Source organism: Martes martes, assembly GCF_963455335.1.
Source record: "Martes martes genome assembly, chromosome: 18".
NCBI lineage: Eukaryota > Metazoa > Chordata > Mammalia > Carnivora > Mustelidae > Martes > Martes martes.
The window spans coordinates 11,282,771-11,353,602 of record NC_137906.1 but is presented as its reverse complement, the minus strand read 5'-3'; the positions used below and the strand labels follow the sequence as shown (position 1 = coordinate 11,353,602).

General features: G+C 52.5%; 2 protein-coding genes and 1 long non-coding RNA gene across 3 annotated transcripts in view; all 3 read right to left on the bottom strand.

The window, feature by feature from the left end:
- Positions 1–17,993, bottom strand: part of LOC308359253 — a 19,924-nt gene extending 1,931 nt beyond the window's left edge. The window contains exons 1-3 of the long non-coding RNA XR_013968411.1: positions 17,603–17,993; positions 15,109–15,167; positions 472–567 (exon numbers count right to left, since the gene is read on the bottom strand). This is a non-coding gene — a long non-coding RNA (uncharacterized lncRNA). The remainder of the gene's footprint in view (positions 1–471; positions 568–15,108; positions 15,168–17,602) is intronic.
- Positions 17,994–35,790: 17,797 nt separating this feature from the next.
- On the bottom strand, positions 35,791–48,040 carry ZNF316 (zinc finger protein 316; the record flags this gene model as incomplete). The annotated part of the gene is made up of 6 exons (XM_080830425.1): positions 35,791–38,489; positions 45,797–45,910; positions 46,413–46,539; positions 47,347–47,468; positions 47,674–47,865; positions 47,968–48,040. The coding sequence occupies 6 exons, from the start codon at positions 48,038–48,040 to the stop codon at positions 36,151–36,153; spliced, it is 2,967 nt and encodes a 988-aa protein (XP_080686551.1). The 3' UTR covers positions 35,791–36,150.
- A 14,281-nt stretch (positions 48,041–62,321) lies between these two features.
- ZNF853 (zinc finger protein 853) lies at positions 62,322–70,109 on the bottom strand (the record flags this gene model as incomplete). Its single annotated transcript, XM_080830424.1, has 4 exons — positions 62,322–65,913; positions 68,667–68,789; positions 69,550–69,724; positions 69,948–70,109. 4 exons carry the CDS (start codon positions 70,107–70,109, stop codon positions 63,674–63,676), a joined length of 2,700 nt encoding a protein of 899 aa, XP_080686550.1. The 3' UTR covers positions 62,322–63,673.
- Between the last annotated feature and the right edge of the window lie 723 nt (positions 70,110–70,832).

Genomic DNA, 70,832 nt, shown 5'->3' with positions numbered 1-70,832 from the left:
TCTATCTTCTTCTGCTCGCTTGTCAGCTCTAGGAGCTCAGGAACATTGTTAGTTCACCAGCGTTATCTCCAACACCAAGAACACGAGTGGCATGCAGGAGGAACATGTGCAGAAGGATGGACGGACGGATGGATGGGTGGATGGGTGGACGGATGGCCAGAGGGAAAAATAAAGAGGAAATAGTCCATGAAATGGAGGAAGATGAATACTAGAGAAAGAAACCAAAGACAAAGGTCTAAGGCGAAGAAGGCAGGGGTTCCATACCGGCCATCAGGCAGAAGAGGGCAACACGGTATTTACAAGTGACGGGCAGGGGTGACGGGTGACTGGAGGTCTGCCAGCTCGCTGCCCAGCTACTTCCAAAGGTCTGAGGGCCCAAAACTGAATTACAGAGACACACACCGGCCTCAGAACTGACCCACCTGGGGCCTGACTTCTGTTGGGTTCTTTCCTCCACAACGACTAACTCACCTGGATCACCCTGGTCGGGGAGTTCTGCGTCTGACGGCCACGGCTCTTCTCCTTGCTCCAGCCTGAAGATGACCTCTGGTTTGGTGAGGTGACACCCTGTAAGTGGAACACGGGGTAAAACTCGTCACAGCTGCTTCGATATAAGGCCCCTGGAGGACGAGGAAGGTGCAGCTTCAGGAGCCACAGGATAAAGGTGCCCGTGTGCACCTTGCATTAGGGAGGCAAGAACACAGCATCCTTTCTGTGCCCGATGGGAACATCTCTGACCCATGATGAGATCACGAGATACACACACTGTATCATTAAACACTCCTTCAGGGGCCCACAAACTCTAGGCAGCTACGAAGGAAGAAAGGAAATGCATGCTGTGAGATGTGACACGGGGAACACCCTCACCCACTGAGACCAGGTGACTGTAGTTCTCCAGCATCACGTCCCGGTACAGTGTCCTCTGTGTGCCCGTCAGTTGTAACCACTCATCCCGGGTAAAGTCCACAGTCACATCCCTGAATGACACGGATCCCTGACCAGCACATTTCTGTTCAAGCCGAAGAAAGCAGCACGGGGGTGACATGAAATAGACAGGTGGGAGACAAAGTCTTAACATGTTTACTTTGCAAGTTTACCACAAAAGAGTATATATGGGGCCTATTCTATAACGTCTTTTGTTTTTACTTTGTGGATATAGTGAGTATGATGGGAAAACCCAGAAAACCCAGTATTAGCTTATTAACTCAAACAAAAAAACTGAAGTTCCTACTGTGTTTCTGAAACTGTCCTAACCTGCAAGGAATGTTAAGCTAAACAAATCCTGTTCTTCTTTCCTGCCCTTAAGGAGCCTAAGCCTTTTTTTTTTTAAAGGTTTATTTGAAAGAGCATGTGAGTTGGGGGGAGGGGCAGAGGGCAAGGGAGAGAAGCAGGCTCCCCGCTGAGCACAGAGCCCAACAGAGGGCTCAAGCCAGGCCCCTGATCATGACCTGAGCCGAAATCAAACGTCAGACGCTCAACTAACTGAGCCACCGAGGCTTCGGTCTTAATAAGGAGACAAATCAGATTTATGACCACTTATGCTGTAATAAGGTATCGTGCGAGCTGTGCTAGAGTCATTTACAGAGAGTATTAAGTAATGGCAGAAAATAGGGTTCTGTTTTGTATCGTCAGGTTGGGCTTCACTAAGCAGGAGATCGTCATTAATGTGGCACCGTGACGTGAGCAGGGCCAAGGAGTCAGGAGACGCACCCAGAAGTGTGACAGAACGGTGTGTAGGGCTGTAAGATGATAGAGATTTGCCAAGGTGTCCAGGGATACACTACACAGCAAGTCTGGGTTCATTCCTATACTGTAGTGTCTCCAGAATAATTCACCCTCACCCTAGGAATAAAGTTTGAGCACCTTCCAATTTTTATTTACTTCTTAACGGATAATATATACAGACTGCCAATCCACACAATAATGATAAGCTTAATTTTTTTTTTCCTGGCTAAAAGTTAAATGTAGACAACCTACTGCTTCCTTTCTGCTGGAGTGTCCTGGGGCCCTCGGCAGGCAACAGGTGTGACCCTGAAGATAAGGAGGAACCATAAAGGACTTGAAAGCAATCACCCTTACAGCTCTCAAATCAACAACCTGACTTTACAACTTAAAGAACCAGAAAAACAAGAAAATTAAACCCAAACCCACCTGCCAGAAGGAAATAGTAAGATTAGAGCAGAAATAAACAAGAGAGAAAAACAACAGATAAAATGAAAACAAAAGCCAGTTTTTTGAAGGGATGAACAGAACAAATTTTTGCCTAAATGGACTATGGAAAAAGAAGAGAGAAGACTCAAATTGCTAAAGTCAGAAATGAAAATAAGAACATTTCTACCAGTTCTGCTGAAATTAAAAGGTTTCTAAAAGAGTAGTATGAACAACTGCATGTCACCAATTTGGGCAACCAAGAGGTAATGGAGAAAATCCCAGAAACACAAAACCCGGTCAAGGCTCAATCAGGACGAAAACAGATGGTCTAGACAGAACTGCAACTAGTAAGGAGACTGGGTCAGTAATGAGGAATATCCCAGCAAATACAGTCCTGGACCTCATGGCTTCGCTGTATCATTCTATCAACATTTTATTTTTCTTTTCTTTTTATTTTTTTTTACCAACATTTTAAAGAGGAGCTAATACCAATCCTTCTCAGACTTTTCCAGAAAATGGAAGGGGAGTGAATACTTCCTAACTCATTGTGTGAGGCCAGCATCACCCTGACACCAACACCAGAAAAAGACACTGAGAGAAACCTACAGACCATTATCCCTTATGAACACTGCTATAAAAATCCTCAACAAAATACTAGCAAACCAAATTCAGCAGCATAATAAAAGGACTACCTGCTATGGCCAAGTGTGGTTTATTCCTGGAGCGTGAGGACGGCTCCAAATATGAAAATCGATCAACGCAATACACCATACGTTAAGAGAATGAGGGGGGAAAACACACAATCATCACAACTGGTGTGGAAGAAGCGTCTGAGAAAATCCAACACTCGTTCTTCACGATAAAAAGACTGAAGAAACTAGAGGTAGCAGGAACCCACCTCAACATAATCAAAGTCAAACATGAAAATCCCACAGCAAACATCACACTTACTGGTGGAAGCAGAAAGTTATTCCTCTAAAATCAGGAAGAAGACAAGAATGCCCACTTACGCCACTTCTGTTCAATCTAGTACTGGAAATTTTAGCCAGAAGAATCATGAGAGAGAGACAGAGAGGGAGGGAGAGAGGGAGGAGAGAAGGAAGGAAGGAAGGAAAGGGAAGGAAGGAAATGAAACAAAACATTCGAATCGGAAAGAAGTAGTAAAATTATATCTATTTGCAAATGGTATGATCTTGTATGTAGAAAACCCTGAAGAGTACACGCAAAAAAAGTTAGAGTTGATACATGAATTCAGCAAAGTAGCAGGAAGGATACAAATCAACACACAGGAAGCGGCTGCATTTCTGTACACGAACGACGATTTGAAAAGGAAGTTATAAAAACAATCCCATTTACAATCGCACCAATCAGATAAAATACTTAGGAATTAACAAAGGAGGTGAAAAATTGCACAACGAACACCACAGAACACTGCTTAAAGAAATTAAAGACATAACTAGGTGGGAACACAGCCCACATCCATGGATTGGAGGACTTAGTATTGTGAAGATGTCAACACTACCCACAGTGATCTACAGAATCAACGCAATCCCTCTCAAAATCCCAGTGATGTATTTTACAGAAATAGAAAAACTCATCTTAAAATTCACATGGAATCTCAAAGGGAAATCCTTTGCCCAAGTAAATACCCAAAATAACCTTGAAGAAGAGTTGGAGGACTCACACTCCCTGGTTACAAAACTTACTACAAAGCTACAAAAATCAAAACAGTGTGGCACAGGTATATAGAAAGATACCCAGACTAATGGAATAGAGAGCCCAGAATTAAACCCTCGCATTGGTGGCCAGATAATTTTTTATAAGGGTGCCAAGACCATTCCATGGATAAAAGACAGTCTTTTCAACAAATGGCACTGGGAATATTGGGTATCCACAGGCAAAGAATGAAACTGGGCTCCTATTTAACACCACACACAAAAATTAACTTAAGGTGGATCAAAGACCTAAATGTACTATTTTAAACTATAAAACTCTTAGAAAAAACAAGGCAAAATCTTCATGACACTAGATCTGGCTATAATTTCTTGGATATGATGCATAGGCAACAAAAGGGAAAAAACCAAAGTGGACTTTCTGAAAATTAAGAATTTTGTACATCAAAAGACACTATCAACAGAGTAAAATGCAACGCACAGAACGGGATAAAATATTTGCAAGTCACATATCTGATAAGGCATTAATTCCCAGAATATATAGAGAGTTCCTAAACACACATACACACAAATACCACAAACATCCAATTCAAAAATGGGCAAAATTCTTTTTTTATAATTTTTTAAATTTTTTATAAACATATAATGTATTTTTATCCCCAGGGGTACAGGTCTGTGACTCACCAGGTTTACACACTTCACAGCACTCACCATAGCACATACTCTCCCCAATGTCCATAACCCCACCCCCCTCTCCCGGCCCCCCTCCCCCCAGCAACCCTCAGTTTGTTTTGTGAGATTAAGAGTCACTTATGGTTTGTCTCCCTCCCAATCCCATCTTGTTTCATTTATTCTTTCCCTACCCCCCAAACCCCCCACATTGCATTTCCACTTCCTCATATCAGGGAGATCATATGATAGTTGTCTTTCTCCGATTGACTTATTTTGCTAAGCATAATACCCTCTAGTTCCATCCACATCATCGCAAATGGCAAGATTTCATTTCTTTTGATGGCTGCATAGTATTCCATTGTGTATTTTTACCACATCTTCTTTATCCATTCATCTGTTGATGGACATCTAGGTTCTTTCCATAGTTTGGCTATTGTGGACATTGCTGCTATAAACATTCGGGTGCGTGTGCCCCTTCGGATCACTACGTTTGTATCTTTACGGTAAATACCCAATAGTGCAATTGCTGGGTCATAGGGTAGCTCTGTTTTCAACTTTTTGAGGAACCTCCATGCTGTTTTCCAGAGTGGTTGCACCAGCTTGCATTCCCACCAGCAGTGAAGGAGGGTTCCCCTTTCTCCGCATCTTCGCCAGCATCTGTCGTTTCCTGACTTGTTAATTTTAGCCATTCTGACTGGTGTGAGGTGGTATCTCATTGTGGTTTTGATTTGTATTTCCTTGATGCTGAGTGATGTGGAGCATTTTTTCATGTGTCTGTTGTCAGATCTGGATGTCTTCTTTGCAGAAATGTCTGTTCATGTCCTCTGCCCATTTCTTGATTGGATTATTTGTTCTTTGGGTGTTGAGTTTGATAAGTTCTTTACAGATTTTGGATACTAGCCATTTATCTGAATGTCATTTGCAAATATCTTCTCCCATTCTGTCAGTTGTCTTTTGGTTTTGTTGTCTTTTGTGCAAAAGCTTTTGATCTTGATGAAATCCCAATAGTTCATTTTTGCCAAAAATGGGCACAATTCTTAATCAGGTATTTTTCCACAGAAGACACACAAATGGCCAATAAGCACATAAGAACACGCTCAACATCAATCATCATTAGGCAAATGCAAATTAAAACTACAACGAGATACCACCTCATACCATTAGGACGGCTACTATAAAACATACGTGTGCACACACACAAAACACACGCTTGATAGGACGTGGAGAAATGCTGGTGGGGATGTGGAATGGTACAACCAGTACGGAAGGGCATGGCAGTTCTTAAAAAGTGAAAAACAGATTTACCACATGACCCAGTAATTCTACTTCGGGTTCTATACCCCAAAGAACTGAAAGCAGGGTCTTTTTTTTTTTTAAAGATTTTATTTATTTGACAGACAGAGATCACAAGTAGGCAGAGAGGCAGGCAGAGAGAGAGGAGGAAGCAGGCTCCCTGTTGAGCAGAGAGCCTGATGCAGGACTCGATCCCAGGACCCCGGGATCATGACCTGAGCTGAAAGTAGAGGCTTTAACCCACTGAGCCACCCAGGTTCCCTTGAAAGCAGGGTCTTAAAGGCATATCTGTATGCCTGTATGCCGCATTTATAGCAGCATTATTCACAATAGCTAAAATGTGGAAGCAACCCTAGTGCTCATCAACAGACAAACGGAGAAGCAAACGTGGTATGTCCATAAAATCGAGTGTTATTCAGTCATAGAGGAAAGGAAGGATGTTCTGACACTTGCTACAATACAGATGAACCTTTAAGACATTATGCATAAGAGAATATCATAGAGGCAGAGCAGAATGCTGGTTGCTCGGGACAAGAAGGGAGCAATAGAGAGTTATTATTCAATGGGCTTAGAGCTTCAGTTTTATGAGATTCTAAAAGAGTTACAGGAACAGATGGTGATGGTTGCACAACATTATGAACATATTAACACCACCAGACTGTACCCTTAAAATAATTAAAATGGTAAATTTTCTATGCCACTACAACAACAAAAAAAAACTGGGAAAAAACTGTTCCTTAAAGAATGAACCCATCAAACTACATGGCTGGAGAGATAATACCATGATAATACCGATCAAAAGAAAGCAGGGGCCTATCTTATTTTCAGACAGAGCAGACTTCAAAGTAAGAAAAGCTATCAAGGATAAAGAGAGGCTTTCATAATGAAGGAAGTGTCAATTCCCCAAGAAGATATAATCCTTAACAGGTATGTGCCTAACAACAAAGTGTCAAATCTGTCAGGCAAAACCTGACAGAACTACAGGGAGAAAGAGATGAATCCACGGTTACAGTTAGGAGACTTCAACATCACGCTATCAGAAACGGATAGATCAGCCGGCGGACAATCAAGGACAGAGCTGACCTCAACACCACCATCCGTCAACTGGACTGGAGTGATATCGATCGACTACTTCGTCCAACAGAAGTAGAATACATTCTTCTTACATTCACATAGAACATTCACCACAAGGGACCACATTGTGGGCCATAAAACACATCTTAATAAACTAAGAGAAACTAGAAATCATACAATTTCTGCTCTCAGACCACAGTGGAATTAAACTATAAATCAGTAACAGAAAGATAACTGAAAAACTCCAAGATATATGAAGATTAAACAACATACTTTCTAAATAACTCATGGATGAAAGAAGAAATCTCAAAAGAAAATTTAAAATAGTTTGTACTAAATAAAAATTATAACACAATGTATGAAAAAAGTACACAATGTAACCAAAGCAGTGGAGCGAGAGGTATGGCACTTACTACCCATATCAGAAAAGAGGGAAGACCTAAGATCCATCACCAGAACAAGAACTAACTGAAAGTGAAAAGATGAAAAGAAATGATAAAAAATTAGAGTAGAAATCAAATGGAAACATCAAAAGAAATTGTAAAATCGAAAGCAACAGAAAAAAAATTCAATGAAACCAAAAGGTGAGTCTTTGAAAAGATTTTTTAAAAAAATTCAATAAACCTCTAGCTAGGTTTTCTACGAAAAGAGAGAGGACACAAATTACTAATATGTAAAATGAAAGAGGTGATATATCACTACAGATTCTTGGGGTGGCAAAAGAGTAACAGAGGAATATAATGAATAACTCTATATCCACAAATTTGATAGCCTAGAGGAAGAGGACCCATCCGATCAAAGACACAACCTGTCAAATATGCAAGAAGAAATACACAGGGAGTCTGGGGGCTCAGTCGGTTAAGCAACTACCTTCGGCTCAGGTCATGATCCTGGAGTTCCAGGATCGAGTCCTGCATCGGGCTCCCAGCTCTGCGGGGAGTCTGCTTGTCCCTCTGACCTTCTCCCCTCTCATGCTCTCTCTCACTGTCTCTATCTCAAATAAATAAATAAAATCTTAAAAAAAAAAAGAAGAAGAAGAAGAAGAATACACAATCTATGTCTACATCTATCAAAGAACATGAGTCAATAGTTATTAATCTTGGGGCATCTGCATGGCTCAGTTAGTTAAGCCTTTGGCTTAGGTCATGATTCCAAGGTCCTGGGATCAAGACCCACGTCGGGCTCCCTGATCAGTGAAGGGCGTGCTTCTCCCTCTCCCTCTGCCGGCCGTTCTGCCTGCTTGTGCTGTCAAATAAATAAATATATATATATATATATGTATTTAAAAATAAATAAATAGGGGAGCACCTGGGTGGCTCAGTGAGTTAAGCCTTTGCCTTCAGCTCAGGTCATGATCTCAGGGTCCTGGGATAGAGCCCACATCAGGATCTCTGCTCAGCAGGGAACCTACTTCCCTCTCTCTCTCTCTGCCTGCCTCTACGCCTACTTGTGATCTCTGTCTGTCCAAAAAATAAATAAAATCTTTAAAAATAAATAAATAAACAAATAAATAAATTAATAATCTTCCAAAACAGAAAGCACCAGGCTTAGACTGGTTCATTGGTAAAAATCCTACCAAACACTTAAGGAAGAAATTATACTACCTCTCTACAATCTCCTCTAGAAGACAGACACAAAGGGAACAGTTCCTATTTCATTCTATGTGGCCATCATTACCCTAATACCAAAATAAGACAGACTTCCCAAGAACAGAAAACTACAGACCAGTATCTTTCATCAACACAGAAGCAAAAATCCTCAACAAAATCTTAGCAAAATGAAACCAACAACGCATAAAAAGAATTACACATCACAACCAAGTAGGATTTTTCCCAGATATGCAAGGCTGGTTCACCATTGTAAATCAATTAAAATAAACCATTACATCAATAGCTAAAGAAGAAAAATCACACGATCATATCCATAGATGCAGAAAAAGCATTTGACAAATGAAAAAAAAAAAAAGCTCTCAATAAGCTAGGAATACAGAGAAATGACCTCAACTTGACAAAGAATATCTCCAAAAAACCCTAGAGCTAACACCATACTTAATGGTGAAGACCTAGAAACTACCCCACTAACATCAGGAACAAGGCAAAGATATCCCCTCTCACCATTCTTTCCCAACATCGTACGAGAAGTCTTAGTTAATGCACTAACACGAGAGAAGGAAATAACAGCTATACTGACTGGAAAGGAAGAAACAAGCTGTCTTTGTAGATGACATGATCATCCATGTAGAAAATCCAAAAGAATTAACAACAAAAAAAAGTCCTGAAGCTATTAAGTGATTATAGCAGGTTTGTAGGATACAAGATTAACATGTAGCAATCTCTTTCCTATATAATAGCAATAAACAAATGAAATTTGAAATTAAAAACATAACTTCAATTTCGGGACGCCCGGGTGGCTCAGTGGGTTAAGCATCCGCCTTCAGCTCAGGTCATGATCCCAGGGTCCTGTGTCCTGGTTTCTGGGTGAATGGACATGAAATTATGGTGTTTTTAAAGAGTTTATTTGAGAGAGTGTGTGTGCGTGTGTGTGAGAGAGAGAGAGAGAGTGCGCGCGCAAGCGCACGAGCAGGGGCACAGGGAGGAGCAGGCTTCCCACTGAGCCCAGGCCTTATGCTGGACTCGATTCCAGGACCTGGGATCATGACCTGAGCTGAAGGCAGACACTTAAGTGACTGAGCCACCCAGAAGCCCCTAGCCAGGATTTTTTTTTTAATACAATTCCAAAGACATGATCCACAGAAGAAAGAACTGATGAACTCTACTTCATTAAAATGAAAACTCTCTGCTCTGTGAAAGACACTGTCAAGAGAACAAAAAGCCCAGGCATAGACTGAGAGAAAATATTTGCAGTGAACATATCTGATAAAGGACCTTTACATATAAAGAACTCTTAAAACTCAACAATAAGAGAGGCGCCTGGCTGGCTCAGTCAGAACACGCGACTCGTGATCTCATGGTGTGGAGATTACGAATAAACTTAAAAAGAACAAAAAACAAAAAGCCAAAAACCTCAACACCGAGAAAACAAACAACCCAAGACCTTAAGGGACACCTCACCGAAGATATACCAATGGCAGATATGACAAGGTGCTCCACATCAATTACAATGCCCCAAATCCACAACACTGGTAATGCCAAATGCTGGTCAGGACGCAAAGCAAAAGGAACTCCCATTCAGCGCCGGTGGGAATACAAAATGGTACAGCCAGTGTGGAAGCCAGTTTGATGGTTTCTTACAAAACTAAACAAATTCTTTTTTCTTTCTAAGATTTTATTTATTTATCTGACAGAGAGAGAGACAGCAAGAAGGGGGACACGAGCAGGGGGAGTTGAAGAGGGAGAAGCAGGCTTCCTGCCAAGCAGGGAGCCGGACGCAGGGCTCGATCCTAGGACCCTGAGATTACGACCTGAGTCAAAGGCAGATGCTTAGTGGCTGAGCCACCCAGGCGCCGCAAAACTAAACAAATTCTTATCATACAGTCCAGCAATCACACTTCTTGGCATTTACTCAATGAAGTTAAAAACTTGTGTCCACACAAAAACCTGCACAAACCTGCAAATGGACATTTATTTCAGCTTCATTTACACTTTTCAGTGCTTGGAAGCAATCAAGATGTCTTTCAGTACGTGACTGGATAAATAAACTGTGGTCCACCCAGACAACGGAACATTATTCAGGGCTAAAATGAAAGGAGTTGTCGGGGCACCTGGATGGCTCAGTGGGTTAAAACCTCTGCCTTTGGCTCAGGTCATGATCTCAGGGTCCTGGGATCGAGCCCCGCATTGAGCCCCGGATCAGGCTCTCTGCTCAGTGGGGAACCTGCTTCCTCCTCTCTCTGCCTGCCTCTCTGCCTACTTGTGATCTATCTCTCTCTGTCAAATAAATTTAAGAAAATCTTTAAAAAAATAAAATAAAATAAATTATCAGTGGCTGCCAAGGAAGGGATAAGTAGGTAAAGCACTGAGGATTTCTAAGCACAGTGAAAACACAGTTGACCCTGGAACAACGAGGGTTTAAACTGCATGGGTCCACTTATACTCAAGATTTTTTTTTTATATAAATACAGTACTATAAATATATTTGCTCTTATGATTTTTTAACCATTTTTTCTCTAGCTTATTTATATTGTAAGAATACAGCACATAATGCATACAATATACAAAATATGTGTTAATCAGCTGGTTGTGTTATCTGTAAGGCTCCTAGTTAGTAGTAGGCTATTAGTAGTTAAGTTTTGGGGAGTTAAAAGTTAGATGTACGGGGCATGTGGGTGGCTCAGTGGGTTGAGCCTCTGCCTTCAGCTCAGGTCATGATCTCAGAGTCCTGGGATCGAACCCCGCATCGGGCTCTCTGTTCGGCAGGGAGCCTGCTTCCCCCTCTCTCTGCCTGCCTCTCTACCTACTTGTGATCTCTCTCTCTGTGAAATAAACAAATAAAGTCTTTAAATTAAAAAAAAGTTAGATGTTGTAAATCTCTGAGCAAGGAACTGGCACCCCAATCCCCGTGTTGTTCAAGAGTCACCGTATTCTGTAGGACACTGCAGTGGTGGATACATGTTATACATTTGTCAAAAACCTAGAGCGAGCGCCAAGAGTGAATCCCAGTGTAAACTCTGGACTCAGTGATTCTGATGTGTCAGCACAGGTTCATCAATTATATCAAAGGCACCGCTCTGGTGGGAGATGTCGATAATGGGGACGGCTATAGTTGAGGGGCCAGCGGCACATGAGAAATCTCTGTACCTTCCACTCAATTTTGCGGTAAGCCTAACATTGTTCTAACAAAAAATAAATTCTCAAAGCCACAACAACAACAAAACTCCACCTTGCATGATCTGAGACAGCATTCAGAGATGGGAAAGGAGACCCCAGTTCTCCTGGATGGCCCTGGTGGGTGTTCAGGTAAGATGGCTTACCCAGGAAGAGGGGAGTTTGGTTCCCAAATAAGACAAAGTCTACCATTTGTCTAGTCAGCCATGGATACGTGTCGAGCATCTACTAGGAGCGAGGCACAGGGTGAGGAAGTCCAAGTACAAAGATGAGCACGATGTGCATGTGGACTTTGAAGGGCTAACGTTCTGTCGACACACACAAGTAATGTCCACATGAGGGACAAAGTACAGTGACAGGGACAGCATGCGATATTGTGGGAATACAGGGGAGAAAGGCAATTAATCTGGGGGAGGGGAGACAAAGAAAGAGGACAAGAAGGGCTTCCTGGCTGAGTTATCCCCCAATTTAGCTCAGAGACTCAGAATACAAAATGCAGCAAGGGCCCAAGTCACCCCACAGAGCAGGAACACAAGCAAAATGCACAGGCAGGAAGTAACCCCACATGCTTAGGGAACTAGGTCAGGTTTGGGATCACGTCACAGGTTTACTTGTACAATACCACCTTCTCCACCAAACTGTAGATTCCCTCAACAAGGGACCAGGTCTCTACATCGCTTTGATTGGAGTCTGTGGCACACAATTCAGTGTCTGGCACATTGAACAAACGCCCAATAAGCCAATGTTGAATAAAGTGGAAAGAGTATGAAAATTATGGGGCATCTGGGTGACTCATTCATTAACTGTCTGCCTTTGGCTCCGGTCATGATCCCAGGGTCCTGGGATCGAGCCCCACATCGGGCTCCTTGCTCCGCGGGAAGCCTGCTTCTCCTTCTCCCACTCCCCCTGCTTGTGTTCCCTCTCTCACTGTGTCTCTCTCTGTCAAATAAATAAATAAAATCTTTAAAAAAAAGGTATTAAAATTTTAAAAAAAGTTTTAATAAAACAGAGAACTAGGAAGGGGTCACACTCTCAACAGCCTTAACCTCCTAAGGAGCTTAGCCTTGTCCCTACAGGTGGCAGGAAGCTACTCCGCTGCTCTCCATATTGCAGGGGCGCCGTGCGAATAGCATTTGTGATTAAAGGTCTATGTATTTATTTTTTTGTTTTGTTTTTTAATTTTTATATATTTTAAAGATTTTATTTATTTATTGGACAGAGATCACAAGTAGGCAGAGAGGCAGGCAGAGAGAAGGGAGGAAGCAGGCTCCCCGCTGAGCAGAGAGCCAGAAGCAGGGCTCGATCCCAGGACCCTGAGATCATGACCTGAGCCAAAGGCAGAGGTTTTAACCCACTGAGCCACCCAGGCGCCCTATGTATTTATTTTAAACAGAGAGAAAGCACACATATGTGAGGGGGGCGAAGGGCAGAGGGAAAAAATCTTCAAGCAGACTCCCCGCCGAGCACTGAACCTGAGATGGGGCTCAATCCCACAACCCACAAGATCATGACCCGAGCCGAAACCAAGAGCCAGATACTCAGCCAACTGAGCCACCCAAGCGCCCCAGAATAGCATTTCAGATTAGTTACTCAGGAGAACAGGTGTCCTCTGGGGGACAAAGAAGCGAGCAGCTCTTCCAACAGTCCAGGGAAGAGAAAATTAAGCTCTGAAAGCGGAGAAAGAATTCAGTAGGAAGAACAGGTTTAAGAACTGTTGCCATCTTAAAAGTAGTAAAACTGAGATGCACACGTGATGAGGCTGAGGGAGGGAAGGCTTCAGGATGAATCCCATTCCAGTGCTCCCTTTAACTGTGCCCCGAAGATGGCCCACCATCCCACAGCGGGTGGGCAGACAAGATTAGACGGGAGATGGGGGAGGCTGCAAACGATCATTTTAACTTTGGAACGTGGAAAACGGAGGAGACTCTAGCCACCGGCAAAGAGAAGGACAAGACGTGAGGGGAGAGCCCAGGCTCTCTGGTAACACTTGGTACTACCACCACGGGGGGTGGGGGGGTAGGAAACAGAAAGGACTGGCAGAGTCACAGGAGGAGGGCGCGAAGGATGGGAATTTGGGGAAAAGCCGTGAGAATGGGCCAGAGAGGAGGAGGATGCCATGAGAGAGACAAAGAAATCAGAGTAGGGAAAAAGCCATAAGAACGATGTCACAAAATGCCATAGAAAGAGGCCTTTCTAGAAGGTCAAAGTGGGTTAACTGCCACACGCAGCCCAACGTTCTAGCAAGATAAGTTCTGGAAAACATCCGCTGGCGTCCATGGCAGAGACATTACTGCCAAGTTTTATCAGGACGTATTTAAGCAAGTAATGCAGAGGAAGTGAGGATACCCCCAGTGGAGTGAAATGCGAACGGGTAGGCAGATCCTTGTACCTGAATGCTCACAGCAGCACTGTCCTCAAGGGCCAAAAGATGGAAACAACCCCAAGTGTCCATTAACACACGAATGGATGAACAGAAGGTGATGCATCCGTAAAACGAAAGATTATGCACACACCGCAAGGAAGTTCTGATACATGCTACGACAGGGGCGAACCCTGAAAATGTTACATGAAGTGAAAGAAGCCAGACACAAGAGGACAGAGACTGTGTGATTCCATTTATATAAAATACCTAGACTAGGGAAATTCAGAGAGACAGGAAGGAGATTTGGTTACCGGGGCCGGGAGGACTGCGAGTTACTTACTGGCCAAGGATTGCAGAGATTTGTCTGGGGAGCCGAGGAAGTTATGAAAATAGGGGTAACGGTTGTACAACACTGTGAAAGTAATTCATGCCACTGAACTGTACACTTCCGGTTAAAGGGTTAAAATGATGAATTTTGTTATATATACTTTATCAAAATGAAAGAAACGTGAGCCAATAGCACATAAGCATTTGCCAAAAACGGAGTTTGAACCATCTGCCGTCCAACAGTTTAAGGAGTTAAGAAGAAGCCATCCCTTTCTTTCGGGCCTCCGGAGAGCCTGAGGGTTTTGTCCCTAGATCAGAGCGGATGTTCAGAAAGCTCTCCAGAGTCCAGCCGCACTTTGGTCCCTAATAAAACCCGAGTTCTGACCTCTACCTCCAGTGAAGAATGATTACAGGCAAACGGGGTGACCAGAAGGCTCTTCACCACCTGAAGAACTTCAAAGACGTTTCTTCGCCAGACTCCAGGGTCACTAAGTCTTTCGTCCCAGGAGTAACTGGCCGGTCCCTCTCTGTTGTCACTGAAAATCCTATGTAGATCAGGCAGCTCAAAGACAAACGTGAGGCTCACCTGTGATGACGGAGCAGTCACATGACTCACAGCCACCACCGCAGGTTACAAAGGTACCACTCACTCTTTATTTACCCAGAAACAGCTTTTTATCTATTTTGACTTTTCTATTGTATGAACACACTTACAAAAACCACAAAATCTGCTGGGAAATGAAATACGGAATAAAGAAAAGAAAACACTCACCTGGGATTTGTTCATTTTCTGTTGTTCTGGGTAGAAGGTCAAACGCTGGGAAGGCACACCTGTAAGAGGAGGAAAGCCCACCAGGGTAATGAGAGCCGGCCGGCCCCGAAGCTCCCGGTTCCCATACAAACTTCTACACGCCAGCCGGCTAACCTCTGATCCTAGAAAAGAGAAGGAAGGTAACATCCGTCCCCCTTTGATTCCTTAAGCCTGCACTGTTTCCTACTGCTTTAACTATGTCCCCCTCCCACTAACACAGAAACGTTTAAAACAAAACTTATTATTGGAGGATATTGCGAGAGTGTGTGCGTGTGCACGTGTCGGGGAGAGGAGACGGAGAGGGCCAAGCAGACTCCATGCTGTGTGCAGAGCCTGACAAGGGGCTCTATCCCATGACCCCAAGATCATGACCTGAGCAGAAATCAAGAGTCAGATGCCCAATAAACTGAGCCACCCAGGTGTCCCTTAAAACATAACTATTTAAGCAAATACTGGCATGTCAAAATATGACTACAATGTTTTCATTTACACTGATCTTGTAGGGCGCCAGAGTGGCTCAGCTGGTTGAACTACCGACTCGGGTTTGGCTGGGGTGGTGATCACAGGCTCCATGCTGAGTGTGGAGACTGCTTGGGATTCTCTTTCTCTCCCTCCCCCTCTCCCCCCACCACTTGCGCACCAGTGCTCTTTCTAAATAAATTTAAAAATCAGGGACACCTGGGTGGCTCATCCGGTTAAGTGTCTGCCTTCGGCTCAGCTCATAATTCCAGGGAGCCAACTTCTTCCTCTGCCTGCCGCTCCCTCTCTCTCCCTCTCTTGCTCTCACTCTCTCACTCCATCTCTGGCAAATAACCAAACAAATAAATTTTAAAAAACAAAACAAGGGCGCCTGGATGGCTCAGTGGGTTAAAGCCTCTGCCTTCGGCTCAGGTCATGATCCCAGGGTTCTGGGATTGATCCCCACATTGGGCTCTCTGCTCAACAGGGAGCCTGCTTCTCCCTCTCTCTCTGCCTACTTGTGATCTCTGTCAAAGAAATTTTTAAAAATCTTAAAAAATAAATAAATAAATAAACAAAACAAAACTGACGTTGCAGGGGAAAGCAAACCCTAAAGGCTATTTTGTGTATCTGATTTGCTAACAATAACATTCACCCCCTGAGTCCAAGAATCCTCAAAGCTTTGGAAAAAGGGATACATACCTTAAACGTAAATCTTTTTTTTTTTTAAAGATTTTATTTATTTATTTGACAGACAGAGATCACAAGTAGGCAGAGAGGCAGGCAGAGAGAGAGGAGAAAGCAGGCTCCCCGCAGAGCAGAGAGCCCGATGCGGGGCTCGATCCCAGGACCCTGGGATCATGACCCGAGTCAAAGGCAGAGGTTTTAACCCACTGAGACACCCAGGCTCCCCCCCTTAAACGTAAATCTCTTAAGAAACTGTTTCTTCTAATTCAATTGGTGATTCTCAAAAGCATCTTTTAAGAGGAAACTTATCTTGAAACTTATCTTTATCTTATCTTGATGTGATTGTGTGGACAGCACTGAGCCAGGAGTCAGGGACTCTGGCTTCTATTCAAGTCTTACCGACCCTAGACAAGTCATTTCCCCTTTCAGGTTCTTTTACTCTCTTACGTCAAATGAGACAGAAACAGAAAACCCTGGCAAACCCTCCCTGAACTACTACTCTTGACCCTGTAAGATCAAGATCCGCTGTGGAAAGACCCTGGAAGACACAAGTACACATCTCCGGATGCCTGACCTGGTGACAGGTCACGGTTAGAAAGCGACCCGCCTTCTGGAAAGAATCAGTGGAGAATGAAGGGAGGAAGGAGTGCTCTTTACGGTAGAGCTGAAAACAAAAGCTTCGCAGCTGGGGAGCCAACTAGGTGACATTTCTCACACAGTCCGTCCCCTGCCACCACTTGGGCCCAGCTCCCCTCTCCCGTCTGCAAAGTGACTCACAGCTCCTGAAGGTGGTGAAATCACTCGGGGGGCCCCCTATGCTCTTTTTCTGCCTTTCTACGGCCTCTTGTCCGGAGCTCTGCAGAGGGTTCCTCCCGGTGAGATTCCCGCTCCCGGAGCCCGCCCCTTCCTGCCTCAGTAGACCCGCTCTGTTCCAGGAGAGCCAAGGGAAGAAACTCCCTCCAGCTGGAGCCGTCATCAGAGGCCCCAGACCCGCCTCCCCGAGAACACGCGGCCCCTCTCACGGAACGCAAAGCAGGGGGCCGAGGACAAAGGCTGGCTGGGCTGGCTGGGCTGGCCGCGGAGAAGCGCTCTCGGGCCCTGGACAGCGCAGATGCGGGGGGGGCCCCCGCGACTGGGGGTGGGGCACACGGCGGGGAGGCCCCGCTGCTCCCGCGCGCCCCTCAATCCGCACCGACCCAGGGAAACGCTAAGGAGCCCCGGGAGTCACACCGCCGCGGGCAAGCCGGGCACGCACGTTTCGGTCACGGAGGTACGGCATGCAGCGCGCAGCACCCGGTCCCAGTCCTACCTCGGCGACCCCTGGCCGGTGGCAGGCGGCGCGCAGTCCTCCCGGCCGCGCTCGGGCCCCTCTGGCAACTACGAGGATGGAGACCCCGCGGCGAGCGCCGCCAGCCCCCCAAACGCGGCCCTTCCTGCGCGTTCGCTCGGAGGCCCCAGAGGCGTCCCCATTCTGGGTGGACAAGGCCCCCGCCGGGAGGAGGGGGAGAGGCGACCTGAGCGGGCCGGGGTCTGCCGCCCCCGTCCCCACGCCCCGCGCTGCAGCCTCGGGCGGCCCGCGCGGACCAGGGTCAGAACCTCCGCGACCCGCCGCCCGCCTCGCGCGTCCGCCACGCGCAGGTGCCGGGTAGGCCCGAGACCCCCAGGAAGCCCCGCGGCGGAAAGACGCGCGCCTGCGCACTGAGCCCGACGCCGGCCGGCCCGCGCGCGCCGCGAGCCCGTGGGAGGCTCCGCCCGTGTGCGGGGAGGGACCTGTGCGGACACGCCCCTCCCCAGTTTCACCCCGACTCCCACCCCACCTCGCCCCCACGTACCCCACCCCTGCAGGCTCCCACATCACGCCGCGTCCCGCACGTGTCCCCAAACCCAGCTCCGAGGCCTCTCCTGCCAGGCGGTGAGGGGTGGGGGGGCCTCTTCAAAGCCGCCCCAGGAGGCAGGTTCGGGAGCACAGATGAAAAGTTTGAGCCAGATTAGCCCTTGCAATCGACTGCCCAGCCAGGCAGTTTTTCAAAGATGTGAATGAAAACGAAATAAAGGGGGGGGGGGATGACAAACATTTAAGATAAAATACACAAAAATCGAAGTTGAGTCAAAACGCACAGAAGCGAGAAGAAAGAAGGGTCTCGCACTTTCTCCCAGAGGTGACTCTACAGGGCTGTTAGGTGCGCATCCTTCCGACAGTTTTACCATAAAGAAGAAATTAAAAAGGATCATGAGAGGCCAGAGCACAGGCCGAGGACACTGTAACTCTGTTCCAAATGATGAGGGGCCTTTGGGGTTGGTGGGAGACTGAAGTTGGCCGTACATCGCCAGCTCAACCCGGGACCACGCTCAAACACAAGGTTAAACACCGAGCTCACGCATCAGAGTAGTTTTACCTGGATTCACGATTTTAAAGTCTAAAAGCAAATTCTTTCTTTCTTTCTTTCTTTCTTTCTTTCTTTTTTTTTTAAATTTTATTTATTTATTTGTCAGAGCACAAGCAAGGGGGAGAGGCAGGTAGAGGGAGAAGCAGGCTCCTTGCTGAGCAAGGAGCCCCAGGCGGGACTCGATTCAGAGATTCTGGGATCACGACCGGAGCCAAAAGCAGCCAGAAGGCAGACGCTTAACCGACTGAGCCCCCAGGCATCCCTAAAACCAAATTCTTCTTCTTTTTTTTTTTTTATGATTTTATTTATTTCTTTGACAGACAGAGATCACAAGTAGGCAGAGAGGCAGGTAGAGAGAGGAGGAAGCAGGCTCCCTGCGGAGCAGAGAGGCCAATGCCCGACTCGATTCCAGGACACTGAGTCTGTGACCTGAGCCAAAGGCAGAGGCTTAACCCATTGAGCCACCCAGGCGCCCCTCTAAAAGCAAATTCTTAAAGCATAAGTGAATTTTAGAACATACAGCCCATGGATGGGAAACACAGGACAGCAGGCTAAGAAACCATTAAGCTGAAAACAGACTGGTTTTATGTTAGAAAGTCACACATTTCAGTTTCAGATTAAAAATTGGAACAAAGCTTAAAGACAAACTAGGAAAAGATCTTTATAACTTTCATGAGAAACAAAGGCTTTATAATCTTAATTTACCAAGAGCTCTTACGAATCTTTGAAAAGATCAGCATGACTATTGTCACTCCTTTAACACATGAAAAGGGAATTGGCAAGATGTAAGTGGATAATAAATATATGAAAAAGTCCCTTGTGACAAGTAACAGACGTGTAATGTTTAAGATATTTTTGTCTTCCTTTCTTTCTTTTTTTAAGATTAATTTATTTATTTGAGAGAGAGAGAGAGTGCACAAGCAGGGGGAGGGTCCTTCTGCTTCTCCCTCTCCCTCTGTCTGCCCCTCCCCTGTTTATGCTCTCTCTCTCTCTCTCTCTCTCTCTCTCTCTCAAATAAGTAAATCTTAAAGAAAGAAAGGAAGACACCACCTTGCTGTATAGGCATAGAGCTGGCTATATGACATCATGTTTGTGGAAATATGACTGTAGATAAAAACATGTTTGTGTGCATTTGCACAAGTATGTTCTTAGAGTGTGTCTCAGAAGCAGCTCCGCAGAGGGGCTGAGCTGGAGGTCCGGTGTCCGAGTGTGCCTGGGATCCAACCCCAACTCTCCAGCTTACCAGCCGTTTGGATCTTAAGGTGGCTCTCTGTGGCTCACAAGGTGCTGTTCAAGACACTGGTGGCTTTTAGGTGTTTTTAAGGAATCCATCTGAATGGATATTGCATCTTGTGTGTGTGCAATTCCATGCACTGTGGTTGGTGGAGGACCTCAGTTTCTTTGAAATAAGGAAGGTTATAGATAAACCAAAGAGTAAAAAAGTGATAACTTGGGGCACCTGGGTGGCTCAGTGGGTTAAGCCACTACCTTTGGCTCAGGTCATGATCTCAGGGTCCTGGGATGGAGCCCCGCATCGGGCTCTCCGCTCAGCGGGGAGCCTTCTTCCTCCTCTCTCTCTGCCTGCCTCTCTGCCTGCTTGTGATCTCTCTCCCTGTCAAATAAATAAAATTGTAAAAAAAGAAAATGATAACTTTTTTATGTTATGTGTGTGTCCTCCCAAAATTCACAGGTTGAATGCCCAACCCCAGTGATGGTATTTGGAGGTAGGGGCTTTGGGAGGTAATTGGGCTGCGAGGGCAGAGTGGTAGTGGTGCCCGTCTATGAAGAGGTCAGAGAGCTAAGCGTGACGTGAGGAGAAGTCAGTATGCAACCCAAAAAGAGGACTCTCTCCAGAATCCAGCCATGCTAGCACAGCCTCCAGAACTGGGAGAAATAAATATTTGATGTTTAAGCCATCCAGTCTCCAGTAATTTGTTACAACAGCCTGAGTTGACGGAGACCACATGGGACTCTGCACTCTCTCCATCCTTCCCGCAGCAACCTTTCAGCTTCAAAACCTCTTGACCAGTCTGCCTGGTCTGAGTGAGTGAGTAGAGCACCAGCTCCCCTGCCCACACACACACACACCATAGATATTATCAAGAACAGAAATGAAGACCTGTCGTGTGGAGCTCTGCACCATCTGGGGCCATCACTTGTCACCACAGCAAAGCCTACGACACTGTCCCGAGCTCTTCCCACGTGTAACTCACAGCAACCCTACCAGGCAGGGTTATAAGCTGTGCGGTCCTCCATATGCGGAAAAACTGAGGCTTTTGGAGGTTAAGTCACCCACAGAGGTCATAAAGCCAGCCATGCTGGAGTTAAGATCTGAACCATGGCCATTTCCCCAGACTTCGCTCCTAAGCCTAAGGCCAGATTAGCACTACTCACAAAACTATTTGTTCAATCATGCTGCCAGCAAACCTTCCAGGAGAGCCATCCCAGAGGCCATGGGGAAAGAAAGCCATCGAGAATGGAGAGGCCAACTAAGACCAGGAAACAGCCCATCTGCCTCCGTGTCTTCTTCCTTCCCTCCTCTTCCACCTAAAACATGGGAACAGAAACTGTTCAGGACAGTTGCGTTTGCACCTCACCCCCCTGTCATCTTTCAGGAGGAGAGAAAAATGTGGATCGCTCTTAAGGTCCCCCTCTCCCTCCTCCTTGGTGACCACAGCATCCTGATTAAAGCTCCTCGAGCACATGCACTGAATTAGCCAGATCTCTGGCCCAAAGTTTCTGTATCCATGAGGGATGCCAACCCTGCTTCCCCGGGCGAGTCTTGAGGAGCCTGGAAAGGGCAGAAATGCAAACCCAGAAGGAAAGCATCCCCCCTCCCAGGGGCTGAGTAGTGAGGGCACCGAGGAAGGAAAACAAGATGGCGGCTGGGAGAGGGCGGGAAGAACTTCGCAGACTCAGCCAATCCCAATCCATCCTGCCAAGGTCCCTTTGCAGAAACCATCTTAACTGCAGAAGTTTTCTGCGGGGTTGCAGAAATTGATTTAAGGAATTCGCCCTAGGAAATGTAAGTTCTCAATGATTAATGGGAAGCAGTAGTATCTTCTGCACCAGAAGGACTCTTGGTTCTTTCTCTCCCACACACCTGTTTTCCTGGGGAAGTGTCCCAGGATTCTCCAAAGGATTTAAACTGTCGCAAAGTAAGAATTTTAGGGAATCCAGAAGTTATCGTGCAAGCATCAGTATTCAACATCTGAAATTAGAATTGGTTTGGCTCTCAGTTGGATATTTATTTTTTTTACTATTTACTTTTCTTTAAGATAAAATTTTCTTTTTAGAAAGAAAAGAAAGGAACAAATTTTGCCTTTAATTTCAAAGCATTTGATTCCTGTACTATTTTCCTACCCATGTAGAAGGTAACATTTCTTGCTTAGTGGGAAATGAATGGCTTTCTTAAAACTCTCTCCTGAGCCATTGTGTTTGTAACAACAGCAAGAAACAATGCTTTCTGAGAACTTACCACTAATCAGCCAGGATCTGTTTTAATGGTTTCTACTCATCTGATTCTCAGGACAAAGTTGGGAGGTAGCCCTTGTGTTGAAGTAACAGAGGTACAGTTTTATTCGGAGTCATAAGTGACACCGAGTGAAAGGAACATGTATGGAGTTTATAATTTGATAAGTTTTGGTGCATGTATATACTCATAACTCCATCACCACAATCAAGATAATGAATATATTATACCCCCAAAAGTAATCTCTGCCTCCCACTTCTCCCTGCCCTCCCCCACTAAGTAATTCCCAGGCAATCACTGATACGCTTTCTGTAGCTATAGATGAATTTGCTTTTTCTAGAATCTTTGAGTTTTACATAAAGCGGGATTATATATTCCGTTTCAAATGGCTTCTGCAAGCCAACATAGATATTTTGAGGATCATCAATGTTGTTGAGGGTATCAATACTGTATTTTTTGTCATTGCCAAGTAGTCCATTGTACGAACAAACCATTGTGTTTACCCATTCACCTGTTACTGGATGGTAGGGTAGATTCTGGTTCCTATCTCTTAGGTAAATACCTAGGCATTGAAGAGTTGAGTCATATGGCAGGGATATGTTTAACATTTTAAGAAACTGCTGAACTGGCTGATCATTTTCCATTCCGACCATCAATAAATGAGAGTTAAAGTAGGTTCCCGTGTTTGCCAGCACTTGGTATGGTCAGTTTGTCTAGTTATATAAAATGATTTTAAATAGGTGTGCAGTAGTATCCTATTATGGGTTAAATTTTTTTTCCCCTAAGATTGATGGTGCTCCAAAACCATAAGATACCTAGGAATAAACCTAACCAAAGAGGCAAAGAATCTATACTCAGAAAACAATAAAGTGCTCATGAAAGAAATTGAGGAAGACACAAAGAAATGGAAAAATGTTCCGTGCTCCCGGATTGGAAGAATTGTGAAATTCTTTATTTCACATATTGTGAAATTGTGAAATATTGTGAAAATGTCTATGCTACCTAAAGCAATCTACACATTTAATGCAATCCCTATCAAAATCCCAACCATTTTTTTTTCAAAGAAATGGAACAAATAATCCTAAAATTTATATGGAACCAGAAAAGACCTCAAATAGCCAAAGGAATATTGAAAAAGAAAGCCAAAGTTGGGGGCATCACAATTCCGGACTTCAAGCTCTATTACAAAGCTGTCATCATCAAGACAGTATGGTACTGGCACAAAAACAGAAACATAGATCAATGGGACAGAATAGAGAGCCCAGAAATGGACCCTCAACTCTATGGTCAACTAATCTTTGACAAAGTAGGAAAGAATGTCCAATGGAAAAAAGACAGCCTCTTCAACAAATGGTGTTGGGAAAATTGGACAGCCACATGCAGAAAAATGAAACTGGACCATTTCCTTACACCATACACGAAAATAGACTCAACTTGGATGAAGGACCTCAATATGAGAAAGGAATCCATCAAAATCCTTGAGGAAAACACAGGAAGCAACCTCTTCGACCTCAGCCGCAGCAACTTCTTCCTGGGAACATCGCCAAAGGCAACAGAAGCAAGGGCAAAAATGAACTATTGGGACTTCATCAAGATCAAAAGCTTTTGCACAGCAAAGGAAACAGTTAACAAAACCAAAAGACAACTGACAGAATGGGAGAAGATATTTGCAAACGACATATCAAATAAAGGGCTAGTATCCAAAATCTATAAAGAGCTTAGCAAACTCAACACCCAAAGAACAAATAATCCAATCAAGAAATGGGCAGAGGACATGAACAGACATTTCTGCAAAGAAAACATCCAGATCTGACAACAGACACATGAAAAAATGCTCCACATCACTCAGCATCAGGGAAATACAAATCAAAACCACAATAAGATACCACCTCATACCAGTCAGAATGGCTAAAATTAACAAGTCAGGAAATGACAGATGCTGGCGAGGATGCAGAGAAAGGGGAACCCTCCTACACCGTTGGTGGGAGTGCAAGCTGGTGCGACCACTCTGGAAAACAGCATGGAGATTCCTCAAAAAGTTGAAAACAGAGCTACCCTATGACCCAGCAATTGCACTACTGGGTATTTACCGTAAAGATAAATAAAGATAAAACTGGGTATTTACCGTAAAGATAAATAAAGATAAAGATAAATAAAGATAGTGGTCCGAAGGGGCACGTGCACCTGAATGTTTATAGCAGCAATGTCCACAATAGCCAAACTATGGAAAGAACCTAGATGTCCATCAACAGATGAATGGATAAAGAAGAGGTGATATATATATATATATATATATATATATATATATATCTCCACACATACATTTATATACACACATACACAATGGAATACTATGCAGCCATCAAAAGAAATGAAATCTTGCCATTTGCGATGATGTGGATGGAACTAGAGGGTATTATGCTTAGCAAAATAAGTCAATCGGAGAAAGACAACTATCATATGATCTCCCTGATATGAGGAAGTGGAAATGCAATGTGGGGGGTTTGGGGGGTAGGGAAAGAATAAATGAAACAAGATGGGATTGGGAGGGAGACAAACCATAAGTGACTCTTAATCTCACAAAACAAACTGAGGGTTGCTGGCGGGAGGGGGGTCGGGAGAGGGGGGTGGGGTTATGGACGTTGGGGAGGGTATTGTGCTATGGTGAGTGCTGTGAAGTATGTAAACTTGGTGAGTCACAGACCAGTACCCCTGGGGATAAAAATACATTATATGTTTATAAAAAAATTTTTTTAATTAATAAAAAAAAAAGATTGATGGTGCTGAGTTGTTCTTTTTTTCTTTTTTTTTTTTAAGATTTTATTTATTTGTTTGACAGAGATCACAAGCAGGCAGAACGGCAGACAAAGAGAATGAGGGGGAAGCAGGCTCCCCGCTGAGCAGAGAGCCCGATTCGGGGCTCGATCCCAGGACCCTGGGATCATGACCTGAGCCAAAGGCAGAGGATTTAACCTACTGAGCCACCCAGGAGCCCCCTGAGCTGCTTTTCATATGCTTATTTTCCATCCAAAGATTGTGTCCAAATCTTTTGCTCATTTTAAAAAATATATTAGGGACGCCTGGGTGGCTCAGTTGGTTAAGCAGCTGCCTTCGGCTCAGGTCATGATCCCAGCGTCCTGGGATCGAGTCCCACATCGGGCTCCTTGCTCGACAGGGAGCCTGCTTCTCCCTCTGCCTCTGCCTACCACTCTGTCTGCCTGTGCGCTCTCTCTCTCTCTAACAAATAAATAAATTAAAAAAAATATTAGTTTTCTTTGTTTTCTTATTACTGGACTTTTAGAGGTTTTTTAAAAATATGTTTCTGGATACAACCCCTTTATTAAGTATGTGATTTATAAATATTTTCTTTCAGCCTTTTCATTGTCTTTATAATGTCCTTTGAAGTTCTTGGTTTTAATAAAGTCCAGTTAAAAATTTTTTCTTTTATGGATCTTGTTGTATCTTAAAAAATTCTTAGCCTAACCGAACATTTATAAAATTTCTCTTATGTTTTCTCAAAAGCTTCATGGTTTTACATTTGGGTCTCTGATCTCCTTTGAGCTAATTATGGTCTGTTGAGAGAGGTGTGAATCAAAATATAGTTTTAGTCCAGTAGTCAAATAGGAATTCAGAGGAAAGTAGAGAAAATGATGGAAAGGCAATATTACAGAGTGCTCAGAGTTTTCCAGACTTAGGAAATATGTTCATACACCAATTCACAAGATAGGTTCTGAGCAGGATAAAGTTTAAAAATCCCCACTTTCTCATTAAACTGTTACCTTTTAAAAAAATTTATAGGAGTTCCTTGAGTATTTTAGATGATAGTCCCTTGTGGATTCTAGATATGGCAAATATTTTCCTCTTCTGATACTTATTTATCTCTGGAGTCCTTCATACTACAAAGGTTATAAATTTTGAAGTAATCATTTTCATCAGTGTTTGCCTCGTGGCTTTGATATTGGAGTTTTGTTGAGTCCTTTCCTACTCCAAGATCATAAAGATATCACCTCCATTTTCTTCTGCTAATACTGTGGTTTTACTTTTGCAGTTAGGTCTTCAACGTATCTGGCATCCGCATTGCCCAATTTCCCTGACATCGTCTACTAAACAAGGGGTGCTTTCTTGTCACTGGTAGGGTAAGTGAACCCCTCTTTACTCTTCTTCTCCCACAGAAATTTATGAAGACCCTCAAAAAGCTCAACTGAAATTTTTCTTGAAGTTGCATTATTTTTGGATTAATTTGGGGGACAACTGACATCTTTATAATATTAAGTCATCCCCTCCAAAAGCATGATACAACCATTTATTCTAATTGCTGGTAAGGAAACACTGTTGATATTTGTAGGTTGATCTTGTGTGAACACTTCTATAAGTTCTAATCTATTAGCAATGGTTTCTTATGTTTTTCTGGGGAGATGGTCATGTTATCTGAGAACAATGACATTTCAATTTATTCCGTTGTAATTCTTATACCTCCTCTTTACTTGCGTGGAAACCCCAGTATTGCATTAAATGGTAGGAGGATGGTGGACATATCCATTTCTAATTTTAAAAGGAATCTATCTGATGTTTTTCCATTAAGTATCATGTTTTCATAGATTTTTGCTATATAACCCTTGTGAGGTTAAGATAGTTCCCTTCTGGTTCTAGTTGAATTTTATCTAATGTTCTTTCTGTATTCATTGAAATATATGAATTTGATAAATATTACACATAGTTGAAATAACTGTATATGACTTCAGTACATAATTAGGATATATTACTCATAGTGTTACAAATGTATATTATATAGAGTGATAGATACAATTTAAACACAGTTCAGTATACATAGAATTTGATGGCTAATATATACAGTTTGAAAACACTCACAAATATTGTTCTCTAGACATAAAGATGCAGTATAACTGTAATCCATGTGAGCAATGAACAGCAAATTAATGATAATCACTTCCATAGGGGAAAGGAAGAGAATGAAATTAGACAGGGATTCATATATGAGTTTTACTGCACCTGTAACATTTATTTCTAACAATATTAAAATTCTGAAGCAATATAGAAAAGCATCAAGTCTGGATATGGATAGAAAGTTCCCAGTTGTTCATTGTAGTGTATTCTCTATGAAGGTTTTAAAAAATTGTTTAGATAAGACAATGGTTTTCTGTTTTACCCATCAGGTTGCCAGAGATCTAGAGGTTTGATAACACATACTGCCGGCAAGCCTGTTGGGAAACACAGGGGCCAGTTGATGAGAATGTATGATGTTATAATTACTTTAGCAAAACTCGAAATCAAGGTGCCCTTTGACACGGCAGTTCCATTCTGGGAATTTATCGGACTGATCGTATTAACGGGTGTGTGCAAAGGGCACAGATGCCTTCCAGCATTGGCTGTTGTAGCAAAAGACAGGAAGCATCTAAAGTGTGCATTGGAGGGGAGCTGATGAAGAAATAGCAACATTCAGACAATGCAACTATGTAGCTTTAAAATGAGGAGGTAGATCCCATTGTGCTAATGTGAAACTACCTTAGGGTCATAAGGTTAAGAGGATAAAAGCATTGTGTCTGGTATTCCAGTATTTGTTTAAAAAGAAAGGTAGGAATATATGTGCATTTGAATATGCATAGCGTTTCTCTGGGACCCAAGAGGTTAATAGCAGCAGGTGCCTTTCTGGAAGGGAATGGCAAGTGAGCGGAACCAGGGAGTAGGTATGAGAAAAAGCCTCAGCCTTTTATTTTCACCCTCGACTAAAAAGCCTTCTAATATATTTGAATTTGTATAATGTGTGTTAATTTTTCAAACAGATAAAAACATTTGTATCGATGGTATTTTGATGTCCCTGTCACCTTTTTGTCTTGCCTCTTCTCAGAAGTCTCTAAAAAGGTAGTGTGGGTTTGTTTCTTTGGGGCTGAGGACGTATATGGTGCTGTGAAAGACTGAGGTAGGCAGAGAGGCTCCCCAACTCAATAGCGAGTTGTCACTAGCTGGGGACTGCTCCAGACCTGATGGCCTTAGGTCTGACGTCACCTGTCCCCCTCCACGTCCCCCCCACCCCAAGCATGTTTATCGCACAGATTCTTTTTATAGCACCGTGCTGGTCAGAGAAAGAGAACGAAACAGACCGTCCCTACCTTGTACTGGCCCACAGAGGAGACAGCCATTAAGTCAGTAACACACGTAACACTGCAATTTGTGCTAAGAGCTATGAAGGCGAGAACCGCGCCTGGCCAGAAGACGGGGGAACAGGGCGATCTAAATTAAATTAGGGGAGCGGAAGACCTGACAAACAGACGTTTACGCTGGAACCTGAGGGATGCTTTGCCGGTTAGGACTCTTTCTGGTTCAAGTACAGAAATCCAGCTCAAATGAGCCGGAGCCAAAAATGGAAAATCATGGTTTTAACTCAACTAGAATGGGGCTTGCGGGGAGGGAGAATCAGCAGAGACTACTTAATGGAGGGATGGAGATGTTTGGGAACACTGTAACTGTACCTCATGCCACTCCACTGTGCTCTTCAAAATGGTTAGTTTTATGCCATGTACATTCCGTCTCAAGAAAAAAAAGAAAAAGAATCTGCCTGGGATTTTACAGAAGGGGGATCCGGAGCATTCGGAACGGCCTCTAGGTGAGGCAGTTAATAACGTCCAGTGGGAGAAGGACACATGTTCTGGCCCCTCTCACTTAAGGTTCCTTAATGCTCTCATGACACTTTCAGAAGATACCCTAAGTCAGATACAGTCTCTTGAGATGATTCCCAAAAACAGACCAGAGCCACCTGGTTGCCACCTTCTGTGCGTGGAAATCATGGTGTCTGCTGGCCTTTGGCAGGTAGTTGTGTCTGGGAGCTGTGCCTGGCCGACATGACAACACTGGGACCCGGCAGTGACACCCCCCAAATCCAGGTGTCAACAGGGGTTCCCTCTGGATGGCGAGGGGGAAGGAGCTGGTGAGTGGGCATACGTACCCATTTTCATTTCTTTCTAAGAGTGCCTGCTGCAGTGCTAACTACTGCCTTTCCCAACCTTCCCTGGAACCTTCCCTGGTTCTGGACTCAAATCAGGCCCTTCCAGTGAGATGCACTTGTGCAAGTTTCGGCAGACGGAGGAAAGGAGGGGGTCTCTTCCAGATGCTCTGAGTATTGTGCTAGCAAAAACATTGTTGTTTGTTTGTTTATTTGTTTTGCAGACCACCCAGTGCTTAGCCACCAGTTCCGTGAATGACAAGTGGAAATGTAGGACATTGTTGTCACCTGTCCTACATGTTGCTATCACTGCCTGGAAAGAAATCCTAAAAGGGAGAGGACATGAGATTCAGCATCTTGGTGTAGTGATTCAGGAAGGCACAGCGGGTCCTAGGGCTGTTCTCAGCTGACTTGCACTTGGCCCAGACCCTCTAGGAGTGGGCTGATCATTTGGAACGGAGGTCCCTGAAGGACCACTACAACTGGGCCTGTGTGCGTTGGACGTTGTCAAGGGCTAGGCTTGGGATGGGAGCTGGGAGATGTGCCAAGAGCCCAAAAAGCTGTGAACCAAGATCAAAGAAAGGAGCTTCCCCAGGATTTGCACCACAGAACCTGGATAATGGAGACTTAAGAAAAGCCTGGAAAGGCGGGATGCCTGCCAAGACCCGAGCCTATCCGTGTGTTTTCTTCTGCATCCACACTGATAGTGAGTAGAAATGAGCTGCAGCTTACCTCATCAAGGGGAGGGGTTTCCAGCCAGAGATTTCCCTATTTATCAGTTACCGCAGGGGTACAGTGGATGTTATCCACGGTTTTTGACTCTCCAGGGAGGAATCCTCTGCGTGGGTCTTAGTGGGAGGCAGTGCCTGTGTCCCACAACAGGTACCAAAGGGGCAAGGTATTCTTAACCCCCTGGCTGCTGGGATATGTGCCCCTGACCCAAGCCCAGCCAATCACATGCTTCTACCTGGGACTTTGAATTTCCAGGGAATGATGCAAATACGGAGCGTCTATTGGGAAATTGCCTCTGATAGCAATGGCGGAAGTTGGTCATCCTAACTGGAAAGTTCCTGGGGCAGGACCTTGGTTGTGTCTCCCATGCCCAGCCCACCTTGATCATGCTCTTGGGGAACGCAGGTTCTTGTTGCTTTTCTGCTCAGCCATTCTCAGCATCCTTGAAGTGACTTCTTTGTCTCAAGGTGGTGGATGACCTCCACCCATCACATCTGCGTTCCAGGTACAAGAAAAGAAAGATCAAAGGGCAGAAAGGTATAACCCTCCCCCCCCCAACCAGATCAGCACCTTTTAAAGAACTTCCCTGGAAGTCCCACGTAATTATCTTTTCCTTACATTTAATTGGCCATTTCTATCTACAGAGATATCTATGTACCTAGATATCTATGTATAGGTACATGCATATTACTGGGGCACACTGGCACCCCCAGCAGTACAGAGATTTTCTTAGAGCAAAAGAAGGGGAGAATGGATACATAGTAGACAACTAGGGAGGGTAAAGGGAACAAAGTTAAGGGGAAGTGATAAAAGTGATATCGATCCGGGCAAGACAGAGCATCAAGTTTGCATCCAACCTGCTCCTTGTGCTGATCACATAGCAATGAAAGATAAAATTTGTCCATATATAATTAAGAAGACAGAGCCAGGATCGAAAAGCGAAGTAAACATCTCTCTGGATCGAAAATGAGCAGAAGCAACGTGAGTGGCGAGAGAAAAGGTCTCGTGGGCTCTAGATTTGGAAGTGAGCAGGAAATGCTTGGGGCTCAGCTTTTGCGGGGAAGGACACTCTAAAAGCTTCTGGTGAGAAAAGGACCCAAGGCACGTTCACCGGGTGAAACAGAGCTGGGAACAAGGGCTGCCCGCCTGCTTCTGGGGACTGTGGGTTACAGGGAGCTGAGGACCTAGGGAGGTGGGCGAAGGGGACTGGAGCCGGCTTCCTGACCAGGAGTCCAGCCCAGCCGCGTGCTGCCTCCTTCCCTGGGTCTCAGCGCGCCCGGTATCCTCACGGAAGAGCGATCTCAGAGCACTGTCAGCACATGTCTCAGTTACCATGGAGGTAAGTCGCAACTGCTGGACTTCTGGACAGGGGAGAGAGAGAATGAAACCCAACCACGACCCAAAGAACCAAATAGAAACCCTCCTACTCAAAATGAGCCTGTCTCCAAAGTAAGTTTCCAAAAGACCCAAGAGATCGAATGCCAGGAAGAGCAGTCAACAAAATTCACCAAAGCGTGATACAAACTAAGCTTACGGAGCAACATGGCAAGAACCTAAATAAGTGTGTTCAGGCTGGTCAGATAGAATTGAAGACATAACTGCAAAAAACAAACAAACAAACAAACAAACAAAAACGAAGTAAAAAACTGCTTAGAGCCTCACAGTGGCTGCTGTGGCTGCCGGATGGGCATCCGCATTCAGTCTTTGTCTCAAGGTGGAAACAGGATCCTGGTTCCTCCCTGACCCAGTTCTTGTCTGAAGAGCGTTTACTTCATGGCCCTGAGAGGTGCCACACTGGCTTTCCCAGCCGAGGTCCCTTTCGACCCTCAGGCCCGCCTTTCACCATAGCTCTGCACTTCCATGCGTGACCTCTCAGGGATATTTTTGAATCTACTGGTTTCCTCCGTTCCACGGAGACCTAATTCCTGAAGCTCCCCATTCTCACGCTGCAACAGGACTGCTGTGTAGCTGTTGTCCCAGACAGCTCTTCCTCCCGGACTGGCTCCACTCTTCCCTACATCCCAAGTCTTCCTCTTTATTGGTCGGTTCTTTCCTTGCGTGACATGCCTCCTATGAATGGTTAAAGGATGGTAAATTTTCTGAAATTCTCGCAGATCTAAAAATATCACTTGTCTTCGCAACGAGAATAGCTTGGCTGGAGATAGAATTCTCGCTGGAAAATTTATTTTTTCCTTAGGGGGATAAAAATCAACCTGATAGCATTGAGCACCCCAGCACCAAATTATAGTCCCTGAATATCATTTCCCACTAAAGGAATCCCAGCTGCTTGGCCGATTGCAGGTTTGGGGTCGGAAATTTTCAAGGTAAACCTGAGATGTCTTGTCTTCCAGAAAATATGGAAGCTATGAACTTGAACTGGGTAAGCGTATATTATAGCCAGAATCCCAGAAATACCTTAGCCAAGGCTATGAGTTGTTTTTTTTTTTTAATAACCTGTTTACATGTTTGAAAGAAATAAAACAATGCAAGCCATTCACCTCTGTAAAATTAAGAACAAAGCAAAGATTAAAACAATTGTTGATGCCCCCTGTTGGCGAGGTGGAGGACCACCCCCACTTTCTTACTGCGCTGGGAGAACACGCGGCTGGACTGGAGTTAGCCTTCCCCAGGGACAATTTAGCTGTACTCCGAATTTTACAAACACATGCCTTTTGGCCCAGCAACATCACCTCTAGGACTTTTTCTAAACAGATAACTAAAAACTGCATGGAAATATGTACAAGAACCTACATTGCAGCATTGTTTGTAATTGTCAGGAGCTGGAAACAACCAAATGCCCATTGTTGGGGGAGTAGTTACACAAATTACTGGTACATCCGCAAATGAAATGCTATCACGGAGCGGTTAAAATGAGTGAGGTAGTTCTGTCCGGTAGGAAAGAATGTCCTAATATAGTGTTAAATGAAAAAAAGAAAGAAAGAAAGAAAGAAAGTTGCAAGGGGACATGTAAAGTATGTCCCCAGTGGTGAGACGTTTCCATTGCATGGAAGAAATGTGCTCCCACAGCTCCTGCGGCCGCTCTGGTGCCCAGTGGCGGGATGTGGCGACTCTATAGGACGTAAGTGTGCATGTAACACATTTTGTTGTACTGCTGGGATTTTTACAACTAGCACGTATTTTATAATCAGGAAAAAAATTTAAATAATGAACAAGGATCATAAAGCTTTATTTAATAAATATAACCCCAAATTTCAAAATACTTTATTCCATTTGTAGCCAATTAGAGAAAGAAAAAAAAGAGTTAGAAGGAGGTGTCTGAAGAGATCAAGTGAAAGGGTCAGGAGCGAGGAAGGAGGCTGGGGGAAATGCAAGCAATAGAGAAACAGGAAAATAACAAAGGTCGGGGGAGGCCAGAGGGGTGCTCGGAACCTCAAGGCTCTCGAAGTACCACCCTGCACAAGTCATATCTCCTGGGGGCTTCCACTCCTTGACAATGTTAGAAGATGCCCCCCAAATGGCCCCAGATTCCCCCAAATTGACACTTGGGGGGAAATCAATCAGGGACTCCAGAAATTTGGAAGTCCTCTCAAAGCCAGGAAGGCTGTCTACTTTTTTTTTTTTTCTATGACCATCAGGATTGGGTCGCCCCCTCCCCCCTGCCCCCCAAATAAAAAGGAATTTGGCCGCACAACTATAAGCTCTACCAGGGAATAATTTACCTTTTCTGAGTAGACTTTAAGATCCTCAAGACCATCAGTTTTTAACTAGGTCTTAACAGCCATCTGCCACTCAAAGCCTTTTTTTTTTTTTTTTTTTTTACTGAAACAGTGGGTTCTGCTCTGATGCCTCCAAATCACATCTGAAAGAGAATTTACTTCATAGTTCATATTTTCCAAATCCGCGGGCCAAGAATGGGAGGTCAGATCTGGTTGTGGGGACATCATGTGGTGAGAAGAATGGAGTCGAGAAATCAGTACAAAGGAAGGAGCTTGGGGGGTCATGGGAGGCGCCCTGTGCCCTGGCACAGAGCAGAGGAGCCCAGACAAGCCTACGAAATGTCTGTGACTCAGCATGTGTCTGGACCCCCGGGAGCGGGACCTGGCCCCTCTCCTCCGACCTCAGAAAGGCTGGAGGGAACAACCCTAACCACAGGAAGGTCCCAAGATAGGTGTGTTACAAAGAGTTTGTGGCAGTGTCGGGGGGCCCGCTGGGGACTCCCGGAAAGACTTGGTAGACACAGGCAGCAGGAGCCAAAGCTCATCTTGGGCTGACTCCTCATGGGCCATTTCTAGTCTCTGAAAGGAGAAACTCCTAAAAAAAAAAAAAAAAGAGGTGTTTTTTTGTGTGTTTCGTTTTGTTTGCAGAAAAAAAGGCCCGAGACCTTGCAGAGCCTCCCTGAGGGCACTAAGGAGCAGCACAGCACGGAATCCAGTCGGAAAGCTCATTTCTCCAGTCTTTATTAAAGCTCGGTCCTCCTGCTGATGGCTCCTGGCCAGGGCAGAAGCAGCTGGGGCCCAGGGCAGCACCAAAGGTACGAACTCTGAGGGGTGTGCAAGGGGGCGATGAGCACAGAGCCACACCCCAGCCATGTGGGGCTATGCTGCCTTGAACTTGGCCCCTGAGGTTCCTGTCCCACAGGGAGAGGAAAGAAAGTGAGGACAGGGAAGGCATCACCCAGCACTGCTGATGCCTCCAGGGACCCCTGACCTCCTCAGCACCCCACCCCACCCCACCACCGCACCCAGCCAGGCGAATTCTTACCGCCACCATCCACGCCCCCTTCCCACCCACCGACTACTGCGCCTCCTACCCCGCCCCCAGCCCCAGCAGCCTGGCTGCTGGCTCTCCCAAGGCCATGTCTACACTAAAACAGAAGGAACTAGGTCTAAAAGGGAATGCGGTTGCTTCAAAATCTGTTTTCTGGCCCCACTCACTGGCCCACAAGGCATTCAGGGAGGAAAGGATCTCATGTGAGCCATATTTCAGCTGCCTGCCCAGTGGCTCCCAATGGCCCAACCCAGAGGGCGGGCTGCCCACCAGGTGCAGAATTTGCATAGCTGGGTGCCTGGCCTGTCATGGAGCCACAGGCTCAAGTCCACACCCCCGCAGGTGGACTTCCGCTGTACAAACTGCCCACCCTGTGACATGGGACTCTAAACAGAAACACTACTTGCTTCTAGTACAGAATAACGACAGAAGCGGCATTAAAGGGACCCACAGGCATCATAGGGCCCGAGCCCCGTAGCGATGTGAGAAATGATCCTGCTGCCGACCTGTCACTTTACAATTGGTCATTAAACCTAAACAAGCACTGGGCTTAGAGGGCAGGGGCCCATGTGTCCAACTGCTCCAGGGGAGGTGGCGGCCCAGGAAGTTGAAGGCTGGGGCCATGGCCGCAGCAGCCAGCAAGGGGCCCCCAAGGATCTCTGAGTGTGCCACCTCCAGCTGCCAGAGGTGAGAGTACCGAAGGACTCAAGGGGGGAGGCGGAGACCAAAACCCGCCGGGGCAGAATTAGTGCCTGGCTGATCTCGGTGCTCAAGTGGGGTGAGAGCGAGCGACCCTCCCCCAGAATAAGGCTTCAAACTCCCTCAGGACCCTGGAACACCTGCAACCCGTCCGCCTGGGGCCACAAATTTGGTTTCTGGCTTTTTCTCCTCCTCCCAGATTCTTCAGGCCATACAAGAGATGGAAATAAATATCCACAGTAGACAGAATAAAAGCTTTCCCAGTCGCATCTCTGTCCCCCCCTCGATAGGGAGGAACATCGTCCTCCGGAAACCCATAAGGCTTCCGCTAGCCCCGCGCAGTCCTTAAAACTTCCCGGACACATTCAAATGACCAGAAGGTCCCTGAAGTCCCTCACTGAGGAATGGGAAGAAGTCGTCAACCAAACCCACCGGAGGAGCCAGATGCTCTGCCCTTGACCACCCCGCCCTCCCCTCGACGCAAGGGGTCCCCCTCCCTCGCTGTACAACCCACTTACAGACTCATCGGCCGCCGGTCCCCCAGGCCACCCATATCGGAATCCGAGTGAAATAAATAACCTCGCCTGCCATCCCTACCGCGTGGGATGCAGCAGTCTCGGTGGGGGTGGCCGCCCCCTGCCCTCGCCTCCTCCGCGCGTGGCTCTCCTCTCCCCACGCGCCCCCTGCACGGCCGGACGAGCTCGGCGGCCCGGTATCCCGGAGCCGGGCAGGAGGGGCGCCCGAGGTTGGGGCGGGGAAGCGGTGCACGGGGGGGCTGAGGGGAAGGCACCGCACCAGGACTGGGACCCTCAGCACCCCGAGGCCAGAGGGGCAAGGGGGCCGGCGGCCCGGCGGGCTGCGCCTCCGTCGGCCTCAGGCCATCACAGGATGCTCTCCTCGTAGGCGCCTGAGGGCCCCGCGAAGGCGGCCGTGGGCTCAGAGCCGAAGCTCGTTCCGCCCGCGAACTCCAGCAGGGTGCTGCCGCGCTCCCCCGGCCCGCTGCCTGCGCCGGGCGGCCCCTTGGCAGGGGCCTCGGCCTTGGACGCGGGGGCCGCCGGCGCGGAGCCCGGCGCCCCGGCCGCGCCGCGGTGCGTCTTCATGTGGGTGAGCAGGTGCGAGCTCTGCGAGAAGCGGCGGCCGCAGTTGGCGCAGGCGTAGGGCCGCTCGCCCGTGTGCGTGCGCTGGTGCGTGACGAGCACCGAGCGCTGCGAGAAGCGCTTGCCGCACTCGGGGCACGGGAAGGGCCGCTCGCCGGTGTGGCCGCGCCGGTGCTTGGCCAGGTTGGAGCGCTGCGCGAAGCCGCGGCCGCAGTCCGAGCAGCGGAAGGGCTTCTCGCCCGTGTGCGTGCGCCGGTGCCGCTTGAAGTCCGAGCTGTGGCCGAAGCCCTTGCCGCAGTCGGGGCAGCGGTGCGGCTTCTCCTCGGCGTGCGCCCACTGGTGCCGCGTCAGCGCCGCGCTCTGGCCGAAGCGCCGGCCGCACTCCCCGCACGCGTAGGGCCGCTCGCCGGTGTGCGCGCGCCCGTGCGCCGTCAGGTGCGCGCGCCGGCTGAAGCCCGCGCCGCACACGCCGCACACGAAGGGCTTCTCGCCCGTGTGGCCCCGCACGTGCGCCGCCAGGTGCGAGCCGCGGGCGAAGCGCGCGCCGCACTCGGGGCACGGGAAGGGCCGCTCGCCCGTGTGCGTGCGGCGGTGGCGCGCCAGGTGCGAGCCGTACACGAAGCTTTTGCCGCAGTCCGCGCAGCGGTGCGGCCGCTCGCCCGCGTGGTAGCGCTGGTGCTTGGCCAGCGCGGCGCGGCGCCCGAACGTCTTGCCGCAGTCGGAACAGATCCACGGGCTCTCCTCCTCTGCCAGCGCGGCGGGCGCCGGCTCGCCCAGCAGTCCCCCGACGGCAGGCGCGAAGGCGCGCAGCCCGCCGCCGCCCCCGGCCCCCGGCCCGCCGCCGCCGAAAGGGTCGCAGGCTAGCCCCGCGCCCTCCACCAGGGCGAGCCGGCCCCCCAGGGGGACCGGCAGGGGACGCCCGTCGGCCGGCAGCCGCTCCCCGAAGTCCGGGAGGCCCAGGATCGGGAAGCCATCCGGGTGCAGCCAAGACTTGGGGTGCACGGGAAAGTGAAAGCCCAGTGGGTGCGAGGAAGGGCCTTCGCCCTCCCCCAGGCCGTTGCCCAGCTCGAGGAACCGCCTGTCCGGCTCGGGGTCCTCCTTGCTCCCGGGGGTGGGCCCCACTGCCACTGCCACCGCCGCCGCCGCCTCCTCCTCCTCTCTAGCCTCGACCTCGGCCTCTCCGTCCGCCTCGCCGGCGTCGGCCTCCTCGGGCCCCTCCGGCCCGGCCTCGGCCTCTTCGGGCCCTGGCGTGGGCAGCGTGTCGCAGGGCTCCCGCCGAGGGCCGTCTCCGCCGGGCTCCGCGCAACCCCCGCCGCGCCGGTGGCGCTGGAAGTCGGCGCGCAGGCGGAAGGCCTGGCCGCAGTCGGGGCAGCAGTGCGGCCGGTCTGCCGTGTGCACCGCCTGGTGCCGCGCGAGCGCCGAGCTCTGGCTGAAGCTGCGGCCGCAGTGCGGGCACGGGTAGGGCCGCTCGCCTGTGTGCGTGCGCTGGTGCGTGACCAGGTAGGAGCGGCGCCCGAAGCCCGCACCGCAGAAGGCGCAGCGGTAGGGCCGCTCGCCCGTGTGGATGCGCCGGTGAGTGACCAGGTGCGACTTGTAGACGAAGCGCTTGCCACAGTCCGGGCACGGGAAGGGCTTCTCTCCCGTGTGCGTGCGCTGGTGGATGGCCAGGTGCGAGCGGTACACGAAGCCCTTACCGCACTCGTCGCAGCCGAAGGGCTTGACGGCCGCGTGGTAGCGCTGGTGCTTGGCCAGCCGGGACCGGTGCGGGAACACTTTGCCACACACATCGCACGTGGTCTCGGGCCGCCCGGCCGGGGCAGCCACAGTGGCAGGAAACGCCCAGGGCGCCAGCAGGTTCGCGCCAGGCTCCCGGCCCGGCAGGAAGGGCTTCGCCTCCGACCCCTCGGCCAGGATCCCGAGGCCCCCGGGGTCGGGACCCCATCCCTCCGGAGTCTGTGCTGAATCTGAGTCATCGGGGCCCCACGTCCCAGGAACGTCCCCCACGCCATAGGCCGCTGACCAGAGCCCCGGAGGCTCGTTCTCTTCCTCCGCCACCTCCGCCAAGAAGTCTTCATCCTCCTCCTCCTCGTGGTCGTCCAGATCGTCGGTCCAGAACCAGGCCCCTGATGGCGACAAAGGAAGGCCCGAATAGAGAAGTGAGAGGAGGCCAAGGTAGCCCCTTGCAGGCTCCTCCCGAGAGAAATCACACTTGCGCAAGACCCCAAGCTCCCCTAGCCTCCATCCCCAGTTCCTGGACAGGGTGCCTCTCTGGTCCACAAGGACCCGTTCCAGCGTCCCTGGGGCAGTAGAGCCACTGCCTCCCTCAGTTAGAAGGAAGGCTGCAGACAGGAGAAATGTGCGGGCGGGTGTCCCTCTTAGGCGAGGCCGAGATTACTGCTTGGACTATCCTCAAATGGCACCAACTCACTAATCCCTCTGGCAGATCTCCAGGGCTTGCCGCCCTGCTGAGGAGCAGGAACACGCTACAAAATTGGTCACCTAAGCCCACAACAGCTGTCCTGTACCCAGGAAAAGAGAGACCTCTGAGCTGTTTTCCCCAAAACCCCTTGTCTTCCAGAGCACTCCACCCACCCCCCCTTGCTCGGTCCAAGCCCCGCAAGTCTCTGGGGCCAGCACAACCCCAGGGCCCTGCAGCAGACGACCTGCCTTTGTAAGCACCTGGGCTTTGCTCAGCATCCCTTCCCCTCGGAGTCCTTCTCCACCAGCCTCAGGCTGGCCAGCAGACGTGGGTCTCCTTCCCACTCTCGGAGCAGAACCTGATAAGGCTGCCTTGAGCCCGGGAGACCTGGAGGGGCCGTTGGGCCCTAGCTCCCTGCCCTCATCCATAGCCCAAGCTTCCCTGTAAGCCACCCCAAAGCCTGGCTTTTTCCGAGTGCCTGTGCATTCGGGAAACAGTCTCAAGCTGGTTAAGACTGGGTGAACTGCAAGCACTTTCCTATCCCAGAAGGCCAAGGACACTGCCCCCCACCCCGCCACCAAGGTCTTATAGTTCTCCACCTCCTCCACCAAACCGACCTCTCCCTTCAGGGCAGAGTGTGGATATGGAGTCGGCCTGTAGGGTTTTCTAGTTTGGAAAATGGGGTGCTGATGTGCCTGCCATCATACTTAGGAGGGAACGACAGTTTATGGGACAGGCACGAAGTCTCACAAGGAAGAGAAGGGAGAACACTGACCCACAGTGGCCCCAGGGGTCCCAAGCACCTGTGTGCCTACTTTCTCACGCACACTCTGCCCCACGTGTGTCCACAGTGGTCGCACACCGTGCTGCCGACCACTCCAGAATACTAGCATCTGGAAGGTTTAAGCTCCGAGGGTGCAAATCCCCTCTCCTACCCCACCTGGGTCCACCACCAAAACTGTGGCATCACCTGACTAGATGAGCCTGAAGCACTGAGTCCCGCCCCCAAGGGCAGGTCGCGGGGCCCAGGAGGGCTGCCCAGCCTGGCTCAGCCCTCGTCCTGTATTCTGCATGGCCCTGTACATGTACGGTGACATGGTCACAGGGGAAAGCAGCACAGCCTGGGGGGAAACAAAGGCAGACACACAACTGTTCGGGCATGATTGCGGCTGTGAAAAAAAAACACGCATCATTTTAAGGCATACAGAAATGGGTTATTTTATTTTTTCGTAATTGCATATTCAAGTTTTCTACAGTTAGTAGTAGTATACTGTTATAGTAAAAATACGCTTTAAAATAAGAGACAAAGTTTGCTGAACTACACTCAGTTTATCTCTAGCTGTCACCCAGGGCCACGAGTGGGTGACTTGAAGTAGCTGGTCCCTGGTACAAGCACAGAAATGGCCCAGCTCCTCCCTGGGAAGGTTGGAGCACCCCCGTGAGACGAGAGGGACTGGTGCAGCCAATACTCAGATCAGCTGGGAATTCTTCCCGTGAGTCTCAAGAAGAATCTTAGCACAAGAATTTGTTAGTTTGAATTAGAGACTCGCCAAGGCAGAGGGAATTCAAGCTGAGGAACAAGTTCACTGTCTCAGTGGGGTTAGTGTGCACCGCAGGACCTAGCCCAGGGTCATCCCTGTTGGATACAAAGTTGACACGCAGGTCAAATGAGGGCCCGCCAACAGGCCACCTCAGCCACTCAGAACTGGGAAGGTGGGCGACGTCCCAGTGACTCACCCATAACACCTCTTCCTTGGAGTCCAGGAGCAGCAGAAAGCCCCCCATACACACACTGGGGAAGGTGAGCCTTTACCCAGCCTCTACCTCAAGCCTCTGCAGAGGGGAGTGACACAGCCGGCACAGCCACTTGTCCAGGAGTGAGGAAACACTGAGAACACGGCAAGGTGGTGGAGAGCACCAATGACACCAAATGTGGGGCTGTAAGGGCAGCTGTGTCCCTGGGCAGTCAGGGCTGGCTGCACCCCAAGATCGCTAGGAGGAGCAGGGCCACTGGAGGGGGAGGCAGACGAAGACCAGCCTGCCCTGAGACCGGGTTCCATTCCCTTCTGTCACCAAAGTGGGTCAGGGTCTGGAGGTGGGGCCCTGGAGTGGGGTGTCCAATGGAAGGGTCACTCCAGGTTCCCAGGGAGTTTGCTGGAATCCAAGTGAGCACTTACCAGGTCTGCTTGTGAGCCGAGAGCCAGGGCAGAGAATGCTTCTACAAGGTGGGTGAGGGGACATTTTGTAACAGTGGCCTATAGGGTCAAACACAGTTGCTCCTTTCAGAACGCACAGGGACAGGGTAGAGAAGAGGACCCTGGGAAGTGGGAGCTGCTGTCTTGTCTCCCTGAGACATTTGCTCCCAAGGACTATGACCCGGGGTGATGATTAGCTAGGCTGGAGCCAGTGCTCTGAGGCCCGATGACAATCCCAGGGGCTGACCAATAGCCTTGTCAGGAGAGCCCCCAAGGCACCTCCAGTAAGTGCCCTACCAAGGCTCTAATCACAGGGCCTCAGAGAAGATGGAAGCCCCCGAGCCGCGCGCCCAATGCACCTCCACCCCCGAGCTGCTGGGAGGCCCACCGCGGGCCGCTCAGCATGACAGACACACGACGCCCGGAGAACCGTGCCACCGTTTTCTACGACTCGCACCCCCAAGCCACCTCTGCCCCTGTCTGGGAACCCGGAGGCTGCCCCCAGGCCCACCCTGACCCGGGGCCCCTGGTGAGTCAGCTCCAACTAAACCCATCTCTGCTGTCAACACCCGCGCCGACTCTGCCATCCAGACCTGGAGACTCGAGGGGCGTTTGTGGAGAGCCCCCCACCCCCCGAGGGACAGTTACAAGGCGAGGATGTGGACAGGGTTGGCGTGCCCCAAGCCACAGGTGGGCTCCTGCCTCCAGGGCTGCTGGCCAGCTGCCTTTCCTTCCCACGGAGCAGGAGTCTGGTAACCAGGCCTGTACTCAAGTGTGAGGGAGGCGGCAGCTCCCGACAGGGCCAGGTTTCTGTGCTGGGCTCTGTCCTCCGAGCACAGGGCCCGTCCCCCATCACTGGCTGGTGACCTCTCTGGCCTCAGTCTCCTCACCTGTACCGTGAGTATAATATCAAGGAAGAGCTACTAACAGGAGCCCGAGGCCCGGCTCTTCCTCACTTGGAATGTTTCCTGCCTCCTTCCCCTTCTGCCTACACCATGCCCAGGGGTCAGAGGCAAGAAGGGACCCAAATGCCTTCTCCTGGCTCAGACAAAGAAGGGGGATTCAGGGACACCCAGGGCCCTTTCAGGGGTGTGGCAAAGGCAGGGAAGGCCCATGCTAAGGACTAATACACCCCTGACCCCAGTTCTCCCTTGGCAGACAGCCCAGCCCAGGGGCTCAGCCCAGGTGCCCAGCCCAGGGGCTCACGGGCTATGAAGGTAAAGACCACCTGCAGGCTGGGGCCGGGCCTGCACCGCAGGGCCGCTCCTGACCTCCACCTCTCCAGAACCGCTGACGGTGCTCACCAACCCTGAGATTCCCCCACCTTGGTGTTTTACCTCTTACTGCTCTTAAATTTTCTGTCTCTCCTTTCCCGGGTCATCTTTAAGCAGGTGTAACCCTGCATGTTGTATTTCTCTTCCGTCCTTCGCTTTCACACAAGGGGGAGGAACAGCAGCCAAAGGAGGGAGCGGATCAGCCGCCAGCCCCGCTGGGTGCCAGGCCTGTGCCAGGCACCGTGGAGACAGCACAGGGTAGACAATACCCAGTGCCAGCTCTTACAGAGGCCACAGGCAGCAGCAGACAGGAAATGAGGAAGCAAACATCTACGCAGGACCATTTCAGATAGTGCTGTTTGCTGTACGTGCAGGGAACATCCTGGAGTAATGCCAGAGGGCGTGCTCCTGAAGTCTCTGTGCTCAGGAACACATGACTCGAGTGGGGTCCTAACAGCGGAGCCAGCCACACAAAAGGCACTCCTGGCAGGGGAAACAGCAGGCACAAAGGCCCTGAGGCAGGCTTGAAGAGAAAGGTTGTCTGTGAGGCCAAGCCTGAAGAGCTAAGGGTGGAGATGAGCCTGGAGAGCAGCGGCCTCAAGGCCACAGCAAGGCCCAGATACTGTGTCAAGTTCATGGGGAATACCCTAGAGGGAAAGGCAGAGGCAGCTCGGAAACACCTGTGGCCACAGGCCTGCCGGCCTCATGGAAGCCTGGGACAGGGTAGGGCAAGGAAGGCAGAGTGACAAGGACTAATCAGGCAGGGAGCCAGGCCCACTCAGGTGCCAAGGACGCTGCAAGAGGGGACTGAGGAAGGAGAAGTCCCGTCAGGTTCAGGTTCACTCTGAAATGACCGTCAGAGAAGGGGAGAGGTCAAGGGTACGGATGATGGACAAGCAGACAAGGTGAGGGCTGCGGAAGGAAGCTGAGGATGGGCAGCACTGACCTAAGCTCTGGCCACGGTCTCCTGGAGAGAACAGAAGACGGCACAGGACCATCCTGGTCTTGGGAACAAGCGAGGGCAGGTGCAGAGGCAGCCAGGAAGGCAGCTGAGAAATCAGAGGCCAAGAGGGTCCACCCCAGAGAGCAGAAAGCCAACCCAACAAGGACACAAAGCCGGACCACCGGCCCCAGGTGGTGGTGGCAGCGTCCTCAGGAGGTGTGAGGTCAGCCAGTAGGCACACTCTTCTCCAGCCACGACCCTGCTGCAGTGCAGCTGCGGGCAGGAAATGGGGTCCCGCCACCGGCAGGGACCTGGCGGGCGACTACACGGGGCTGTCGCAAACGGGGGCGAGGTGCTGCTATCCAAGCCCGGCGAGGAGAAAGGCACAGGAAAGGGGGTGGGGTGAGAAGAGCGAGCACAGCGCGCAGGGCTCATGGCCCTGCGGTGGAGGGGCCGAGCACAGAGCTGGAAGGGCAGAGCAGGGGACTTCAGGTCAGTATGGCAGACGGGATGGGGCGTCTGAGGGGGAGAATCTGGCCAGAGTCCAAACCTTTTGGCCCAATTCTTCAAAAAGCACAAGAGGAGTACGCTGGCGTTTTGCCAGACTGCAGCCTAGCGATCCAGACACTGTCGGGCCCAGGACAGCTAGCATCTGTCCCGCCCAGACCCAGCAAATCTCAATTCTCAACAGACTCGGCCACACGGAAATGAGTACGGGGAGAAGACCTTTAGCAAGCAGACTACGGTCATAGTTAAGAAAGGCCTTAGATGGCGTGCCTGGGGGCTCCGTCAGTCAAGTGGCCTGCCCTTGATTTCAGCTGAAGTCACGGTGTCGGAGTCCTGAGATCAAGCCCTGCACTGGGCAGGGGAGTTGGCTTGAGGATTCTTTCTCTCTCTCTCCCTCTCCCTGTGCCCCCACCCTGCTCTTGCACGCACTGTCTCTCTCAAATAAACAAATTAACAAATAGGTAGATATTAAAAGAAAAAAAGGCCTTAGATGGGTTTGCCCTACCTGAACTGACCCCAGCAGACAGGGATGTATCTAAAACTATGCCCGGGTCCTGCACCGACCTCCGGCTCGCCAGGTGGCAAGGGCGGGGATAGGGGGAGCACTCGAGGCCATGCAGCCCTACTACAGCAACAAGCCACAGGGGAAGACAGGGAGGCACTGGCCCAGCTAGCCAGCCTCCTCAGGGTGCTGCCGAACCCCACCCAGGTGCACAGGTCACATTGTGGGGACCACCCACACCGGAACCTGCAAATGCCTATACTCCACGACCCTCCGAGAAGCATGGAGAATGGGGGCACATCTATTAACATGATGAGAGACTGGCAAAGACAGGCCTGTGGCCCCTTTACCTGCAGGTGGCTTTTCTGAGCTCTGCCCGTAAACAGGGCCCACCTCCCACTGAGACCCCCTGAGAAACATCACCTCTGTCCCAGACTCGTCCCGGAAGCAGCTGCCATGGTCTCGCCAGCCAGAGCCCACCCAAGTCCAAAGCCCAGGAATGATTCCCAGAGAGGTCTCCACAGCACATGGAGAGCCGGGACTGGAAGGCTGTCCGGCAACACCACGGCAAGCAAGCCCTGGGGCTGAGCCCGGCTTTCAAAGTCAATGTCCTCAGCTGCGAGGTCAGCTGGCTGCCTGTGCCCTGCTACCGCATGGGCTTGTCGCCAGGATACAAAGTAAACGGGAAAACACTTCGAAGAGTCCACTCGTAGGCACAGTAACGTGGTCTGTGTTTCTCTGTGTTTTTATTTTAAAACACGTTCATGAGCTACTCTGAGTCTATCCAGGTCCGTGATTGGCAAGAGCCATCCAGTGGGGGACGTCACTCGAGCCCCCAGGCAGACACACCCTCCACGATCTCTCTCACCCACAGAGCCCGACTCACAGACCTCGTGAGGCACTGCCACAGAAGCGACAGTCCCACATCCTCTGCTCGGAAATTATGGATTTTGGTCAAACACTTCATTCTCCATGTGAGCAAAGAGAAGCTCAGAGGCTTAGAGAAACACCCAGAGCCACATCGGCGGTCCCCAGGGAAATTCGCCACCCTTGAACACACCCTGAACGCTTCCCTCCAAAATCTCCTTTCTGGAAGGGGCAAAGCTGCGCACCCAGGCCGAGGCCTGCCCCCTAGACCCTCTGCTCAGAGACGGCCCAGTGGGTGGAGAAGCCACAGGACCGGTTCAAGTGTGGGAACCAGAAAGGCGGGTTCCAGCACTCAGCCAGAGTCTGCCTAGCTCCTGTACTTGCTTTCTCTGAGCCAAACACTCAACAAATGGCCCTCACTTACAAAACACAAATAACAATCAGAGGCTCCAAGGCAGGGACAGGGACATTTTCCAAAGCTCCTAAGAGAAACCTGTAGGTTCTCTAAGGATTCACCAACCTTGGACTTCCATGGGCCCATTCCATGGGCCACAAAGGCAGAGGTCAGCCCATGGTGGCCTCCCTGTCTCCACGTGGCCCACTCCACATCCCGGACCACCAGCACCAAGGCCACGGCACAGGGCTAAGATCAAGGCCAAAGTCTGGCGAAGCTCCGAGGAGCTGTGTCAGCAGAAACCCCACGAGATTCCATCTCCCACTCACCTGTGTAGACGCCAGTGACAATGTCTCCTTCCTCGGGACGGGGGCTGTCTGGGACCCAGGGTTCTTCCCCTTGCTCCAGCCGGAAGATCAGATCCGGCTTGGGGATTGGGTATCCTGGCCAGGAGAAAAACAGCCGGTGGCTGCAGGGCTGCGCTGGGCAGGCCCCCCCTCACCCCACATAGTGCCAACCCCGCCACGCCAACCGGCTCCTCACTCTCCCTTCCCTCGTCTCCATCCTTCCTGGACCAGCCCTCCCGGCTCCCGGCCTCCACCCCGGGAAATCCCACATTCACAAGTCTAGACTTCGGCCCTGGTACCCGCAGCACCCTGCTGAGCCCCTCCACACACTTTCATCTCCTCCAGCACCTGACTCCTCACCCCTGGAGGCCTCTGGGGAGCAGACGGCACAGAGACCGGAGCTGGATGGGCGGCTCCCACAACACATGCACCGGCTCGTGGCACTGCTGGACCACAGTGGAGACCCCGGGCCCTAGGACTCCCCCAAAAGGTGGGCTGGCTCCAGGACCCCCTTCTCCTAGACCCTGGGGCTTCAGAAGCCACTCTCTCAAACAGCTAGGCTGTTGGCACCCGTCACACCGAAAGGCTCCCTGCTTACCCAAGGACACCAGGATCCCATAGTTTTCCTGCATGACGTCCTTGTAAAGGTCCCGCTGGTCTGCGTCCAGCCTTTCCCATTCCTCCAGGGAGAAGTACACAGCCACATCTTCAAAGGTCACCAGCCCCTGGAAAACAGAGCCCTGGCCGCTGCCCTAAGCTGCCCACCGTGGCAGGGAGGGGGGAGCCCAGAGAAGGCGGGCAACAGGGAGTCTCTTCAAGAAGAGGTGACCGTGGTCCTGCAACACCGAGCTCGTGGGGACACAGCCCGACATCCCGTCACTGACGGGCGACCAAGCCTGGCAGCGGGCCTGAAAGGCAACGACCCGTTTCCACTCAGAGATTAGGAACCCAGGCTCCGGGCAGGCAGATGCTCAGCGTGTGGGGGGCAGAGCCACGACTCACACTAAGGTCAGAAAACAAGAAAGCTCAAGTCCGTGCCCATGCAGGGAGGCTGCGTCCTCCCCGCTTACTGTCCAGCTGAAGCCAGAGGTCACATCAGCAACGTGAGGGCCCATGCTTGGGTGCACGAGCGGCATCAACTCAACCGACCGTGGGCCCTGGCATCCAGTCTGACTGGGCTCGGCAGGAAACCCAAGCCTGGACGGGTGACGGGCCCTCCAGGTAAGGGGTTGTGGTGCAGCCAAGGGAGGGGCAGTCAACATTCTCAGGACATGATGGCCTGGGAAGTGTCGGACCCCAGGAAAGTGGAACCATGTCCCATGGGCTTGGGGCTAGAGACCGCCAGTCACTTCTTGCAACCCCGTCCCTGCTCACAGCCTGAATTCGCCATGAGGACCACAGAGCCTCTGCTTGCCCACAGGGGTCTCCGGAACACCAGGCGCCAAGCTTCCCCCCTGCCCCACCCCCACCCCCCGTCCCCCGTCCCAAGCAAACCCCGCCTGGTTAACTGAGCTCCAGAGACAGCAGCTCACCTGAGATCCAGCTGTCAAGGAATCGTCATCTTCTTCCTCCTCTTCCTCCTCCTCCTCTTCCTCCTCCTCCTCCTCCAAGTCCTCATCCCTAGGTGTGGCTGGAAGCCGGGTGGCCTGCCACGCTGAGGGGAGGATCTCTTAGGGGCCTGCCTCCGCCATCAGGCCTCGCTGCCACCGTCCCCTTTGCCCGGACAGCAAGCAGGGTCAGGAGCTCCCGGCTCCTCCGTTTCAAAACCTGGGCAATGGTGCCCCAGCTCCACCCTGTCCCCGCCTGCCCTCCCCTGCCCCTGCTGCCTCGTCCCCCAGGAGCCGCTTCCTTTTTCTTACCCTTTTCCTGAAGAACTGGGGACTTGGCATCACCGCCACGGCCAAGGCGCTCCTGGGTCCCCAAGGTCAGACTCTGCTCCTCGGCCACCACCTCCTCCACGTCCTCGTCCTCCTCCAGCTCCACCTCCACCTGGTCCACGTGCGCGGCCCGCCCCCCCTCCTCTGCTTCCTCCACCACCTCCTTGTCCTCCCCTTCTTCCACGACGATCTCTTCCTCCTCCTCCTCCTCCTCCTCCTCCTCTATCTCCACTTCTTCCCCCTTTTCTTCTTCCTCTTCTTCCTCCTGAGCAGGACCACATTCCAGCCCATCCTCCGCCTTCGCCAGCTGCGTGGCCGGTGCATCTGGAGTGGAGCGCAGGGCTGCCATCTTCCCCGGAGGAGAGCCTCAGCTCGGCCTGGAACACAGACGGGCGGCGGTGACCAGCTGCCCACCGCACACTCACGTGCGATGCTCGAGCCTGCAAGCGTCCCGCGGGAGGCGGGTTTCGTCTCCCGCACTAGACAGTAATGCCGCCAAGGTTGAGGGAGGACCGTGGGCTCTTTCCACAATCTCACATGGCACAACTGGGACATTCTGTACCCAGAAAAAGTAACCACAGAGTCCCTCTCCGTGACCCCATTACGCGGTCTCAGGTCTTCCTTGTCAGCAATTATGTGCCGGATGTGAACCGCCACGCTTTCTTGGAGTAAATCAGGGATTTAGCCCGGGTCTTTATCCTCAGGGGCCATGAAAACAGGGAGTCCAGGCAACATGGCTGAGAGTGGCCCACATTTGGCTGAAAGAGCTGAGTGCAGCCTCGGAGGAACGGCCCACCTGACATAGAGGGGGAAATGCTCACCCAGCTCTCAGCACCCACACTGTGCCAGCAGGGGGGAGGGAGGAGAGGCCTGGGCATGGGCAGGTGTGCAATGAGACTGGCGGCCTTATTCACCTCTGCCGGAAAGGCCAGCAGGTCAGCCTCCTCCTGCCAGAAGCAGCACACCAGAGATGCTGAGTATGGGTTACCTTCTGTGTCTCCCCTGCCCCTCACTCCGTCCAGAGCATCTGGAGAAAGTTCAACAGATCACGGAGATCTGGTTCATCGCTGGACCAGCAATGATGATCCAAAACACCCTGTGACATCTCTTCAAGTTTAAGGATCAGAAAATCCCAGGAAAAAACCACCAGTGCCCCAGTGGCTTACAAGGTCCTACTCATGCCACCGTCACAGCTGGCTCAGCCCAGGTGCTGGGCAGAGACATAGCCATGTGGCTGCATGGTCCAGAGCCAAGGGCTGTGGACCTGATGGACTGTAGGCCCAGAAGCCACTCCTCCCTTCCAGGTGAACGCCCTTTACCAGGAGGCCCAAGGCCAGAACAGGGTCACAGTTTTGACAAGTCCAAGGCTCCTTTTTGGGTGAACAGTTCCAAGCTGCTGCTTTAAATCCATACTTTAAAAGCTAGGAACTTGGAACGTTCATGAAGGCCTCCCAGACGCCACCTCTGTCCCACCCCTCGTGCTCCCCTCTAGCTGACCAAATTGCGAATTCACAGTCACGGAACTGTGTCACAGGTGAAGAGCTATGCCTAGGTGGGCTGCCCCAGCCTCTCCCCAAAACCTACAGTTCTTGGCCTCCACAGCTCCTTGGCCATGTGAAGGCGCCGAGTATAGAAACACACGTGCCAAGCGCTGCTCTAGCCACCTCCAGGAAGACGCAGCAGCCCTACCCAGCACTCAGGGCACTGAGAATGCTCCTCGAAGGTTTCCTAACCGCCACCCACCTCAGGATCCAGCGGAGGGCTTTCCTCACCCAGGCCTCAGGCTACAAATCCAGGCTGAACCCAGGCACCACACCAAGCCCAGCCGAGCTGTCTCCTGCCTGGCCACCATCCAGAGCAGACTCCCACAGCAGGTCTGCCGTACCCAAGGACCCAGTCGCAACAGAAGAAAACCCCAGGGCTTTGGAATAAAGTGGCCTGGGGCCTGGTCCCACCTCTGGATCTTTGCCCATCCTATTCCCTTTCCCTGGAACTTGCTTCCCTTCTTCTTCTCTGATCCTCTGTGGGGAGCCTCCTGGGCCCCCGTTTCACCCAGTTTCCTGAACTCTGGCCTCACAGCACCTCATTTTTTTTAAAGATTTTATTTATTTATTTGACAGAGAGAGATCACAAGTAGGCAGAGAGGCAGGCAGAGAGAGTGAGAGTGAAGCAGGCTCCCTGCCGAGCAGAGAGCCCGATGCGGGACTCGATCCCAGGACCCTGAGATCATGACCTGAGCCGAAGGCAGAGGCTTTAACCCACTGAGCCACCCAGGTGCCCCCAGCACCTCATTTTTATATGTTCACGGAACTGTCTCCTTACCACCTGTCTCCCCAAACACACAGTCAACTGCAGGAAGACGGAAATTCCCTTTGCTCATTCCTGAATCCCCCCATATCAGACACAGAGTTAACGCTCAAATATTTATTAAAGAGGTGAGTCTAAAGTCTGTAATTAACATGAAGAACGTGAGATCTTAAAAATTCAGGGGCGCCCGGCTGGCTCAGTCAGTAGAGCATGCAACTCTTGATCTCTGGGTCGTGAGTTCAAGCCCCGCACTGGGCGTACAACTCACTAGAACAAAACAAAACACCTCAGTATTCTGGCCCCACTGCCACATTCCAGACTAAATTGATCACTTTTCAGGGTCCTTCCAAACAGAACCCACGCCAGAAGCCCTGAGAGTCTCTGCCTTCAAAGAGGCTGGGGCCTGAAGTCCCTGCTCCCAAAAAATGCATGTGCTGGTGACCGGAGAACGGAAAGGCTCAGCAGCTATGGGAGGTCAGCAGTCACCCTGCAGACAGAACTGTGAGCTAGCACAGCCAGACACCTCACATACCCCAACCCGGAATCCAGAACAGAATCATTCTGGAAAACAGACTTCAATCACTCAGGCACCAGATGCTTTCTGCCTCCCCACACGGCTGGGTGCTGGGCACACTCCCCCAGACCTACACGCTTTCCTTTCTTCTCTTCCCAGCCTGTCAGCCCACTGGCACTCATTCTGCCTACTTCCAGGCATCTGATTCTGGGTCAGAAGTCACAGAGGGTCAGGTAAGCAGCCTCATCAACATAAACCCCCACATCATCCCGGACCTTTATTTTCCCGGGGTTCTCCATCCTAGGATACAGTACTACAGGTGCTTACAGCTAAGGAGGACGAGACACCCTCCACGGAGGGAAGGGAGGACCACAAGAACGGAAAAAAAGTTTGGAAACTGTTAGAAACTCTCCACGAAAGTCCCAAATTCAAGGAACCTACATAGAGAAGGAGGAGAAATGTGTGGGTGCACATATATCTAGGCCCCGCCCCCTCCCACACGCATTATTCAAGGCCTTCCAGGTTTTTGTTTCCTCCAAGAAGCCTTCCCTCCTTTACTACGATCCTCGCTGTGCGTCCACGGATCAGGCTGCCCTACCCTCCAGGATTTACTCCCGGTGCAGCTGGATGCGTGGGGCCATCCCAGCTCGCCCAGGACAGCCCCTCACCATGCTGACTAGCTCCCCACACCTGCCAACACTTGTTGAGCCAAACTAAGTACCAAGGTCTCCCCACACAGGTGCAGCCAGGGGCCTGAACCTCCTGCACACCTCCCCTTCTTCCTACCCACCCAGTCCTCTACCGAAGGCCCGCCCCCTTCCCACTTATGTGGCCACATGGGGCACCCCAGACCCTGCCCAACCCCAGGGATGGGTTCCCCTACGGGACTACCAGGTAGAAGACAGCACAGCAGCCCACTGGAGCTTCCACTGGCAGAGACCCAGGACCCAGACGAGTCCCCCAAGGTCACTAAGCAAGCTCATGGGGGCCCCCAGCCAAGCATTTTCATCTCTCCAGGGGGCAAGCTATCTGGCGTGGGTCTTCCCCAGAGGCGGTGGCGGTGACAGCCCCTTCTGGATGGGTGTGTCCCCGGGGGCGGCCACGGCCCAACCCCCGCCCCTCCGGCCTAGCCGGCGGCGGGCACCTCCCGACGACTCGCGCGTGTCCTCCCCAGCCCGCCTGCTCCGCGCCGCCGCCGGCCTCCGCCGGCCTCCGCCCGCCCCGGGGGGTCGGAGCCCGCCCCCCTTCGCGCGGTCTGGGGCGGGGGGTCCGCGGCCCGCCCCGGCCGTGGGCGCGGCCCCCGAATGCCCGGCCAGCGCGCCGCTCCGGCCCCGCCAGGCCCAGGCCGGGCCCCGTCGGCCCCGCGGCCTCCCGCGCCGGCGTGGAGAGGCGGTCCGAGCCGGCCCCGCGCCCAGCCGCCCGCACCTGCCGCCCACTCACCGCGCGCGCGCGCCGGGCCGGCCGAGCCGCCGCCGGACGCCGGGGCCGGGCCGGGCCTGCGCGCCCCGCGCTACACAAAGTGACGGCCCCGGAGCTGCGCGGCGGCGGCGCGTGGGCACCGGAAGTGCCGCCGCCGGGCCCCGCCCCGCCCGCGCCCACGGGGGGCCACTTCCGGTCACGCGGGGTCGAGCGCGGCTCCCGGAGGGGGCGTGCGTGGAGGGCAAGGAAACGCCCCTGGTGCGAGGGAGGGCGCTCCGGGTCTTGGATCCCGGCCCCACCCCTGGGGACCCTGGTGCCCCACTCCTGGGAACTCCAGAGTCCTCTGCCCTGACCCAAGACCTCCACTCCTCCCCTGGGAACCCCAGCGCCCCCTGCTCTGACCTGAGATCCCGACTTCAGCCTGGACACCCAGCCCCGCCTGCCCGGGACCCGACACCCCAAAACTCCGACTCCTTCCCTGAGAACCCCAGAGCTCCCTGCTCTGACCCGAAACCCTGACTCCACCCCTGGACACCCCAGCATCATCCCCCCCCCTGCTCTGAGACCTGGGTCCTCCTTTGAAGACCCCGGCGCCCCCCACCCCGAGACCGTGGCCCCAACCCCTGGACACCCCAACTCCGTCCTCCCCCTTGATTCTCCCCATGAGATCCCTTGGCTCTGAGCCTAGCCCCTTCCCAAGCCCAGTTGGAATTCCTAATTCAACCAACGTGCAGGGAGTGCAGACCGAGTGCCAGACCCGAGACAGACCCACCCCCAGCGTTGGGTCGCTCTCCAGGTCCTGAGACCGTGGATGACCGCACCGTAGGCGATGACCTAGGGAGAGGCCTCGTGGAGGCTCTATCCAGTCCGCGGGCCATGACACCGGACGGGGACGAGGGCCACCCCTTGCAGGCGATGAGCAAGTGCGACCGTAGCAGGAGGGGCCGGTGTCCACTGCTCACCTGCCCTGCTTGCGGGACCACCAGTGCGTGCGGGACCAACGCTGCTAAACGTGAGCGTTTTACCCAGAGGCGATGGCGATGAGGACTGAGAGGCAGTGGGCCGGGGCAGCCGAATGAACGCAATTGGGTCTCCGACTGGAGCTTCCCATGGAGGGACCTGTATCAGGATGAGGCGGAGGGCCAGCCTCTGGGAAGGGAAGGGTCCTCCAAGCAGAGGGAGGCACGAGTGATCTGTGACTGCAGGAGCTGTGAGAAGGTGAGGTCGCCAGACTGAGACTCCACCTGCCGGCATCCACCTCCAGGCAGCCCGCTGGGTGTGACAGTGAGCTCTTGCCCTTACAGAGGTCGGGGCCTTTTTCAGCCTGCTTGCAAGCCCCAGTCAGCAGTGGTGGAGCCCTGCTCCTTCTCAAGCTCCCGCCCCACAGGCACCATTATTCTTAAGTTTTCCGTGGCATCGCCGCCCTTAGACCTTCAGGACAGCAGCGACCTGTCCCGGCTCAGGCCAGGTTCAGACCTGCCTGAAATAACAGCTTCTCCCCTCCCCAAACCTCAGCCCCTGATCTTCTCAGGCCTCCACACAGGACTCAAACCCGTGTCCTGCAGAAGGGTGCAGCAGCCACTATCCCCCTGTTCCCTCCCCCAAGCCTCGCCTTCTCCAGCCCAGAGCACCAGCAGCCCACCCTCCGGCTGAGGCTAACTCTTCACAGTGATTGTCTTTGGCTTCTGGTATTTTAAAAATGTTTTAAAATGGATAACACTTAAAAATTGAGGGTCTCCAGTCATGATCCCAGGGTCATGGAATCGAGCCCCGCATCAGGCTCTCTGCTCAGTGGGGAGCCTGCTTCCCCCCACTCTCTCTGCCTGCCTCTCTGCCTGCTTGTGATCTCTGTCTGTCAAATAAGTACATAAAATCTTTAGAAAAAATTGAGGGTCTCCCGTAAAAAGATGGAAAAAAAACGGAAGTTCTGCCCACACCAAGGCCATGGTTTCCAGGGCACCTGTTAGGGGGCCCTGAGAGGCGACTAGCACCCCCTGCAGTTGAGGCTGGGGTTTGCCGCTCTCTGTGCGCGCACTTCCACAGGGCACCTCCTCTCTGGGCCTTTGAACTCTAGACCCCCATAGACCCTGCCCCACCCTCCATCCCCAGGTAGTCCCGACGAGAGGGTGTGAGTGAAGGACAGCTAACGGGAGCAGTGGTGGCCAAGTAAAGGGGAACAACACGGACAGAGGCCCCAGAGACTGGCACCGGGCCCTGAAATGGGGGGGGTGGCAAGGAAGGACGTCGTCCAGCCTGGGGAGAGCGGAAGTGCAGACGGGGTCCCCCCAGTGGGAGCTGTGACCCTGGCGAGGGGTGAGAATACCCCAGCCCTGTCCTCCCCACCTTTCCTGGCAGCCCATTGGCCGAACCCGCTTGGACTGTGGCAGGGCAAGGGGCCCTGGGGCTGTGGTCACAGTCCAGCGCCCAAAGCCGGGTAGGGAACATACCGGAGGCGGGGCGGGGGCTCGACAGAACCAGCCCCTCATCAGGCAGGGATCCTGCATCTCCTCAGAACTCTTCCTGGCCTGTCCCCTAAACCGAGACTTGATTTCTTCCCCTCCCTTCTCTGGGGAGGTTTTCAAAGGCACGGAGCCCCCCAGACTCTCGCCACTCAGTAGGCTCTGCCTCCATCCCGCTCTGTCCCCCAGAGGCTGAGCAGGGAGACTGCCACCCCCAGTCCTCTCTATTTTGTCCCCTCCGTGAGCCTCTACTCCCTCCGGCCCTGTGACAGGCAAAGTCCCCCAAAGCTTGTCCAGGACACCCACGTGGTGCACTGCACAAAGGCCCCAGAGTCTGCCGCCCAGTTGGCATGTCCAAGGTCAGAGTTAGGCTTGGGACACTCCTGTAAGATAACCTCCTCCCCTGCCCCACACCTGTGACTTCAGAAGCAAGGCGTGCTCGGCTAGACCGCCCGCTGTTCTGTGGGAATCAAGCCGCTTGATAGGAGCCTTCATATCTTTGTTTATTTTATAGTTAAATCAATTCCCACTCTTAACGACCTCACCTGGCCTGGTTCCTTCTGGGTCAGCTCTCCACTGGGTCCGGATTGGGTGCTTCGGGTGTGGGACTTACCATCCACCTCGCACTAGCCAAGCCCCTGCAGATGAGCCCCCCCCCCCCCGGCCTCAGGTCATCTTTGTGCCTGCACAAAGCAGCGCTAGCCTGTCCCAGACGGTTGGGTCATGCCTGGGACTCTCATGTTCCCAAGTCACCGGGCCCTGACCCTCCCAGTCGTCGAAGCCCAGAGCTGGCAGGATTGGCGCTGGCTGCCCAACACCTATAGGCATGGAACCTGATCATTGCCAGAGGGGCTCCTGCCAGGTGGACCTCGCTTCCCAGGGGCCCTGGAGAGCCAGAGACCCAGGTTCCAGCCTTGACTCCCCACCTCCCTCTCCTTTCCTCCATCACGCAGCAGTGTTCCCACAGCTCCGGGTAGCTCCACTGCTTGGGTTTCCTGAGTCTCACAGTCCCGGCCAAGCCCCAGCCATTGGCCTTCCTGCAAATTCTTGGGTCCTCAGTGGTACCCCCACTCCTTCTGAGGCAGCAGCCTTATCCCTGCTTTTCCTTTTGATGGCCCGCCTTCCCTCGCACAGCTGCACCCCTGCTGAGCGCAGGGCCTGTGCTCGTGCCAGGGGTTCTCTGAAGAGCTCAGTCCCTGCTGTCTAGGTGGTGGGGAGGGCAAGGAGACACTTGGGTCCAAGCCTTCACTTGGGTCCCTGGCTCAGGGCTGCATATTGCGCCATGAAAGCCGACGGGAGGTGCCAGGGGGGAGTGGGGAGAGAGATCAGCAGGAGCGGGGACCAGCACGAGCCAGCTGGAGCCCCGATTCCACTAGGGCGCTGGCCCTACCCACCCAGAGATGCTGCTTTGGGCCATCTGAATTTACCTCGGGGATCTCAGAACTGCAGACAGTGACAGCGAGCCCTCAGATAACAATTACAGATGCAGACAAGGCATTGGGATTCCATATTAGGGGTGATTGGAACCGAGAGGGGTTTGGTGCCATTTTTGCTTCTGAGCCGGAGGGAGAGAGCGGAGTGGTGGCCAGCAGTATGTCCCGGGGTAAGGCCTGTGTAGGCCTGCATAGACCTGTGCACGCTGAGAGAGCAGGAAGCAAGAGGAACAACAGAGACCCAGACTGGACGTTTCCAGTCGGCAGCTTTCGCCCTGGAGCGCACTGCCTGGTGGAGGACGGCTGGGCAGAGGGGAAGCGGCGACTTCTCCCAGACCCAGCAGTTAGCCTTGGCTTGAGCTCCTCCTGCACTGTGCTACCTGGACGGGTCTGGGGGGGTGGGGGGGGGGCAGCAGTAAGGGACATAGAGCCTCCAGGGACAGAGGAGCACGGGTCCCAACAAGGAGGTGGGACCTGTGAGCCATGGGCCAGGTGGCATTTCAGCCAAGCCCGAAAGAGGGCCAAAAGCTGGGTCCTTATTCAGTGGAAGGCTCAAGGGAACTCTCTGGGGTCCCTTTTATAAGGGCATCAATGCTGTCAGAGAGGGCTCCAACCCATGACCTAGTGGCGTCCCAAAGGGCCCCCCTCCTAATGCCATCACACTGGGCATTAGGTTTTAACATAGGAAAGGGGTGAGTTGGAGGGGGGACACAAATATCTAGTCCACGCCACAAGGTGACAGGGTCACATAGTAACTGGTGGCCGGAATTCCAATCCCCAAGTCCACCCTGGAGGGACATTACTATTTCCTAAAAGATACCAAGCTGACTCAAGTAGATATGGGAATTTCTACTTTCCAGGGGGAACCTGATCACTCTGGGAACACTCCCTGGTTCTCCAATCTTTGACACTGTGAAGGACTCTGCCCATCGTCCTTCCAGAGGGAGCCCCTCCCCACCTCGGCCCCCCAACCCCAGAAGCCATGCCTGCCCAGTCTGCCATACGAGGCCATCCCAGCCTCCCACCAAGGCTGTGCAGGGCAGGTGGAGAGCAGAAAGGGGGAGCAGGCAGAGATGATACAGGTGTCCCCTCAACAGGGGCAGAGGGTTGAATCCAGGCCCCTGCAATGACAGGGGTGGGGCCTAGCCTGTAGACAGATGGGGGGCGGGGGTGGGAGGGGCCATGTTGTGACAAAGACCATTTCCCTAACCGGACTTTTAGCCTGGGCCTCACCTCAGTTGGGCCCTGACTTCCAGCTTCTGTGTCTGTCTGCATCACCCACTTTTAACAAAAATCCTGTCAAGTTGGTTTAGCCAGAATTCCCACCCTTGGTATCTGATCACCCTCCATATCTGGTCGTGGTTCTCGGCCCGATTCCCTCCACCTCGCCACCCCCCCCCCCCACCCCTCGGCCACTGTGAGGTCTGATCGCCCTGGCTTGCCGTCAGCAAGAATCCTGTTTAACTAGAATCTCCCCCTACCCCTGATGTTTCTCCCATCTTAGTAAATGTCCATCCACCAACTTCCCCCTACCTTCCTCCTTGTGAAAAGATGCCTGTGAATCTTCTCTTGTCCTTGCTGAATCCAAATTCTCTTCTGAGGTCTCTTTCCCCATTGCATTAGGTCCTGAATAAAACCTGTTTTTGCTGCTTTAACTACCATCTGGCTCTGGTTCTTTTGAGTGGTTGCACTTCTCTCATCCCCCCATGCTGGGAACGTGGGGCTGGGTGGGAACTTTGGTCAGCACCCCTCTGTGCTGGGCTCCTTGCCGATCCCTGGCATGAGATCCCAGGAAGAGCCCAGGAGGGCTTCCTGCAGGAGGAGAAAGTTGAGCAACTCCTAAGAGCTGAGTGGGAGTGAGCTCTGCCCAGACCAGGGGCCAGTCCCTGAAGGCGGTGGCATCATTCCTCTGGAAGGCCAAGCAGAAACTAGGCAGAAGACTCCTCTGGGAAACTCCATTTCACGACTACATCTTTACAGGCCCCCAAACTGTTACAGATCTATAACAGGGACACAGAATGTGTATTAATGCAAAAGTCTATGCTTTGGGGATACCATTTGATTTCTTACATCCTTTTTTTAAAAGGTATTTTTAAATTAGTTCTCCAGGTGGATTTGGGAAATCTGTTGAGATTCAGTTCAGCAATGAGCACCAGGAAAGCCCCGTGAAGCAACAGTTGATACAAACTAAGGTGTTACTGTCCTCAGGTAAGAGGTGTCTCAATGGGGGTGGTCCCGGGCTGCTCCAGCAGCTGCCCAAGGGCATGGACAACCTCCCCTCACCCACTCTCCCACCTCCCTCCCCTGTCCTGACTGAGCCTCTCAGCAACCCCATAAGCCAGGCTGCTGGGGCAAGAGGCAGAAATCACCAGGGCTCAGATTAAATGGACTTGTTCAAATTTGATTTGTGTTTATATATTTATTTATTGCGCCATTGTTTCTTTACTTATTCCTAAAACAGATGAATAAGTTGAGAGTAAATTGGGAGGGTAAGTCAATCTTATGACCAGAGATTGTAGGGCCTGGCAGAATGTGGTAGGAAGGAGCCTAAAAGATGGGGGAGGAGGGGGACTCAGAGAGAACCTGAAAAGCCTTTTATTCTTAGGTAAGGAATTCAGATTTTCTCCTACGGGTCATGTGGGACAGAGATGGTTTAAGGGGTTACCGGGAAGGATTGTCAGTAACACCCAGTTGTTACCTTGTTGCCTTTCCTGTCTTCCTGTCGCTTCTCCTCTGCATCCTCTGATACTGTCTAGGAGAAGGTCTCTCTGCGGGGCTGCTGCTGGTCTCCAACACCTCTCCCATATTTGCTCATCACCCTTTAGACAAAGACAGGGCAAGCCTTGAATTCAGAGCTTCCACCAGACAACTGGGTCTCACCATATTTTAACCACAGTGTTTTGTTTCCACTGCATTTATTTTTACAGCTGCCTTCTATCTTTTTTGGGGGGGAAGGGGCAGAGGGTGAGAGAAAATCCCAAGCAGGCTCCATGCCCAGCTCAGAGCCTGATGTGGGGCTCGATCCTATGACCCCTCAATCTGGGCTGGGATGGTGATTTCGTTTTATAATTAGCTTTTGGCATAAGTGACACTCCACTACTTCAAAGGCTAGATCATAAGAAACCTTACAAATCCCAGGTCTCTTGGGACCCAGACTCTACTGAGAGATACGCACGTCACATGGAGAGATTATGTGGAGCTGCTCCGGGGGGGACAGCCCCACTGAGCTCCCAGATGACCACCAGTATCAACTACCAGCCTCATGATGAACCCACATATCAGCCCCACCGACCCATCAGATGACATCACACGGAGCAGAAGAACCTCCCGGCTGAGCCCAGGCGACTGCAGAGACATGAGAAATAATAAAGCATCTGCTGTTTTTAGTCACTGTTGCACAACCATCGTTAGCAGAAGCAGAGGGCATTAGATAAAGCAGGAGACATCTAGAGGGACTCCTGGGCTTGGGTCTCCGTGTCCCCAGGTAGATGGTGCTGCCAGCCACTGAAGGGAGGAATCAAGAGATGCAGGCTTGGCCAGGAATTAAGAGCTCTGTGTGGTCTCCCCGAGCTTTAGATTTTTGTAGCACCCAAGTCTGGGAGACTGATGAGTCCTCAGGTCCTAGAGAGAGGCCTGGGTGGAGGCTGGGGACCCTACCAGATCCTACCTGCAGGGGAGGCTCCTACGGGCATAACTATGCCCTTCTACCATCTGATTCATGATTCATGGATTCATGGATTCATGATTCATGATTCATTTCTACAATGTCTACATTTTTTAACATTGGAATAGTAGGACGCCTTATCTCGGAAAATCCAACCAGAGGAAGGAATTTGTGTTTGACTCTTTCTTGCTTTAGAAGCAATGAATATATTCAAAGGGCCTAATGTGTGCTGGGCCCATTTGCCCCTTTGCCTGTACTATTTCGCCTATTGTGTTTGACGCACAATAACCCAGAACTATGGACACTCTTGCTCCCATTTTGCAGTCAAGGAAAATTGTCACATAGTAACTGGTGGCCGGAATTCCAATCCCCAAGTCCTCCCTGGAGAGACATGGGTGTTTCCTAAAAGATACCAAGCTGACTGAAAGAAAGCAAAGACCAATAATGGGAGTCCAGCTCCTTTCTGTTTTATAGATTTGATTTTATCTCCTTCCCTGGGGATTTTCCATTTTAGAGAATCCAGGGCTTAGCCAGCCAGCTCCTGATATGACACAAATACAGCCCAAGGGCCAGCCCAAAGAGATATTTACCTAATCGCTAAGAAAGCAACATGACACCCTGCTCTCCTGTCATTATGGTGACAAACACATCACCGAGGGGCAGGAAGGATTTCACACCAGGTCCCTCTGTCTAGCGCTAGTCCCTAAAGTACATAAGCCCTAGAGCCCTTTCCTGACCCCCTCACAAAAACAACATGATCCTTATCTTTTGCAAACCCTTGTAGATACGATCATTATATGAAAAATTAAGACTGACGGCACTCTTGGTAATTTTGTGAGCTTTTTTTAAAAAAAAATTCACAGTGTAACTTTTCACTTGATGAGCCAGCCTTGAGTCTGGAACCCTTTTACAAAATTCCCAACCATTAAGAAACTTCTTTTCTGGGGGTACCTGGGTGGCTCCATTGGTTAAGTGGCTGCCTTCGGCTCTGGTCATGATCCCAGGGTCCTGGGATCGAGCCCCGCATCGGGCTCCCAGCTCCATGGGGAGCCTGCTTCTCTCTCTCTCTCTGCCTGCTGCTCTCCCAGCTTGTGCGCTCCCTCCTTCTCTCTGTCAAATAAATAAATAAAATCTTAAAAAAAAAAACCCAAAATGTCATTTCTTAGTGCTCATGTCTCCCAACACACATGATTTAGCCAGGCCTAACTAACATAAATTAGAGGAGTGATCTAAACACTGAAAAGCAGGGTCCCCCACAACGAGCCAGCGCACAGGTGACGTGAACGTGGCGGCCATTGACTCAAGTCAAAGAAACCCTGGACATGGTGGAACTACAACTAGCAGGTGGACGGGGAGCCCTTCCCAGGGCCAAGGGAGATGAGGACCCCAGCTCCCTGCTACACAGCCCTGGGGCCCGGCTTGTCAGATGTCTCTGCAACCAGGATCCCCCTACTCCTGACAAAGGAATCCAAGTCTGGGATGCACTGGCCCGGGGAGCTGTAAATGGGGACGAGCTGCACAGAGTGGGGCTCAGGATGCAGGGACGCTGGGGTGGGGAGTGCGGACATGGGCCCTAGGCACTCTGGCCGGGGGCAGGTGGGTGGGCAGCGCATCTTCTGGACCAAGCCGCCCCATGGATTGCGCCAAGGTTCTGCCAGGACATTTGTTCAAGGCAAAAGTACAGGAGTGAGAGACAGCTCAGGTGCTGTGGCTCCCACCCCTCTTGGGCATGGAGGAGGGTACCTATTCCTGTCTCTGCTGCCCAGACTGCTGATAGGAATGGAAGTGGAGAGTAGCCAGGACTGCGGACCGAGCTGGTTTGTGGTTAGGCGACAAAAACAAGGTTGGGGGAATTGGGTGATGAGGGCAGGGATCAGGGGCAGGTGGGTGGGAGACAGAGCTTGACTCATGGGACCACACTTGGCTGGGCTTCCAGAATCAGGGTTATTGGGGACTGGGGGCGGGCACAGAGGGCAGGCCTGCCTAGTCTTAGATGCCTGTTGGAATGGAGAAGCCTAATAAAGGTGACAGCGATGCTGAGAAGGTCTGGGGCAAAGTCAGGACAGTAAACAGGGGGAATCTGGGAGTCTGGGGCCAACGGGTTCCACAAAATCTAGCCCCTATCTCTCCCTTTCATTTCACCACCTGTCTCCTGTTACACCCACGGCCCAGCCATCAGGAAACTCTCACCGTTCTGAATCACATCAGGCCCTCTCCGGCTCGCCTCCATTGTACCCTGTGAATTCTGTCTGAATCGCCTTCCCCTCTAGTCCCACCTGTCCTCACCTTCCAAACACCTTATGGTCCAGCTAAGACTTCTCCTTTGAGGCCCCTTGGTTCCCCCATGTCGGAGTCAGGTGCTCTGTCCCCCACCCCGCCCCCGTCCCACTGTATGACCATTTACGTGTGTGTCTCTCTCCCACTGGGCTGTGAGCTCTGCAGCAATGCCTGTCAATGCCGGGGGGCTGCCTGCTTTGCACCTGGGACAAACCCCACCCAGCACAGGGCCTTCACCTACCGACAGGCTTGGCCTACCCACCTGGACGTGGGCCCCTGTCCTGGGTTCCCCGGACGCAGACTACGGAATGTTACTCAAGGAAAGGGCCAGGGGAGGCTGGTAGGAGCAGGGATGCAGAAAGATCCACCCAAGATGTGGACAGAGAATCAACATCCTAGACCGGCAGAGTCTGGGGTGAGGAGCACTGAGCGTGGGACTGAATATGAAGTCCCTTTGCTCTAGGGCAGCCAGGAAACTCTTCTGTAGAAATGAAACCAGTGGCAGGACACAAAACCCGGCCGTGAAAACACAGAGACAAGACAACGCATTTCCTCATTTAAATTTATTTTTCAATTTTTGTTTCTCACTTAACCAACACATTTGTAAAATGTAGCAGGCTGTGTTAGTAAAGGAGAAGCAGGGAGCAAAGAGAGGGGCAGGATGGAAGCAGCCACACATGGGAAGTTAAGAGCAGGGAGCACTTGGGGGCAGAAGGGGCGGGCAGCCTCCTCCACCGTCCTGCCTTCCCTCAGGCATTAATCTTGCCGATGCTCATACAGACCTCCAGACAATTTTGTAAACGTTGTAAAGAGCATTTATGTTGCCTCCAACCTTTGTCCCCCCGTTTCCCCCACTGACCCCACCAGTGACCAGGCAGGATCTGCTCAGGCCAGTGCCCTGCATAGCCTGGCCCAGGTGAACCCCACTCCCGCATCTCAAGGCCCCAACCCCATAGGCTTAGTCCCCGGATAAGCAACAGAGAAGCTGAGAGCTGGAGGGTCACAGGGAGTTGGGGGGGGGGATCTTAGAGCTTTTTCCCCAAGGGGAGCACTCCGCTGGACCTTGGAGAGCATTCTCGGAATGCCCTCTGTTTCAACTGCAGGCTCCTGCTCAAGAGAACACTGGACACGCCACTGTGGGCGTGGGACCTTGGCAGCAAAGAGGGCGAGAGCCTGCCTCCCACACTCGCTGAAACCCTGGGTTCCCCAGGAGGGAAGGGTTAGCTTCCACCAGGGAAGGGCTTCCTGGCATTTGTGCATTGACCCAGCGGACACTCTGACCCTGTGCTTATGAACACCAACATTTCAATCAGGATGATATCCACCCTGATGCATTCTCATTCTAGAAAGTACTTTCAAGGCAAATGCCTTTGAGGACAATTTAATGCCTTGATTGGTTTTCTACAAAGTGCAGATAAATTTCCTTTTCTCCCCATTTTTTTTTTCCCTTGAAGAAATTTTCACCAGGATCAAATCCTATCCGTGTGCGTTTTACCACATACATTTGATTCCCTGGTTAGTGTCCGAGGCATGTCTAAGGTCGCCAGTGGTCACACGTGTCACTGGCAGTTTTCTCCAGTGGCTCTCCCCTCCACGAAGTCCGGTTTTCCGGGGGAAGGGCTCTGGCAGACTTTTCGAAGATCGAGGATCGGTACCCAGTCACAAATTTGTGCAGCGTGCCATTCATCCCGATGTGCGACACCGGTGCCACTCGGCCCCAGCAGCTCTCCCCTTGTGGCGTGTGGAGCATTTCCCAGGGGCCGTGTGTGTGTACTCGTGGCCTCCCCTCCTCTGAGCAGGGAGAGAGCCGAGAGCCCAGCCGTGGCCACCGATCAGGGCCGGCGTGAGGAGCCCACGCCCTTTCAGGCCCCAGCCCGTGCCCCCGGCCAACCGTCCCTGCCGGTCACGGTCACGGCGCCTTGTCCGCAGCCCCCGCCGCCTGCTCGGAGCGCTGGGGTCCGCCCGTGGCGGCGCGCGTGCTGCGCAGCAGGCCCAGGCCTCGCGAGCGGCCGGCGCCGTGCAGCTGGCGCTCGTGGCGCCGGATCTGCACCTTGTGGCGGAAGCGCTCGCCGCAGTCCTCGCACACGTAGGGCCGCTCGCCCGAGTGTGTGCGCCGGTGGCGCAGGAGGTTGGACGAGACGCTGAAGCGCTTGCCGCAGTCGCCGCAGGCGTAGGGCCGCTCGCCCGTGTGCGTGCGCTGGTGCTGCACGAGCGCCGAGCTCTCGCTGAAGCGCTTGGCGCAGTAGGAGCACGCGTAGGGCTTCTCGCCAGTGTGGATGCGCTGGTGCGTCACCAGGTTGGAGTGCTGCGAGAAGCCCTTGCCGCACTCGCCGCAGCGGTGCGGCCGCTCGCCCGTGTGCGTGGCCTGGTGGCGCACCAGGTCCGTGCTGCGGCTGAAGCCCTTGCCGCATTCCCCGCAGATGGTCGGCCGGTCCCGCGCACGCCGCCGCCGCCGCTGCCGGGCCGGAGTCAGCGCCGCGCTGCCCGCGGGACCCGGGATGGCCACCACGGCGGGCGCCGCCACGGCCGGCAGCACCATGAGCTCCTGCAGCACCACATAGCCCGGCGGGGCCACCACCACCGCGGCTGGAGCCCCCGGGGCCGCGGGCCCGCCTCCCCCTGCGGCAGGCACCAGCTCCAGCTGCAGCTCCGGCTGCACGGGGGTCAGCTCCAGCTGCACCTCCTGCGGCGGGGCTCCCAGCTCCACCGGGGTCAGCTCCAGCTGCACCTCCTGCTGCCCCTCCAGCTGCTGCTGCTCCAGCTGCTGCTGCTGCTGCTCCAGCTGCTGCTCCAGCTGCTGCAGCTGCTCCTGCAGTTTGAGCTGCAGCTGCCGCTGCTCCTGTTGTCTCTCCAGCTCCTGCTGCCGCTCTAGCTCCTGCCGCTGCTGCTCCAGTTCCTGCTCTGTCCCCAGGTCCACCGGCAGGAGCTCCAGCTCCACCTCTTCCTCCTCCTCTGGCTCCAGGGGCCGGGGCGGCGGCTGCTCTTGCAACTGTTCTTGCTGCTGCAACTGCTGTTGCTGCTGCAGCTGCTGCTGTTGCTCTAACTGTTGCTGCTGCTGCAGGTGCTGCATCTGTAACTGCTCCTGCTGCTGCTGCTGTAATAGTTCCTGCTGCTGCTGGTGCAGGTGCTGCATCTGTAACTGCTCCTGCTGCAGGTGCTGCTGCTGCGGCTGTAACTGTTCCTGCTGCAGGTGCTGCTGCTGCATCTGTAACTGTTCCTGCTGCAGGTGCTGCTGCTGCGGCTGTAACTGTTCCTGCTGCAGGTGCTGCTGCTGCATCTGTAACTGTTCCTGCTGCAGGTGCTGCTGCTGCGGCTGTAACTGCTCCTGCTGCAGGTGCTGCTGCGGCGGCTGTAACTGCTCCTGCTGCAGGTGCTGCTGCTGCTGCTGTAACTGTTCCTGCTGCAGGTGCTGCTGCGGCGGCTGTAACTGCTCCTGCTGCAGGTGCTGCTGCTGCGGCTGTAACTGCTCCTGCTGCAGGTGCTGCTGCTGCTGCTGTAACTGCTCCTGCTGCAGGTGCTGCTGAGGCGGCTGTAACTGTTCCTGCTGCAGGTGCTGCTGCGACGGCTGTAACTGCTCCTGCTGCAGGTGCTGCTGCGACGGCTGTAACTGTTCCTGCTGCAGGTGCTGCTGCTGCTGCGGCTGTAACTGTTCCTGCTGCAGGTGCTGCTGCTGCGGCTGTAACTGTTCCTGCTGCAGGTGCTGCTGCTGCGGCTGTAACTGCTCCTGCTGCAGGTGCTGCTGCTGCTGCTGCTGCTGTAACTGTTCCTGCTGCTGTAACCGTTTCTGTTGTTGCTCCTGCTCTTGCTGCTCCTGTGCTCGTTCCTGCTGTTGCATCAGCCCCAGCTGTGGTCTCAGCTGGCCAGGGGGCACAGGTTGGGGTGTTCCGGGCGGGTCCTTGTTCTGTTGGGGCAGCCGGCCTCGCCCAGCTTGCTGCTGCTGCAGGTCCAGCTGCAGTGCTGACGGCGGGCTTTGCGGTAGCTGCTCTTGCAGCCGCTCTGGCTGTTGTCGCTGCAGGTCCTGCTGTCCGGGCTGTGCTTCCTCGGCGAGTCCCCTGGCCCCCATCGGGGCTGAGCCTGTTGGCCGTGGGGGGCTGCCGTTCTTCTCCTGAGCCTGTTCCTCCTCTTGACTCTCAACCCCACCGCTGCCACCTGCAGTGGAAACGGAAGGAAGCCGGGAGAGAAGGACCCACAGGCAGCTCTCGGGGTCAGACCCCCACGGCCTCCCCGCTAACCCTGCCCCACGCACTGCCACTCTAGGACACACTGTCGAGCTCTCAGCAGGGGCCCAAAGGGACCAGGTCAATTGGCCATGGTACCGGGGCGGAAACTGAAATGCCCAGAGGCATGGGGCTGGCTTAGAAATGTGCCCGAAGATCTGCGGGTCGCATCACTCTGGATCCTGGCTCTGCGACCTCTCCTCTGGGCCTTGCTCCATACAGCCTCCATGCTTAGATCCTGGCAGTGACAAGAGCCTGGGCATCTGGGGCTCCCCAATACCACTCCCGGAGAAGTCTCTTGGGCTTAATTACCATCCAGTGGGAATCAGCAAACAAGTCACCCTGACAGCTAAGCCACAAGCCCATGCTGAACTCTAACCTCACTTAGGGTCACGCCTTAAATAAGCAAACTTGCCTTCTAATAAAGAATAAAGAATAAAGAATAATAATAAGTAAATAATAAAATAAATAATATAAATAATACTTATAAATACTAATAAATTTATACTTATAAATAATAAGTAAATAATAAAGAATCTCTGTCCTTTTTAAAAAGGTTTTATTTATTTATTTGACACAGAGAGAGAGAGAGAGGGGGCAAGCACGACCAGGGGAGCAGAAGGCAGAGGGAGAAGTAGGCTCCCTACTAAGCAGAGAGCCTGATGCGGGATTCGATCCCAGGACCCTGGGATCATGACCTGAGCGGAAGGCAGATGCTTAACAACTGAGCTACCCAGGCGCCCCAATAATAAAGAATCTCTCTAAAGCTACTTGGAAGTATTACCACAGGTGGTTTCTAGAAGTCCCCGAAGTGTCAGAGAGAGCACGAGGATTCCGGTGGGAAGTCCTCAGGTCAGGCCCTAACTCTACCAGTTAGTGGCTGTCAGCCTCCTACAGCCCCAGAGCCCCCCTCCCCACCGCCCGTCGGTAACAGCCTCAGGATACCCACACTTCCAGCTCCGTGCATGAGGCAGGAAGGGCCTAGCCTCTAGAACCTGGCATGTGCCTGACAAATCCCTCTGCCTGTGAGTTAGGAAATTCGTTCACAAACTGACGAACAGTTCTGAAATGCCAAGGACACAGCTAGCCCTGTTTGAAGGAGCCTAGAGATGGGACATGTTTGAGACTGTCAGTCTGGAATGGAAAGGACTAACCCCAGAGTCCTACGTCAGCACAGTGACCGGCCAGTCACGTAACCTCTGGGAAACCCGAGTGTCCCTGTCTGCAAAAGGACAGTGACCCTTCTGAGAGACACAGTGAGGACTCGAGGGGTGACAGATGTGGCCCAGCGCTGGGCAGGTGTACAGTAACTCCTGCCACCTATGTGTCACTCTGTTGTCACATGTCACTGCCCAATAACCACATGTCGTTTCCCGTTTTGAGCATTCGTACTGTGTTACCAGAAAATCTAAAGAGGCCTGCTCCATTCCCAAATCTGCCTTCAACAATCATTTTCCTACTGCCTCATATTTTCATTTTTGTAACGGAAAGCAGGGGTGCAATTTATAACATTTTGCTTTCTGGCCACTCTTCCAGGAGTATACTGACAGAATAAAACCAAGGGATATCTCCATGCAAGTAATTGCCTTTTAGGAAACTATTCCTCATAACGTTTGCTTAGGCTAACTGACAAGTAGTTTTCACATACGCACACCAGCCAGGAGTAGGCGCGTGGTGACAAAGACAGCCACGCAATCCTGTCCATCTACCCCCCCCACCACCACTCCCCAGCAGGTCTGAGCCACTCCGGCCACCTCTGGGAGCAGCAGGGACACGTTGTGCCTCTGTGTCAGTCCTCACATTTCTAGCACAGCACTTGGCCGTGTGGCCGGTCCTGGCTTCTTGCAGTCACATCAGCATTTTTAACAATGATGTTTTGGTAAGCATATTATTGTCATCTGAGGCGCATACCATACCCTTGCAAGACTGCTGTCGGTTAAATATTTGAGCTGAAAGACCCCTCATTTCATCCACACATCCCCACCCAACCCCTCCAATTGCTTTGGTTCTTTCCATGCTCTTCAACCCTGGCCTGGACCTCACTCAGTGCCCTCAAAGGACAGAGAGGGAAATTGGACCAGAGTGGGTCCCAGGGGGAAAAGGCATCTTGGGAGGTTCTACAGGGCCACATTTGCCTCTGGGCAAAAAGGGAGAATGATGGATGGAAGCAAAGGTCAGGAAAAGCAGACAAGGTCAGAGAAGGCCCCAGGAAAAAGAGAAGCCAGGGGGCCAATGCCTGGGGTACGGGGTGCAGTGGGAGAGAGCCCCTGAATTCAATCTGAGAACATGAGTCTGGAGCCCAAGACAGGTGGGAGGACAGTGGAGACTACCTGACCACTGGGGACACAGCAGCAGCTCCCAGCCAGCACACATCCGGGGTCCAGGGCATGGACTGTGAAATGTCTGCACTGTCAGGAGCCTGTCACCAACAAAACCACAGACTGACAGAGCCGCCTCTGAAAATCCTGAGGTGAACCTGCCAGTGTTGTTCCAGGCAGCGGGCAGGGCGTGAGCGGCTACAGCCAGCCCTCCCCACCCGGAAACCACCAGCTGAGCGCCCTTGCAGACAGCAGGCTGCCCCCGCCCCCCACCGCAGCCCCTGGGGCTCTGGCAAAAGATCCTCCAGGGGGCCTGAGGGCTATCTCCCCGCTTAAGTCAGAGCCACGCCCCTCTCCAACCCCTTACCTGAGAGGGTGCCAGGCCCCGGGCCCCCATCTTCGAGACACCGAAGCTCCAGCACGAAGGTCTCGGTCACTGCCCCCAGCTCCATCCTGGCGTTCAGACCAAGACCCCGGGGAGCCAGCTGTGCTGAGAGGAAGGAAGGAAGCTGTTCAGGTGAGTCCCCAGCCCAGGGACACTGACTGCCAGAGAGCCCTCCTCCTCCTCGAACCCCAGAGCCGGCATCTCCACCCAGCCTGGAAAGGAGGACAGTGCAACCCACAGCTGGGGAAGGGAGGAGCAGGGTGGCTTGGAGGCTCAGCTCCCAGGGCCCATTCATTCATTTCCCGGGGCAGAGGCAGTTCCTTCCTCTCCGGACTTCGCAGGGCCCACGCTCAGCCCCAGGCTGAGGGGCTGCTGGTGCACCTGCTCCTCGCTGAGATCTGACTGTGGGAACCAGCCTTCACTGGGGAGCCCCGGAATCCCACCAGGGACATCTGAGGAAGTTTGCAGAAAAAGAGAAACATCTCCCGTTCCACCGCCCCCTTCAAAGCACTGACAAGTGTGTTCCCTTCCCTGGTTTCTTGCCCCCCAAACCACTGTGGGGGTTCACCCCAGCCTTCCAAGGCCACCAGCGGGCCACAGGTTCCAGGTGCCACCGCAGCTCCCTGGGAGGGCAGGTTTCAGAGCACGACAGCTCATGGAAGCAGCCCTGGCCCACCGGCTCCTGAAGCCTGGAAGGTTCCCCAGCCCTCTCCTGCCTCCACCCTGGCCCCTGCGGAGATGTCCCCACATCCAGTCCTGCCTCCGCTCCTAACTCCAGCTCCCCTTTTCAGAATCCAGTCCAGAAGCCCTCCAGAGAGCAGTCCCCCCGCCCCCCGACCTCCCCAGCCCCCTCCGCCGGGCCCACCTGGTGCAGCATCTCCGGCTCCTCGCAGCGGCCTCCGCTCCCGGGGAGGTGTGGTCAGCAGCGGCTGGAGAGTGCGGGCCGGAGCGTCAGCCAGCTCCCTCCTGAGGCGCCTCCATCCAGAAAGAGCCGGGGAGGCGCTGGGCCACCGGGGGCCTTTCTGGACACTGCGGCGGGCCTGTCGCGGTCAGGGCGGTGGAGGTCGCCCTGGGCCCAGATGGGGGCCGAGCGGAGTTGGCGAGCTGAAGTTGGTGTCGGCTCCCGGAGGAGAGGGGCGGGGAGGGGGCCGGGGGCCGGCCGGGCGCGGGTCCCGAGCGAGGGCCGCGGGGGGTGCCGGGCGACACCAGTCTCGGCCCAGCCGGGGGTCAGCCCGGGTCCGGCCGGGGTCCGCCGGCGGCCACAGGTGCCCGGAGCCGGCGGGCGGGGGGCGGCCCGCGCCGGGGTCCCGTTGGCTCGCCCGCCCGCCCGAGCGTGCGTCCGGCGGGCGGCGGGCAGCGGGCAGCGGGCCGGGCCGGGGGCGGGGGCGGCGGGGCCGGCACAGGAAGTCCCCCCGGCATCCGCATCCTGTCCCCCGCCCGCCACCCGCGCGCCCCGCGCCCCGGCCCCCGCGCCGCCGCCGCCGCCGCCGCCGCTCTAGGCCGCCGCGAGCTCGGTGGGCTTAACCCTTCCCGGCCCGGCCGCTCACCCACAGGGCTCCCGGCCCGGCCCTGCCACCCCCACCCCCCGGGGGGCCCGGTGCAGCCTCGGGGCGCCCCTGGCCCGGGGCCAGGTTGGGGTTCATTAGCACTCCATTAGAGGACACTCACTTAATGGGGAGGCCCCAATTCGTCCCCCGCCATTGGACCCCAAAGAGGCCGCCCCCTCGGCCCCTTGAACCCCTCCTCCTGGAGCCTGGGACGGTGAAGGCAGGGCTGGTGGGCGGAGGCGGGGGGGACCCCGGGCAGAGTTTGAGCGTCCTTGGACAGTGGGCTGGGACCCCAAAGGACCAGATGGGGCGGTGGGAGCCACCCTCTTTAACTGAAGGGTAAGCCCGGCTCACTGTCTCTGTGCACAAGCCCCACGGGTCAGGCGTCCCTCCACCACCCCAACCTCAGCCCTCCCCAGGTCGCCAGCCCAGTAGCGCTGTGCTGAGGCCTCCAGCGACAGGCCAAGCTGACCCCTGCCTGAGTCAGGGGTTTCCTCAGCAGGGAGGCCTTACCTGACCATCTTGATATCCCACTTTGCTGCACTACCCGAACCTGGAGAGTTCACATTAAAATCGGGACACTCCAATTCTCTTGAAAAAG